Source organism: Lolium rigidum, chromosome 7, assembly GCF_022539505.1.
Source record: "Lolium rigidum isolate FL_2022 chromosome 7, APGP_CSIRO_Lrig_0.1, whole genome shotgun sequence".
Classification (NCBI taxonomy): domain Eukaryota; kingdom Viridiplantae; phylum Streptophyta; class Magnoliopsida; order Poales; family Poaceae; genus Lolium; species Lolium rigidum.
Window position 1 is genome coordinate 65,264,026 of NC_061514.1, and position 72,089 is coordinate 65,336,114.

At 45.6% G+C, this 72,089-nt stretch overlaps 2 protein-coding genes across 2 annotated transcripts; one reads left to right on the top strand and one right to left on the bottom strand.

Moving 5' to 3' along the window:
- Positions 1-29,562: 29,562 nt before the first annotated feature.
- On the bottom strand, positions 29,563-30,484 carry LOC124671465 (growth-regulating factor 12-like). Its single transcript, XM_047207832.1, has 3 exons — positions 30,412-30,484; positions 30,031-30,318; positions 29,563-29,906 (listed from the first exon to the last, which is right to left on the bottom strand). Exons 1-3 carry the CDS (start codon positions 30,482-30,484, stop codon positions 29,563-29,565), a joined length of 705 nt encoding a protein of 234 aa, XP_047063788.1.
- Positions 30,485-42,365: 11,881 nt separating this feature from the next.
- LOC124669893 (fasciclin-like arabinogalactan protein 8) lies at positions 42,366-43,655 on the top strand. Its single transcript, XM_047206428.1, has one exon. It carries the CDS (start codon positions 42,366-42,368, stop codon positions 43,653-43,655), a length of 1,290 nt encoding a protein of 429 aa, XP_047062384.1.
- Positions 43,656-72,089: the final 28,434 nt, after the last annotated feature.

Here is a 72,089-nt window from a genome sequence, read left to right on the forward strand (position 1 = left end):
TTACATGCATGCCAGAATGGTGGTCCCGTATTTGTTTGTAATTTTATGAAAGCCCGTGGTAGGTGCAACCAACCATTTGGCGGTTTTCGACCTCAATGGATGGTTCTCGATTTTTCATAGTACATAATTAATTTGGTTAATACAGTAAATTTTCTCCATAGGAAATCTATAATTCACGATCTACACATGACAAATATAATGTTTATATTTTTATTTACTATTTTTACTAAATATTTGCTCCAACCTCCTATTAAAATGCAATTTAATTCCTGGACATAGATAACTCTTTTGTTTATTGTTGTAGGAAGCTTCAAAGGGGCCCACTAGGAGCCCACACGACATGGGGCACATCCGTTGACCCAACCGCACCTAGTGACATGTTGGCCCACATAAGTTCGTCCTCGTAGCCCTTTTCCATGGAGGAAGATCTTACCCTAACTATTGATATATATCCCTTCGGGATTTTTCGGTGACCCGCACAATGTGCTACAAAGATAGAACAAAACATATAAGACAAACCTGACTATCAACAGAGGAGATTGTAGGTGGAATAGCAACCGGAGGCACCTCCACCATCGTAGAGGCATCTTTCCTGCTACCATCAACTCCTTGTTGATCAACATGATGGATTGAAAAAGTTCACTCGCTAAGATAAATAACATGAAGATACAATACATAAACAAAATAAACTACAATGCTCAAAGGCATTTCACCTAGGACTCGGGCATGAGTAATTACCACGTTGTTGCAAGGGTGGTGTAGACAAAAACTAGGCATTTTAGGGGTGTCAAACAAGGGAGTCGATGAAGTGACCCCGGTGCGGTAGATGTGGGCGCTGGTGGAGTAGACCCAGTGCATTGCACACGAACATCGGTGAAGAAAATCTAGTGCACCGAGGTAGTTGGTGAAATAGATCAGGTGTTGTGTATGTGGGCGTCAGTGAAGTAGATCCGGTTCCACGACTGAGAGTGGAGGTGGAGTGGATCTGCTACGTGAAAAGGACCGGCGGTGAAGCAACTACGGTGTGGAAACGGAGGTCGATAGTGAAGCCGATATAGTACGACATAGGGGATAGGGTTTTGGTGTGTTGGTAGATTTTGTGGCGAAAACGGTAAATGGGGGATATATGTGGGAGAACATATATAAGTTAACATAACAACCCTCTATTATTACAATGGTCGTTGGATCGTTGTTTCTGGCCCAAGGACGGAATTTTGTATTGCCTTCAAGAAATATTTTCTAGCTCCATTGCAGGGAAAACAACCAACACCTTGCAATCATACAAGCTTGGAGAGGTGTTAATCATATTTTTCATTATCCTTCAGGTTTAAAATAGCTTTGTTTCTTGTTTTGTTTTATTTACTTTACTTTCTTTTTTTGCATTTTATTGCATGTTATACCTGATAAGGGATTAACTTATCAATGCCTACGGGTTGTAGACTAGGGTTTAGTCGGAAGTAGAGGGCAAGTAGATCTCGAAGGTTTCAGCCGGAAAAGTACTCGACTGCTATGAAAACTAGGGTTGCGTGGAAACAATGAATCGATCCTTTCTTTGTCCCTCGACTCCCCCTTATATAGGAGGCGGAGCCGAAGGTTCCGTGATACACAAGTTTACAGAGTCCGGGAGGGTTTCTGACCCGTCCCGCAATAGTTACAAGTCAATCTTCCTAATACAATTCTATCTTTCCAAACTATCTCCCGATTGGGTCTCTGGGCCTTGTAAAACTTCGGGTCGTGGGCTTTCAGTAAACCCTGGTTATCTTCTTTGGCAGGCCCATTGGGGATGCCTATGTTAGTAGCCCCCGAGATTTTGCTTGAATCGTAGAATCGGGGAAAATCTCCATTTCTACAATCTGCACATGATTTCTCCAACTCGACAAATAATATTTATAAAGGTATTATATATTGTAGGGATTTCTATTTTCGTGCCCTCGGGTCCTTAGTTGTGCTCAGTTTTCCCCAGCTCCTTAGTTTTTCCTCAGTTTTACCCAAACGTTTGTCTGAAACCATCACACGTGATGTAACGGCCGGTTGCCCGACGGTTGACCGTTATCTTCCGACTAGTGGGGCCACGTAGAGCCTGCAAAGACACGTCAGACCATCCATCTTTGTTTGACCGTAAGCATCGCTGTATCCCTGACCAAAACGCGAACGAGTGGGGCTTCGGTATATCAAATGACAAGTGGGGCCATGATGTTGATACAAGGGGCAATACACGGGTAGGATTAGATTTTTAAACGGAGCTCTACGAGCGATGGCACGGAGGAGGTGGCATGCGGGGTGCCGAGATGAGATCGACATCCACAAAGAACTGCATGAGGCGAGACCAGACGCATTAGATAGATATGAACTAGACGCGTTTAACCACGCAAAGAAGAGAAGAAATGGTCGACGACATCGACGACCACCTCAAAACTTTGACTGACCGTGTCGGACACGAACGCGAGCAATGTAGAGAAAACTAGTGTCTCTCCTTTACGGCGTGTATAGGTGGGTGCTAGGAGAGTGTGGTGGCGAAGGGAAAGACCTCGTGGCGGTGCCGTGGCGTCCGGCGATAGCGGGTCGGGCGTGGCGCGTGCCCACGGCGGCGTGCATGCATGTTCGGCATTGGCATCGGCATGTACGTTCGGCATTGGCCTCGGCGGTATCTCCGGTGTGTCGGTGATCGAATGAGGGGACGGGATTGAGGGTGCATCCCGACGTTGACCCTAGCGGTGGCGGCGAGCATAGCCGTTCCGACCATGCCGATATCGGCATCGGCATCGTTTGGAGGGCTGTGGTGCTCGAATCAAGTTGGGATTTGTTTCTCGTAGGCCAAAATGAATTTTAAACAAGTTTCATGTTGAAGGTTAGGTAACGAAAGTTTGTAACTATCCCAAAATTATACTAGCGCCATGGTGAGGTTCTTTTTGATAGAGCTATACGGTTGGGCAAACTTTTTTGACACTTTTTAGATAGGGTTCCTTGTTGTTACACGTATGGCATCATGTATGGAAAATTTGTGGTCATTTGGAGATGTTCGAAAAAATCACTTTGCTTAAGCGCATGCCGTTTCGTCTCGCTGAAACCAGCTTTTCTAACAAGGTGATTTTTTCTACCTTCTCTAAATAACCTCAAATTTCATACGACTGATCTTCTATACATAGATAGATAGATTGTTTCGTTTTTACATTTTTCGAACTTTTTATTTCCCTTTATAATACCCAATTGATTTTCGGGTCAAAACCTCGAAAAACAACATCATGTATGGCATCATTTCACCCTAAATTTCAAATTTTCTGAAACTTTCCCTTTTAGATATTCCTTGTTGTTATAGGTATGCCATCATGTATGCCAAACTTGGTTAGGTCTCACTGAAACCAGCTTTTGTAACAAATTAGGTGCTGGTTTATCATTTTTTTTGCGTGAAAAGTAATGGCAACAACAAATCGGTGATGGTTTATCATTTTTTTGCGTGAAAAGTAATGGCAACAACAAATCGGTGATGGTTTATCATTTTTTTTGCGTGAAAAGTAATGGCTACAACAAATTGTTGATGGTTTATCATTTTTTTGCGTGAAAAGTAATGGCAACAACAAATCGGTGATGGTTTATCATTTTTTTGCGTGAAAAGTAATGGCTACAACAAATTGTTGATGGTTTATCATTTTTTTGCGTGAAAAGTAATGGCAACAACAAATCGGTGATGGTTTATCATTTTTTTTGCGTGAAAAGTAATGGCTACAACAAATTGTTGATGGTTTATCATTTTTTTGCGTGAAAAGTAATGGCAACAACAAATCGGTGATGGTTTATCATTTTTTTGCGTGAAAAGTAATGGCTACAACAAATTGTTGATGGTTTATCATTTTTTTGCGTGAAAAGTAACGCCTAAAATAGTTTATAATTTTTAGCGCGTGAAAAATAATACAGAAAACCGCCCTTCAGCGTACTTAGAGGGTGGAAGCTAATTAACCGCCAACAGAGAGAGAGAGGGGTTATCCTGCCCGTTCCCTATATCATACGATCAACGGTCGGCGGGCACGATCCACGTGACATGGGCTAGACCAATCAGGGCGATGATGCACGTCTGCGAGAATTGGTGAAGAGAGAGGGCAAAGCCGAGTACTATCAAGAAACCAAGGGCACCTGAGTAGTAAACAGACTAAGGGATTCAAATTTGAGATTTAAAAAATGGAAAATGCGTGTTTTGTACAATGAAACCCATCTTGGCCTACCTCAAACTATTTGCAATACCAATATACATCAGTGTGAGAATTGTGGCCTCATTTAGACAAAGTATGATTTGGGGGAAGCTGTTTTGGGAAGGGCTTATTGTGGAAAACCATGCACCTTCATAGCTACTAGGTGATTTGAGAAGTGGCAATTTGTAGTAAAACTTGATTTATCTATGATTTATCTATGATTTGAGAAGTGGCAATTTGTGGTAAAGACTCCATGAGTAAGTGCCACTCTTTTTCGAATTTTTTTGCACATTAAATGACTCATTTAACTAGTTAATCCCATTTGTTGACTCTCTGTTGACCAGCCACTTGAGGGTAAAACTAAGTATATTGCACTAGCCGATATTAGCACTCGAGGGGAAAATTGAGCACACAAAAAATGCTAGTATAAGACTCGAGGGTATACCTGAGTATATCTAAATTTCCGGGGTTAGACTCGAGGACACGTGCAATTGTTGACGCGTAGACGCGGGTCGCGGTGGAGAAGTCGAGACGTGCAATCGTGGACGCGTGTCGCGTTGCGGAAGTCCAAGACGTGCGGACGTGCACCCGTGCACGCGTAGGACGCGGGTCGCATTAACCACCCCTCGCCTTTATAGACGCCTCCTCGCACTCTCTCTCGTCACTCTCACTCGCTCACGCATCGCCAACTCTCTCACGTCCCATCATCTTCTCCAAAGCAAAAAACCCTCTCCCTCTCCCTCTTCCTCTTCCTCCGCCGGAGAGATGGACAAGGAGAATGCCAATCCCATCGTCGAGGTTGGCTCAAAGCGCGACGCCTCCATCTTCGGCGCCGTCCCCTCTCCGGACGACGATGCCGCCGCCGCCGTCGCCGGTGCATCGGAGGCTGCTGCCGCCGGTGGCAGTCAGATCCCGGCGGGATGGGACCCCTACGACCCCGTGCCGTACGTCCCGCCCCCGAACCCCTACGACACCTCCCTGGAGGACCCATGGAACGAGGTAACTACGGTTTGCTTCCTTTTTTGTTCCCCATTCCTTTTTGAACCCTATTTTTGCTGGTGTAGATGGATCTGTAGATGGATGAGTATTGGGCTAATATTTGCGCCGATTTTATTCCATTTTGTTTTGATCACTTCTTAATTTCGTTTAAGATTTGGGGTTCGGCTGTTCGGTTAATTTATGCAAGTAATATTGGATCTCAATCGGTTAATTTATGCAAGTAATCATGGGATCTCAATCGGTTATTTTATGCACTAATCAAAAGATATCAACCGTTTAATTTTGCAAATAATCTCGAATGTGTTCAAGTTCAGATCTAGTTCAGATCTAGAATCTGTTTCTTTGCCTATGATGAATGGTTGGGCACAAATTTTTACGAGGGAGGGTTCAGCGAACCATTGCTGTGTACAAATCTGTTGTGCATGAGCTTTAGTTCGCTAACTCCTTCCCCGTAGATATATAATCATGTCCACTCTAACCGAGGCCGACTCTGTTTTTCTTAACTTTGTTATCATGTACGTTAGTCATCGTTGCAACTCATTCACTAGTTTCTGTTTGATATGGATCGGATGTACGGCAGCCGACGTCGGCAGCCGACGAAGAGGAGGAGGACGTCAAGACTCGCCAAGTGCTCTGCGGAGGCCGCAGGTCGGCCGGTACATCTCCTACTTCGCCAAGGAGGTGTACGGTGCCCCTTCCGCACCAGGAGACTCGGCGCCACGGACTTCAACCGCCTCGTCACGCATGCCGAGAACATCGGCAACACCTTCCCCAACGTCGGCACGACGGTGAACGTCCACTCCTTCCGCGCCAAGCACGGGGCGCTCGGCATGCACCTCCGCAGCTTGCGGCCGGGTGGAGATCTCCGCCGGCCGCATGCCTCCGCTCAAGCCCAAGGCTCCCAAGGGGAGCAAGAGCAACAAGTGGAGGCAGAGCCGGATGGGGTAGGCGGAGTCCCGGACGTGTGCTGCCGCTGCCTCCTAGTTTGTTGTTGGGATCCCTTTGTTGTTAGCTAGGGATCCCTTGTTGTTATGTTAGTATGATGGTGCTCGTGAAGAACCTTGTTACTATGTTGGCTGCTGTGTATGCAGCCTATTATCTATCCATATTATCTAGGGATTATCTATCCCTAGTCTACTATATTTTGTTGGCCGTACTTAGTTTTCTTGATTTACTATGACTGTGAATTTATCGTACATTATCCTAGAGATTTGCTTCTAGATTTAACTACATACATATGGACCAGAGGGAGTACTAGATTTGCTGCCATATTGGGCAAACAACGAGGGCCAAAAGGCACAAATAATTGAAGAAAGTCAGAAATGCAAGCTTCTCTAGATTTTATACTAATTTGGTGAAAAGGACAGAGAGAAAGAGGGGAAAAAGGTGCACTTAATAATGCCAATTTTGGGCCGAGAGAGACAGAACCCAGCTCCTGCTCACGTGCAACCAAACGCTTCTCGTCCTGTCCCACACGGTCCCTTTCTTCCAGCCCCATGCGACGCGGGCCCACACGACACGGCCCCACACGACGCGGCCCCACACGTGACAGAGCGGTCAACTAAACGGGAATCCTGCTGTCTGAGCTGCTTCTGCGGGTTTCAGACAAACGTTTGGGTAAAACTGAGGAAAACTAAGGAGCTGGGGAAAACTGAGTACAACTAAGGACCTGAGGGCACGAAAATAGAAATCCCTATATTGTATAGGGATAATGGTAATTGGGGCTGGTTCATCTGACGGATCAGGTACCAGTTAACTGCTCTCGTAGCAATCCGCCAAAACCTACTTCAAAATCACGTCCCTGGACATGATCTCGGGATACTGGTGTAATTCGACATGTGCCGCTTAAGGTCTTACCGGATGCCGAATTCCAGTCATGTTTTATCGGGTACCTAACGCGTCCGTTAGGATTTTTCTTCATATCTGTTGATACGGAAAAAAGTAGCATAGCGCCGTCAGAGGCGGTACCACGCCGCATAGGACGGATCCCGGGGTCTTACCTTCGCAGAGTTTTGCGGCATTCAGAGATTATTTCGCGGCTGAGGCGCTCTGAGAATATATTGTCGAGTGCTTTCTCCGGCTGTTGGAGTAGCACATTTATTCAAGTCAACTGATGACTTATATTATGCTTATGTTATCTTCCCGATGGGAGTATATGAAGAGTTATTTTAATAACTCGAAATATGCTCCCTAGTACTTATTAAATTTCATCGGGCACGCGAACAGCGTTCCCGATGGAAGTAGCCCCCGAGGCTACAGCCAAGCGCTTATGCTTGGTTGTAGGCTCACCTTCTTAACATCTTCACCACTATATTGTCATTTTTCATCGCGAACAGCGCTCCCGATGGGAGTAGCCCCCGAGGCTTCCGTCGAGGATTTATACTTGGCTGTAGGCTCCAATTTGTCTCTGTCGCAATATTTTTGAATCATCCCCTTCTGAATCATCTCCATCAATCTTCTCGGCATATATTTATAAAGTAGCCCCCGAGCATTTGAACAAAATCTTGTATTTGGTCAAAGGCTCTCGAGATTACCAGTCGTCATTCATTGTCGCCAATTTTCATAACATCATAGCCGAGATTTTTCCATTGATAGGGTGACATTAGTGCTGACGATAGCCACGACCACTGTATCGGGAAGACGCGTGAGCTGTCCCTTCACTGACCTGCGGGCCCGAAATCTATGACACGTTGACACGTTACGCAAGTGGGGGACACACGTCCTCCGCTTTTTCTGGCACGCGCGCTGTAGCGCCTGTCCAGTTCCATCACAGTAAAAATACTGTTTTACCCCTTGAGCCACGTGTAAATCATCAAGTCCATTCACTCATCATCCGACGGTGCGACGTTTTGGCTGAACCCGCTATAAATAACCATCGTCTTCCTCGTTTATCCCCTTCACCGCGCCATTGCTCTCATCTCCTCTGCTTCAATCCCCATATCAACTACCAGAGCTCAAGCACCTACGCACTCTCCTACTTTCGCAACGCCGCTGCTGATGCCACCGCGGCCAAAGCTCACCAGCAAAACACTCCTGAATCCATGGCGGCGCAAGATCTGGGAAATACCGAGTGGGAGAGATCCAAGATCTCCGCGCAGGACATCAACCTGCTGAAGAAGCTCGGCCTTAGCAAGAAGAAAGACGCGCTGCTCTTCCCCAGCGAAGAAAGCTACCCGACGCCTCCCATTGGTTATCGGGTTAGTTTTGTCGACCATCTAATCCGCGGCCTCTCTGCACCCATCCACGAGTTTTTGCGTGGTTTGCTTTTTGTGTATATATATATAGCTCATGCGAAAATAGCTTAAAAACTATTGTGGTGATGAATATGTACCTATGTGTCTTAGTTCTTATAAGTTGCTTGTTGAGCGGTAACCATGTTTCTGGGGACGCCATCAACTTTTTACCTTTGTTGGATATCATGTGAGATGCTATGCATGTTCGTCTTGTCTGAAGTAAGGGTGATTTATCATTATCAAATGGTTTGAGTATGCATATGTTAGAGAAGAACATTGGGCCGCTAACCAAAGCCATGTATCATGGTGGAAGTTTTCAGTTTGGACATTCATCCTCAATCTCTTATGAGAATATTATTTGTTGTTGAATGCTTATGCATTAAAGAGGAGTCCATTATCTGTTGTCTATGTTGTCCCGGTATGGATGTCCTAAGTTGAGATCTATTAAAAACGATAAATCAAATGCGATTGATCTCCTTGGACCTTTGTACAAGCGGCATAGAGGTACCCCTTTGTGACACTTGGTTGAAACATATGTTATGCAATGATAATCCATGTAAATCCAAGATAATTAGGACAAGGTGCGGGCACTATTGGTATTCTATGCATGAGGCTTGCAACTTGTAGGAAGTATTATGCATAACACATATGAATTATTACTACCGTTGACAAAATTGTTTCTATGTTTTCAAAACAAAAGCTCTAGCACAAAAATAGTAATCCATGCTTCCCTCTGCGAAGGGCCATTCTTTTACTTTATGTTGAGTCAGTTTACCTACTTCTTTCCGTCTTAGAAGCAAACACTTGTGTTAACTGTGTTCATTGATTCTTACATGATTACTTATTGCACTTGTTATACTACTCTATGTTGACAATTATCCATGAGATATACATGTTACAAGTTGAAAGCAATTGCTGAAACTTAATCATCCTTTGTGTTGCTTCAATGCCTTCTACTTTGAATCTATTGCTTTATGAGTTAGCTCTTATGCAAGTCTCTTTGATACTTGTCTTGAAAGTACTATTCATGAAAAGTTTTGCTATATGATTCATTTGTTTAGTCATTATCTCTTTGTTAGCAATCTATTGCTTCAGATCACTCCATTCATCTCATATGCTTTACAATAATATTGATCAAGATTATGTTGGTAGCATGTCACTTCGAAATTATTTGTTGTTATCGTTTACCTACTCGAGGGCGAGTAGGAACTAAGCTTGGGGATGCTTGATACGTCTCCAACGTATCTATAATTTCTTATGTTCCATGCTACTTTTATGACAATACTCACATGTTTTATACATACTTTACATCATTATTATGCATTTTCCGGCACTAACCTATTAACAAGATGCCGAAGCGCCGCTTGCTGTTTTCTGCTGTTTTTGGTTTCAGAAATCCTACAAAGGAAATATTCTCGGAATTGGACGAAATCAACGCCCAGGGTCTTATTTTTCGTGGAAGCTTCCAGAGAGCCAGAGAGGGACCAGAGGGGGGGCTGGGGGGCCCACTGACAAAGGATTAACTTGTCAATGCCTACAGATTGTAGACTAGGGTTTTGCTAGAAGTAGAGGGCAAGTAGATCTCGAAGGTTTCAGCCGAAAAGTACTCGCTGATTGAAAAAACTAGGGTTCTGTTGACAATAGATTCGATCCTTTCTTTGTCCCTCGACTCCCCCTTATATAGGAGGTGGAGCCGAGGGTTTCGTAATATACAAGTTACAGAGTCCGGGAGGGTTTGATACCCGTCCCGTAAGATTACAAGTCTATATTTCCTAATACAACTCTAGCTTTCCTTACTAACATGTTGGGCTTCCGAATCTTCTTATTCTTCGAGTCCTGGGCCTTCAGTAAACCCTGGGTACTTTCTTCGGCAGGCCCATTGGGTATGCCTATGTCACCCACCCCACAAGGCGGTGCGGCCTTGGCCTTGGGCGTGCCGGCCTATGGGGGGCCACCCCCTGGCCCCTCCGAGGCTGCCCTTTCGCCTACTTAAAGCCTCCGTCGCGACAACCCTATTACCGAGAGCCACGATACGGAAATACTTCCAGAGACGCCGCCGCCGCCAATCCCATCTCGGGGGATTCAGGAGATCGCCTTCGGCACCCTGCCGGAGAGGGGAATCATCACCGGAGGGCTCTACATCATCATGCCCGCCTCCGGATTGATGCGTGAGTAGTTCATCCTTGGACTATGGGTCCATAGCAGTAGCTAGTTGGTTGGCTTCTCCTCTTGTGCTATCATGTTTAGATCTTGTGAGCTGCCTAACATGATCAAGATCATCTATTTGTAACGCTACATGTTGTGTTTGGTGGGATCCGATGAATATAGAAATATTATGTCAAGTTGATTATCAATCTATCATATGGTGTTGTTTATGTTCTTGCATGCTCTCCGTTGCTAGTAGAGGCTCTGGCCAAGTTGATACTTGTAACTCCAAGAGGGGGTATTTATGCTCGATAGTGGGTTCATGCCTCCATTGAATCTAGGACAGTGACAGAAAGTTCTAAGGTTGTGGACGTGCTGTTGCTACTAGGAATAAAACATCAATGCTTCGTCTAAGGATATTTGTGTTGATTACATTACGCACCGTACTTAATGCAATTGTCTGTTGTTTGCAACTTAATACTGGAGGGGGTGCGGATGCTAACCTGAAGGTGGACTATTTATGCATAGATGCATGCTGGATGGCGGTCTATGTTCTTTGTCGTAATGCCCTGATTAAATCTCATAGTGGTCATCATGATATGTATTGAATCTTTATTTGTCAATTGCCCACCTGTAATTTGTTCAGCCAACATGTTATTTATCTTATTGGAGAGACATCACTAGTGAACTGTGGACCCCGGTCCATTCTTTTACATCTGAATACAATCTACTGCAATTATTTTTCTCTACTGTTATTTGCAAACAAACATCATTTTCCACACCATACGTTTAATCCTTTGTTTTCAGCAAGCCGGTGAGATTGACAACCTCACTGTTACGTTGGGGCAAAGTATCTTGATTGTGTTGTGCAGGTTCCATGTTGGCGCCGGTTTCACTGGTGTTGCGCCGCACTACACTCCTCCACCAACAACCTTCATGTGTTCCTTGACTCCTACTGGTTCGATAACCTTGGTTTCTTACTGAGGGAAAACTTGCTGCTGTACGCATCACACCTTCCTCTTGGGGTTCCCAACGGACGTGTGCTTCACGCGTGTCAGACGGCAGCGCCAAAATTCTCCGTCGACGATCCTGGGATGCAGAGGCGACTGAAGAAGAAAAAACGGCGACAGAAGCGCTGATGTCCCGCATCCACGAGCTCCAGAATACCCGCGGCCAGGAGCTGTCGGGTATCCAAATAACAGCACATTTCCTTAGGATTAGGGTGCAGCCTCTGCAGGCTCGCAAAAACCCCCTCTGGATGTATGCTGGCGACAAGGACGTGGATCGCATGTCAACAGATCTTTCGGTCAAGGATTTAGAGAAACTTGTCCGAAAGATCTCATCGTTGAACAAGAAAGATCATGTCCCTTCATCTTGCCGCGTGGTACCATACAGCGGTACCGACGCCCTCCCCCAGGTAATATATTTTTTGTCGTCTAGTTTTTTGTTGTTCACCTTTTTTGACTGTTATTGTGCTTTTCACTTTTTTCGACTACTTTTCTGCTGTGCCTTAACACGATTTCTTGTCGACACATTCTTATCTTGTGTAGAACCACCAAACTGCATCATCGCTTCCTCCCCTTCCCGAAGGTGGAGAGGTCGACGAACGAGCCATCGACGCCGACGACACCCAGGTTCCTTCTCAACCTGAGAGTGGAGTCGTGGTTTCTCAGAAATCCGCGTCTCGCTCTGAAAAAGAAGTTGAATCCGAGGCTTCGGAGTCAACCGAGTCCATCCCTTCCGCTGTTTCTCCAAAAAACTAGAGGAAGAGGGGTGACGCGGAGGACTCTGGCATCTCCAAGCTGAGCAGTTCTCCTGTTGAGGAAACTGCTCCCGAAGAAACGCAACCCTTCGACGCCTACGCGTCCGCCCTTATCAGCTCGTAAGTTGCCCTGTCGCTCTTTTTAGTTATTATGTGCCGAATAATCTGATTCCATGTCAAATAATCTCATTCTATTTTGTACTCAGCGGCGAGGAAGAAGAAGAAGAACCCGCCGTCAATGTGATTGCTCCTATGAGCACGTCTCATACTTTGGCTGTGTCGGAGACGCACCGCACGGCGGAAGAAACCTCGACTCCGCATCCAGATCTTCAAGGATCATCTCCGGCCGCTAGCCCCCGAGCCTCTTCGCCAAAGAGAGCAAGGATTGAACTAGGCGAAGAATTCTTCCTAGCCGGAATTTCCCCGACGCCAGCTTTAGACGATGTAAGTTCACTATCTTTGTTTACCTATCTGTCGAGTCGTTCACTACTCTGAACCTTTCTTTCTTTTTTCTTTTCTACAGCCTTTGATGCAGCCCTTCATCAACCTTGGTGCCCAATTTATTGGGTACCGCAACACTGTTGAAGGGTTGAAAGGTAAACTGTCGAATAATCCATCTTTTCTACTCATTGAAAAATCATCCTTGGCCTTTGTGCAATTTTAACTTCCATCCTATGGCTTTTCAATAGAGTCTCTCCTTGCGGCGAACAAACGGGCTGACGACCTTGCCACCAAACTCAAGGCAAGTGAAGAAGCTCGCGAGAAAGCTGAAAAGGACGCTTCTTGCATTGAAGATCTTCGGAAGAGGCTTCATGAGGCAGAAACTGCTCTGAGTGACAAAATCGCTCAGAATGTTGCCCATGAAGGAAAAATCGCCGCTCGCCTTGAGTCGTTGAATCGGCGTTTTGTCAGTAAGTTCACTAATCCATCTTCATCCTTGTCAATGATTTTCCGCCCCCTCTTTTTGTTGAAGACCCAAACTTTTGTTTCAGCAGGGAAGATGAGTCAAGATTTTGTGCTGGAAAAACCTGAAGATAACCGTCTTCTCGACGCGTTGTCTCTTCTCGAGATTCATGCGGACCTGGTGCGCCGTAGCATTTTGTGGTGAGCAACTAAACAAACAAATATCAAGATAGTGATACGATATGTGAGTGCTTGCAGTCCACAGACGGCGCCAATTGATAAGGGATTAACTTATCAATGCCTACGGGTTGTAGACTAGGGTTTAGTCGGAAGTAGAGGGAAAGTAGATCTCGAATGTTTCAGCCGGAAAAGTACTCGACTGCTATGAAAGTTAGGGTTGCGTGGAAACAATGAATCGATCCTTTCTTTGTCCCTCGACTCCCCCTTATATAGGAGGCGGAACCGAAGGTTTCGTGATACATAAGTTTACAGAGTCCGGGAGGGTTTCTGACCCGTCCCGCAATAGTTACAAGTCAATCTTCCTAATACAATTCTATCTTTCCAAACTATCTCCCGATTGGGTCTCTGGGCCTTGTAAAACTTCGGGTCGTGGGATTTCAGTAAACCCTAGGTATCTTCTTTGGCAGGCCCATTGGGGATGCCTATGTCAATACCTAAGAACACATAAAGAATAGTGTAGCTTCATTTCTAATGTATGCTAAACTATGGAGGTGCTAAATAGAACCTCCATGTAAGAAGTTTGTGATCCTTATGGATTACGTTAATATAGTGATGATATGAAAAGAACCACTTCTTCTGTCCTCGATATTTTGGAAAAAAACAAATCATAATTATCGTTGCATATTCGACGGTACCCAGGTAAGGGGATCCTTACAGAGGGGGAGGAAGAGGGGACCATCAAGAGAGGAGTCACTGGACTGGGACACGCGAGCTACCCAGCTTTGGAAACCTCATGACAGTGGCGAAGCCTTACTATTGCTTGTCTGGAATTATCGAGAAACTAGTGCGAGATTACTATGAGTTGTGTCCTGCCTCAATGGCCCCCATAATTCGGCTTATAAAGGCTCCGAATGTAGGGTTACATGGTAGAGATCCAACAGGATATGGCTAGCATGAAGTATGTTAAGCTATCTTGCCCTGCACATCAAGGATCCGACCTCTCCTATATTGGTACGGATCTGGCCACTTCGATTCCGGGATGGACTTCTCCATCCCGATTCCTTCGGTAACTGGGCCGCCCGGTTGGGCCATAGGCCTCACCACCATCTGTTGGCTACCCGGGCTTACCGGAATTGAGACTATGTCGTGGTATATCCAGTTATCATATCCACGACAGTAGTCCCCGGAGTTCTCCGAGATTCACCAATCCTTCGTCCAGGTCAACTTTGTGCAAATATCTTCGACTTTCTCCGGACATATAAGAGAGGATCTTCAAGGACTCCCGAACTTCATATCTTCGACCAAGCATTGGTCGGAAACTTCACAGAATTGACCCCAACTATCACACTTGATGCCAACGGTAACTTTGTGGATTGCATGCGCCTTACATGGCACGGCTCATACCGAGATGCTCCTAGATTCCCAGGTGTAATTTCCGACATGTAAATGTTTTCGGGAAAGTAGGGACCTTCGAGTAAAAAAAGATGTGTAGCATTCTCACCGCTTATGACCTAGGACACTTGACGGAAATCTAACGGCATGACCGTTGGGTTCTCGCCGTAGGATCCAACGCACGTATCTCAAGGCTAGGGTTATAAAAATCCAGGGAGTGCGGCAATTTTCCCATTTTCACTGCACTCCTCCACTTCTTCTTCTTCCTCAGGCCCGCGATGCCGCTTAGATATAGATCATCGACGAGCTTCTCAATTAGCCTCTCCGCGCCTCCCCTCCAAGGCTCATCTCCGCCCGAGCTCGACGTGGTTGACTGGGAAATTCTTCCCGCTTTCGATCCGCATCAGCAAGTGTGCGAGTCCTCCACTTCCTCGTCGTTCTTCCTCGCCGACGACGACGGGAGATCACCACACCATTCTTGGTGAGTTTCACCGGACTTGTAGAAGATAGGATTCTAGGGTTTACTTTTTTGCCTAAGTCACTTAGTACTACACTTGCATCCGAGAACATGTTGGAAAATCCACCTCCCACTGTCATTGAAAACATGCCGAAAAACACTCCCCTCCACCAGCCCAAATCTTTAGATGTTCAACCTTTATCCTTTCTTCCACCTCATATTTCCAACATAACCTTACCTTCCAATTATTCCGTATCCTCTAGCAATCCCTTCTTCTTAAAGGTTCTGACTGCAACTAGGATCCATGAAGAACAAGAGGGACAATCAAGAATGACGGAAAAATGTCATTGAAGGAGATATGAAGAAAGCTTTCAAATCCCGCGACATAGGGCTCCTTTGATTCATAGGATAGGAAAAACATATAAATAGGAAAATCATAGGATTGAGATGCCATGCCTATGTGAATCCTATGGGTAGATGGAGTGTGTTTGATTGTGGTGAAGGAATTTTTCCATGAGGTATGACCAATTTTTTTTTTCTATAGGACTTTACACTATAAGATTTATATAGGATTAGTTCCTATAGATTGTGTTCCTATGAATCAAACAACTTGTATAGGAAAATTCCTAGAGGATCTAAATCCTACATAATTCTTTTACAAATCCTATAAATCAAAGACGCCCATATTCTACCCACATCAATTAGACACAACCCACACGTCAGCTATAGTAGGCGTTCCAACATGTAAATGAGTTTTTGGACATTTGCCCAAATTAATCCAAAACTAAGTGCGATCAACTACTCAAAAAGTTTGGTACAAATTATTTTCTCGTACCTAGTAGGTATTGTAGGAAAACGTAGCATAGAAAACAAAAAATTTCCTACCGCGAGAACGCAATCCAAGCCAAGATGCAATCTAGAAGACGGGAGCAACGAGGGGATGATCGAGACTCACCCTTGAAGATTTCCAAAGCCTATAAGAGTAGGCTCTTATTGCTGCGGTAGACGATCACTTGCCGCTTGCAAAAGCGCGTAGAAGATCTTGATCACGGTGCCACAATCGGGCAGCACCTCCGTACTCGGTCACACGTTCGGTGTTGATGAAGACGACGTCCTTCTCCCCGTTCCAGCGGGCAGCGGAAGTAGTAGATCCTCCTCGGAATCCCGACAGCACGACGGCGTGGTGGCGGTGATGGTGGAGAACTCCGGCAGGGCTTCGCCTAAGCGTATGCGGGAGAAGTGGTGGAGGAGGAGAGGCTAGGGTTTGGGAGAGGGGGTGGCTAGGGCGCCGGCCATGGGCAGCCCTAGGTGGTGCGGCCAAGAGTGGGCAGCCCCTCCCTCTTCTCCTCATTATATAGGTGGAAATCCCCAAGTGTTGGTATCCAAGTCTTCGAATAAGACCCGAAACCAAAACCTTCCATAGGGACAAAACCTACCCAAGGGGGAAATCCCACTCAAGGTGGGACTCCCACCCCTTCCTTGGGGGGTTGGCCGGCCACCCTTTGGGAGTCCACCTTGGACTCCTTCCCTTTAGGGTTGGCTGGTCATGCAAGGTGGAGTCCCTCCGGGACTCCACTTTCGATGGTGATTTCATCCGGACTTTTCTAGAACCTTCTAGAACCTGCCATAAATGCACCGGATCATTTCCAAACTTGGAATATGACTTCATATATATGAATCTTATTCTCCGGACCATTCCGGACCTCCTCGTGATGTCCTGGATCCCATCCGAGACTCCGAACAAAACTTCGAACTCCATTCCTTATTCCATATCTACTTTAAACGACATCAAACCTTAAGTGTGTCACCCTACGGTTCGTGAACTATGTAGACATGGTTGAGACCTCTCTCCGACCAATAACCAATAGCGGGATCTGGAGATCCATAATGGCTCCCACATATTCAACGATGACTTAGTGATCGAATGAACCATTCACATACGATACCAATTCCCTTTGTCACGCGATATTTTACTTGTCCGAGGTTTGATCATCGGTATCACTCTATGCCTTGTTCAACCTCGTCTCCTGACAAGTACTCTTTACTCGTACCGTGGTATGTGGTCTCTTATGAACTTATTCATATGCTTGCAAGACATTAGACGACATTCCACCGAGAGGGCCCAGAGTATATCTATCCGTCATCGGGATGGACAAATCCCACTGTTGATCCATATGCCTCAACTCATACTTTCCGGATACTTAATCCCACCTTTATAACCACCCATTTACGGAGTGGCGTTTGATGTAATCAAAGTACCTTTCCAGTATAAGTGATTTACATGATCTCATGGTCATAAGGACTAGGTAACTATGTATCGAAAGCTTATAGCAAATAACTTAATGACGTGATCTTATGCTACGCTTAATTGGGTGTGTCCATTACATCATTCATATAATGATATAACCTTGTTATTAATAACATCCAATGTTCATGATTATGAAACTAATCATCTATTAATCAACAAGCTAGTTAAGAGGCTTACTAGGGACTCTTTGTTGTTTACATATCACACATGTATCAATGTTTCGGTTAATACAATTATAGCATGGTATATAAACATTATCATAAACACAAAGATATATAATAACCATTTATTATTGCCTCTTGGGCATATCTCCAACAGTCTCCCACTTGCACTAGAGTCAATAATCTAGTTTACATATGTAAAGATATAACACCTTGGCCTTCTGGTGCTTTATCATGTTTTGTTCACGGGAGAGGTTTTAGTCAACGGTTCTGACACACTCAGAAACGTATGTATTTTGCAATTCATTTGCGTCTTCACGCATCACTCATTTTCCAAATGAATCGGCATTAAATATGTTTGGTCTTCTGGTGGAACCTTAATTCCGCGGTCTGAAATATGTCACTAATATTGTCACACACAATATAGCTTCAAAGTTCTGACACTATCGGAACTACACCAAGTTCTCAAAGAACTTCTTGACTCAACATCCTCAATCATTGTCAAAACAATGACATACTTTGCCTTCTTTTGTAGAATCCGTCACAATATTTAGAACTCTTCTAAATCTAACATTGTGCTACCTTTTTAATAACACTTAGCCTAATTGAGATTGAAATTTATTTTTATATATGACCAAACTAATATCGGTGCAACACTTTACAACGATTTTGTTTGTCATTACCCATATAAAACTATATATATATCCTTGGTCCTTCTAAAGCACACATGGATATTCTTACTGTTTGTCAATGATCATCACATGAATCATTCTGGTATATGCTCCTAACTTTTAGAGCTCAGGACATCTGATTGTGTACATATTAATTGTGATTTAAAATCACTCATGTGTTTTTACTCATTGAGTGTCAGATACACTCAAGTCTTGTTAAAACTTCACATGACAAGAACATTTTCTTAATATTGAACTACTTCAATATCCTTTCTATGTACTTTGACTTAAACTTATTATGTGTTTCAATCTATCTTCATAGATCTTGACATTAAATATGTTTCAGTCCATATTCTTTCATTGAAGTTAATTCTCAATGAAACCTTTTTAATCAATTATATAATTACACTATTTATAATCAACGATATGTCAGCTACATAAAGTATTACAAATATGTCTCAGCGCTCCCACTTAATTTCTTGCAAATGCAAGCACCTTCATCGTTTCTGATGAAATCAAAACTCTTTGACTATTTCATCCGGTGAAGATTCCAACTCCGTAATACTCACTTCATCCAATTGAAGTTCGTATTCCTATCTAACATTCTACGGACTAGCAAAAATCTAGGTTGTATCTTGTATACACCTTTAATATACACTTCTATTAAGTAATATATTTTGCCATCCTACTAACATATCTCATAAAGAAATATGTAGCGATTACTAGAATAATCCACATAGACCATAAGCATTGCTACGGAAGATCTAATCTTATCGTAGTCAACTCTTTGAACTTTGTCGTAAACAACTTTTCGACAAGTCATGCTTATTTAAGGATATTTCATCCAAGTCCATCAAATTCATAGATTCATTTACTTTCAAAAAGTATTCACCTATCTTGGATTTTATGGCGCATAGCCATTTTAACGGAGTCAGGGCCCATCATAACTTCTTTGTTTGTAGTTGGTTTATCATTGTTCAAAATCAATCCTTTGTTCACAAATCATTTATTTGATCACAAAGTAAACCATACCTACAAGGTTCAATATGTACTTCGATCTCCATGGCTTAAAACACTTTGTAGTCATGGGAGCCATGATCGTCGTGGCCGCTTTCGGAACCAATTCCGATGCTGCGCTACTCTGATCATTATGCTCAGGTTCATAAACCTTATCAAGTTCTATTATCCTCCCACTCAAATACTTCGCTAGAAAACAATTTCTTGGAAATAAGCAAGTAACATTAACAAACACTTTTGTCTTTTACTTCATAGTGGAAAGAATTCCCAATCAATTCTCTAGGATAACCAACAAAGACATTCATCCGATTTTGGTTGTAAACTCACTTACTTATGCTATGCATACCAAAATTTAAGAAAAAGACTATTAGGGTTCATACCCATGCCATAACTCGTATGGTGTCATTTCAACGGATCATGATGATGCTCTATTTAGTGTAAAAGCGGTAGTCTCTAAAGCATAATCCACAAAAATATAATGGCATTCAATATTTTATCTCATCATTGATCCAACAAGGTTTGGATACATCTCTCGGATACTCCATCATCACTATGATACTCCAAGAAATGTGAGTTGTAGAACAATTTCATAACTCTCTTAGATGTTCGCTAAAACTCGTAATTCAAATATTTCCACCATGATCCAATCATAGATATTTGATTTTTCTATTACGATGATTTCCACTTCATGCTGAAATTTATTTTAATCCATTCAAATGTTTCAAACTTCTTCCTTATTGAATATATCCACATATATATACTCAATTCATTGTTGGAAGTTTTCATGAAGTAGAAGAATCTCCCGCACACAACTATGTCTAGTGAACCACATACATCATTATGTATTTTTCCACTAAGTTAGTTGCCCGTTCAATCCTTGGCCTATGAACGGTATTTTAGTCATTCTCTTTTTAGAAAAGATTTGCAAGCGCCAAACGATTCAAAAATCAAATGACTCCAAAAGTCCATTTGCATGGAGTTCCTTCATGCGTTCTTCTCTAAAATGACCTAAATGGCGGTTCCACACATAAGTGAAATTCAAATCATTTGCCTTATGGCATTTTAGCGTCAGTGTTATGTATGTGTGTTTCACCATTAAGATTTATAATAAATTATCCATCGTACATGGATTAATGTCATAATATGAACAACTCATTGTTTTAATTTGACCAGAGCAAAATAACAATTATTAAGTTCTTTATTATAAATTCTAAGGGCTAGATAGAATGCCAACGACGAACATAATAACACTTTACTTTTGTTCCAGACGTGCATTCCTATCATATTCCTTGTCAGTCACTTAGGCCATTGTATTCTTGTATTGTGTTGTTTTGTATGACACTTCATACCAACCAATATGGTACTAATACCCAAGAATTTCATTGTGTGACCTAACTAGGAATACAACCATAATATGTATATCATTTATATACACCTGAGCTAGACTTTCTAGTCTTTTCTTTTCTTTCTGCCAAAATATCTTTTGTAGTTTCTCTTTTAGCTTTCCTCATTATTCAGAAAATACTTCATCTTTAATAACTTCTAGGTTTGTTGGTCAAATACCAATAACCTTGAGGTTCTGAAGTTGATCATCATATGACAAGTGTTCCTGATTTCACTATTAGTAACTTTGTAATATGATGAACAATTTCACTCATAATTTTATCCATCATATCATGAAGACTTTCCGAGACCATGTCTGTACATACTAGGCTCGTAAAGTTTAACCTTAGTATTTGCATGTGCAAATCTGGCTTGCACCCATTGTATGCACTCGTGGAATCTATGACACCCGATCATCACGAGATGCTTCGAAACGACGAGTCTTAGCAACGATGCATACTAAGGAAGATCACTTCATGGATATGCGAATATTGTTAGTGCCCCAATAGTTGGAGGATTGGGACGCCTGGCGTCTTCAACCTTCGTACATTCCCATAAAACTTATGAGTTTGTGTAGTCTCACTAGATTATATTCTATCATCTTGCAGTAAGGTCTTAGATATCGCATATATCTCATACCTCGCTTCTTTACGAAAACAAAACTTTTCAGCTCCTTACTTTTCAAACAAATTTGAACATCAAGTTTCACGGAGACAAGATAATTGTAGGTACTAATTGAAACCATAGCTCTTTGAATCAACAATGTGAGGTTTACTAAAAGTTTGCAATAGGACTTAATTATTTCTTGATTTTTTAACAATACGGTTCCAGTCCGTAAAGTTAATTGTCAGACTTAACAGTATTTCAATCTCAATTACAAGACTAACGCTTGGTAGAAAAACGGATGCCAATACTACAAATTAATTCAAAATACTACTCAGACTATGTTTATGATAATTAGTTCATGTTTTAATCTAATTACTAATGAACTCCCACTTAATACAACATCCCTCATAGTTGTTAAGTTGTACACGATCCATATCCACTACACCAAAACCGATCATCACGTGAGATGATGTAGCTTCAATGGTGAACATCAACATGTTGATCATATCATCCATATGACTCGTGTTCAACCTTTCGGTTTCCGTTGTCCCGAGGCCATGTCCGTACATGCTAGGCTCGTCAAGCAAACCCAAGTATTCCGCGTGTGCAACATGGCTTACACCCGTTGTATGTGAACGTTGAGTCTATCACATCCGATCATCACGAGATGCTTCGAAACGACGAACTATATCAACGGTGCATACGAGGGGAGAACACTTTATTATCTTGATATTAATGTGAGGGATCATCTTATAATGCTACCGTCGTGATCTAAGCAAAATAAGATACATAAAGGATTAACATCACATGCAATTCATATGTGATATGATATGGCCCTTTAGTCTTTGCGCCTTCGATCTTCATCTCCAAAGCACGGACATGATCTCCATCATCAATGGGCATGATCTCCATCATCGTCGGCGTAGCGTCAAGGTCCATTGCGCCGTCTTCATGGTTGTTCACCTCATGTAGCAACTATTACAACTACTTTGAAATACTACTCAACATGAAATTTAAAGACAACCATAAGGCTCCTGCCGGTTGCCACAATACAATAATGATCATCTCATACATATTCATCATCACATAATGGCCATATCACATCACCAAACCCTGCAAAAACAAGTTAGACGTCTCTAATTTGGTTTGCATATTTTACGTGGTTTAGGGTTTTCGAGTAAGATCTAATCTACCTACGAACATGAACCACAACGGTGATACTAGTGTTGTCAATAGAAGAGTAAATTGAATCTTCACTATAGTAGGAGAGACGAGACACCCGCAAAGCCACTTATGCAATACAAGTTGCATGTCGAGCGTGGAGCAAATCTCATGAACGCGGTCATGTAAAGTTAGCCCGAGCCGCTTCATCCCACTATGCCACAAAGATGCAAAGTACTCAAACTAAAAACAACATAAGAATCAACGCCCACAAAACCATTGTGTTCTACTCGTGCAACCATCTATGCATAGATACGGCTCTGATACCACTGTAGGAAAACGTAGCATAGAAAACAAAAATTTTCCTACCGCGAGAACGCAATCCAAGCCAAGATGCAATCTAGAAGACGGGAGCAACGAGGGGATGATCGAGACTCACCCTTGAAGATTTCCAAAGCCTATAAGAGTAGGCTCTTATTGCTGCGGTAGACGATCACTTGCCGCTTGCAAAAGCGCGTAGAAGATCTTGATCACGGTGCCACAATCGGGCAGCACCTCCGTACTCGGTCACACGTTCGGTGTTGATGAAGACGACGTCCTTCTCCCCGTTCCAGCGGGCAGCGGAAGTAGTAGATCCTCCTCGGAATCCCGACAGCACGACGGCGTGGTGGCGGTGGTGGCGGAGAACTCCGGCAGGGCTTCGCCTAAGCGTATGCGGGAGAAGTGGTGGAGGAGGAGAGGCTAGGGTTTGGGAGAGGGGGTGGCTAGGGCGCCGGCCATGGGCAGCCCTAGGTGGTGCGGCCAAGAGTGGGCTGCCCCCTCCCTCTCCTCCTCATTATATAGGTGGAAATCCCCAAGTGTTGGTATCCAAGTCTTCGAATAAGACCCGAAACCAAAACCTTCCATAGGGACAAAACCTACCCAAGGGGGAAATCCCACTCAAGGTGGGACTCCCACCCCTTCCTTGGGGGGTTGGCCGGCCACCCTTTGGGGAGTCCACCTTGGACTCTTTCCCTTTAGGGTTGGCTGGTCATGCAAGGTGGAGTCCCTCCGGGACTCCACTTTCGATGGTGATTTCATCCGGACTTTTCTAGAACCTTCTAGAACCTGCCATAAATGCACCGGATCATTTCCAAACTTGGAATATGACTTCCTATATATGAATCTTATTCTCTGGACCATTCCGGACCTCCTCGTGATGTCCTGGATCCCATCCGAGACTCCGAACAAAACTTCGAACTCCATTCCTTATTCCATATCTACTTTAAACGACATCAAACCTTAAGTGTGTCACCCTACGGTTCGTGAACTATGTAGACATGGTTGAGAACTCTCTCCGACCAATAACCAATAGCGGGATCTGGAGATCCATAATGGCTCCCACATATTCAACGATGACTTAGTGATCGAATGAACCATTCACATACGATACCAATTCCCTTTGTCACGCGATATTTTACTTGTCCGAGGTTTGATCATCGATATCACTCTATACCTTGTTCAACCTCGTCTCCCGACAAGTACTCTTTACTCGTACCGTGGTATGTGGTCTCTTATGAACTTATTCATATGCTTGCAAGACATTAGACGACATTCCACCGAGAGGGCCCGGAGTATATCTATCCGTCATCGGGATGGACAAATCCCACTCGTTGATCCATATGCCTCAACTCATACTTTCCGGATACTTAATCCCACCTTTATAACCACCCATTTACGGAGTGGCGTTTGATGTAATCAAAGTACCTTTCCAAGTATAAGTGATTTACATGATCTCATGGTCATAAGGACTAGGTAACTATGTATCGAAAGCTTATAGCAAATAACTTAATGACATGATCTTATGCTACGCTTAATTGGGTGTGTCCATTACATCATTCATATAATGATATAACCTTGTTATTAATAACATCCAATGTTCATGATTATGAAACTAATCATCTATTAATCAACAAGCTAGTTAAGAAGCTTACTAGGGACTCTTTGTTGTTTACATATCACACATGTATCAATGTTTCGGTTAATACAATTATAGCATGGTATATAAACATTATCATAAACACAAAGATATATAATAACCATTTATTATTGCCTCTTGGGCATATCTCCAACAGGTATACATGCAATGTACCTACGAGAGGTGGAATAATTCAATACATTTGTAAGCAATGCTAATTATGTCGATGATTTCCACCTGGATTTGTTTTTATCAAACAATGTGATAAATAGTTTTTAAATATGAAATTATTTTGCATCACCTACCGTTATGTGCACTATTTTCTATGGAAAATGATAATCTTAACTTTTAGTAACTTTTACTAGTTGCTATGAAAATTGTCAAGGAAAGACCGCAGAAGCGCCTTAGTAATTGGAAAGTAAAATTACTTTCTCTAAGTGTAAGTGTAAGTTTACATTACCTCTATGTGTGGGTTTGGTAATTAATTACAACTCCTATGGACTAATGTTTTCATTGAGTTTATATGAAGGAACATTTCACAAGTACTACTTGTAGTCCATGTGTTGGATTCAAGTATGGATGCCATGAAGGTAAAGATATACCTTGAGTATTGGCATTGAGATCATCGATTTAAAGACATATATGTGATATGATCAAGAAGAAGAAATGAAGATGGAGTTCTTATGTGGAACTCAACATTAGCCATGCTATAGCTTATGTGTTAAGCAATGAATGATTATGATCTTGAGTGCATGATATGGCTCTAATTCGGTGTCATGATAGTCTCATGAATTGATCTATGGTTGACTATCTCTATACACCTCAAGAAAGTATGATAGAGCATGAGAAGATACAAGGTTGACCAATACGAAGAGTGAGGAAAAGATTCAAGTTTGGTCAAAACATGAAGCTTTGTGAATTATGCTTTATGAACTAACCCATCATATGTGTGCCTTTGTGTTGTATATGTCGGCTAGGTATCTTTACATGGGCATGCATCAAAAGTGAGATTTAATATAGCCCATGAGAGAATGCGATCAAGTGGTGATCATCATCAAGGTTGAGTTGGCCAAGTTCAAGATGAGCATCTCAAAAGGATCATATGCTTGAAGCTTTGCCGTCCATTTGGTGATAATGGACATGTGAAGATGTGCTTAATGAAGCTAACCCATAGTGGTGTATGGGGGAGCAAATTATGTGTGTCTTCACGAAGCAATAATGATCTAGTGAGGTTTTCCGGCTTGAATGAAGCATGAAGCATCATCATCAAGATCAAGCGAGATGCACAATGAAAATGTATGGCCTTGCTAGGTTTTCCTTTTACCGGTCTCAAGGTGGTTGTTGGGAGACCGGTTTATAGAATAGATAGCTGCACTATCAAGAGGGGCTTTCGGTTGGGTAACTTGATCACATCGTCTTACGGAGCTCAATCCTTTACATGTGTTTTTCATATCCTTATTCTTGTTTCTTCTTTGTGTTTCTCTGTGTGAGATTCTTGAGCTTGTTGCTAGCTTTACAACAAGCCCAAGTTCATCGAAAATGGAATCCATATGCATCTTCTCTTGAGTTTTCGAGTTTGGAGGTTTTACCGGTATCTCTTTTATAGATATGTAAAAACATTCATCTTGTGGTTTTTACTCCCTGGGTGGACAATGATGTTTCTACGCATAAAGTTGTAGGGCATCGAAATCGGAGTCCGGACGCAAAAGATATCACTGTTTTTGTAAACATGTTTTCCTGTTGGCGAGGCTCCTGGTCGACCGGCCGCCCCACCGGCCCACCTGGCACCACGCCCGATGGCGCCGGATGGCTCGCCGGCTGGCCCGGCACATGCCGGATCCAACACCGGTGCCAACCAGACTCAATCCAGGGGGCACTCAGTGCCCGCCTGGTGTCTCGCCCGGTTTCTGCCGGGCTGGCCCGGCGTGACCGGCTCTCCCACCAGGCTGCCCGGTGCCACAGCCGCCGTGCCAGCCCTCCCGCTAGGATGCCCTAAACACTTAGATTTGCCCCAAACGGTCATATTTCTTCTGGTTATAAAAGGGGCTTCTTCCCCAACAGTTTTCTAGGGTTCTTGAGCACGTGTTTGACCACCATTCTTAAACCTCTTGAGTTTGCTTCCTCTCCCTTCCCTCCTATGATTCTTGCATATTCTTGGGGGTTTTGAAAGAGGAGGTCTAGATCTACAACCTCCTCCAGTCCATTCCTCCTCTAAGTGAGGGAAACTCTTGGGATCTAGATCTTGGAGTCATTTGTTGATTTCCTCCATAGTTCTTCCTCTCTAATCCCCATCCTAGCATTTTTGCTTTGGTGGGATTTGAGTTTGAAGGATTTGAACACTTTTGGTGTTCTTGCTTTGCATCATTTCATAGTGTTGAGCTCTCCACCACGATTTGTTCGAGTGAGAGACCGTGAGCTTGTTACTCTTGGAGGGTGACCTCCTAGTTGGCTCGGTTGGTGTGTTGGTGACCTCTTCGTGGAAGATTGTGAAGAGGCCCGGGTTCTCCTTCGTGGAGCTTGTGAAGTGGTTTTGGAGCTTGCCATCTCTGGAGTGGAGGAAAATCTAGCCATAACGAAAGGGCTATTATCCTTCGTGGAATTGGCTCGGAGAAGAAGGTGAGCCTTCGTGGCGCTTGTGAAATCCTTCGTGGGATCCAACACCTCTCCAAATGTGACATATCTTCCTCCCAAGGAAGGGAACACGAGAATACATCTTCGTCTCCGTGTGCCTCGGTTATTTCTATACCCGAGTTTGCTTTCTTTTGTGATAGCCATCAAGCTTGAAGTTCATATATCATGCTATCACTTGTTGTTCTTATATATCTTGTGCTTATCTTGCTTAGCTCTAGTTATTGTTGTTGCACTTAGTTGAGCCTAGCATATTTAGGTTTTGTGCTCGCAAAATAAACATTAGTTTAATTTCGCATTCTTACAAGCCAAATTCATAAGATTTTTTCAAACGCCTATTCACCCCCCTCTAGGCGACATCTCGTCCTTTTAGTAAGATTAGTCCTCATAAATTCAGTACTCACAAATATGATACCGTATATGATTTCTTTCTTCATGTTGCCTTTTTTTTTTTGCATAGATTGGACCATTTCTGACCAGATTCTTGTGGCAAGAAGATAGTGAAAAAAATACCTCTTAACTAAATGGAGTGTTATTTGTGGTCCTAAAGGGGAACTTGGTGTCCATGATCTATAGGTTTAATACAGATCCTTGCTTGGAAAATGGCTGGATAGGTTGTTAATCGAGGGCGGCGTATGGCAAAAGTTGTTGCGGAGAAAGTATATGGGCTCAAAAGCGAATTCCGTTATATGGAAACCTATAGTTCTCATTTTTTTGGATGGTATTATTACGACTAAGAATCATTTTGTCCCATATGGATCTTTCTCCATCAAGGATGGGCCGGAGATAAGGTTCTCGGAGGATAAATGGTTGGAAACAACCACCCTTCGCGAACAATATCCATTTTTGTTCAATAGTATAACTCATAAAGGTGAAAACTTAGCAAATGTGAATGGAAACATCTCCACCATCTATGAAGTTTAGGCGTGATCTTATTGAACCCAGGTTGGCATCTTGGAATGAATTTCTACAACGGTTAACTTCACTCCAGTTGATACATGTGTCCGATGAATTCCCGACGAGGACTTACCAAGAATGGTGTTTTTTTAGGACGGGTCTATGTATAAAGCGTTAATCGAACTTATTCAACCGGTACTTAATAATAAATCCATTTGTAAGATGAAGATACCATTGAAAACCTTTGTTTTCAATGGTATCTTTGTCGTGTTGTTATTCTTACTAAAGATAACCTTGCAAAACGCAACTGGCATGGATGTACATAATGTTTTTTTTGTCACGACGAAGAGATAATAAAACACCTTTTCTTCGAGTGTAAGTTCGTTAGGTCTATATGGTCAATCATTGAGATACGTTCTACCTTAGATCCACTGCGAAGCATTGCGAATAATTTTAACAATTGGCTAAATGGGATGGATTCTAGGTTCAAGTTACTTATGAGGGTGTGAGCGATTACCGTCTTATAGTCGCTTGGGTTATGTAGGAATGACAAAGTTTTTAATGTTATAAATTCTTCTCTTATATAGGTCATCTACCGGTGTACAACTTTGCTCCGTTCATGATCGTCGCTTCAGCCCACAAAGAATCGCGACCTCTTTAGAAAGGTATCTACACGGTTTGAAGATATGGCGATTTTTTTTATTACCCAACATGTATCACTACATAGTTGTTGGATTGCGGCTCCCCATGGCTGTTATCCTTCGAATCGTATTGACTTTTTGCTATTTTCTTGTTGTGGTACCTTGGATGGTTGTGCACATCTTAGCTATGTAAATAGTAGATATAATGCTTAAATTTTTTAAGTAATAAAACATTCTTTATTAATTTTTTTTTGATTTACAATATATGCCATACAGTATTATATATGAATATGTTTTGAGTTCAAAGCCAAGTGACCAATGTAATTGCCATATACCCCGAGTACGTGACATGGTTTATGATAATTTGCTCTTAATTTTTGTAAAAATCATTTCGTTTGCCGCTGCGCTGCGGCGCTGGTCGTCGACCGGGCCACTCTGCACCACGGACGGGTCCAGCGTCCAGCCGCCCTCTGTCTCTGTGCCCAGCAAGCATCTGACCGGTCGTGCAGCAGGCCCTCCACCCCAGAAACCAGTACCCAGGCCAGGCCCCCCTCCCGCCCATACCACCGCCCCGCACCCAAGCGCGCCTCCCACCACAAACACAAAAACAATTCAGCCATGTCAGTGTGTCTGTGTCGCTGCTGCGCGCAGGCACAAACAGAGTTGCAGGAGTGGCAGTAAACAAGGCAGAGCCTACGCATGCCGTCGAGCTTTGACGAGCCGCGAACACCGAGGCGTGGTCAAGGTGCAAATAAAAGATTACAGACAGCATAATCCTCGGAGATTTTCAGTTCCAGTTCCTCCGGTACTACTCCTAAAAATCCTAACGAACGGGCAGACGATCCATAGCGAGCTACCACTACGAGGAATGCGGACATCAGGTGGCACGGGCGGTGCCGTGGGCGAGGAAGACGCCGGCGGGGGAGGCGAAGCCGAGGCGCTGCTGCTGCGGCGGCTGTGGCGGCGCGTGCGCGTTGGTGCTGCCGGCCTGCGCGTCGGCGGCGTGCATCGCGCGGATGGGGACGGCCGAGGTGGCCGCTGCCGCTTCCACAAGCTTTCTTGAACGGCCGCGGCCCCGATGGACGTGCCGCTCGCAGTACTTGCTCCCCGGCACCACGCCGTGCGAGCACCGCCACTTCTTCCCGTCCGTGCGCCGGCAGCGGTCCGGCTCCGGCTCCATGCTGCTCCTGTGGTCGAAGCACAGCCTCCCCAGACCCGCCACTGCACGCTCAAATATCAGACGATCAACGTTGGCACGAAGAATGGGACAAAAGGACCAAACAGACTGGAGAAGAGATCAAGCTATATATGAAGAACAGGAGAAGAATGCGCGGGCGGCACGTACGTGACGGGAACCTCTGCGGGGCGGAGGAGGAGGCGGCGACGCTCTTCCAGATGGGGAGCACGAGGTTGACGGGCACGGGGGCGCTGGCCACGAAGTAGCGGTAGATGAGCACCTGGTGCTCCAGCTCCTGCCGCTGCATGAACGTCAGCGCCGCCGCCACCGGCCGCCTCACCGCCGGCGGCGTCGCCTCCCCGTCGCTCCCGCTGCTGTCGCTGCGGCTGCCGCCCACGCCGAGACCCAGCCCAAGAACCAGCGGCGCCGTCGCGGGGGCTGCCACGGTCACCGCCCCTACATACGCATACACAAGAACAACACGGATCATCAGTAACTAATCCCTGGCTCGAGGCCGAGCGGAGGAAAACGAAGCAAGACACCCCCTACCGTCATAGCCATCGGCGCCGGAGAGGCGGGGGAGCTTGGACGGCGGCGAGTCGGACTGCCTTCGATCTGTCATCCGTGGATTGGACATTGGAGTCTCCCTCCTCCTCCCGGTGTTCGTGTAGGTGCGGAGTGCGTGGCTTGTCCGTAGCTGCTCACTCGCTGGTGTTCTCGCTATAGAGGCAGGCAGAGTGGAGTAGCGCGTGCAGGTTTTTGAGTAGAGGGAACTGAAGGGACGGTGCGCTGCCGTGTGCCGTCGGCTGTCGGCGTCAGTATGGACTGGGTACTGGATACATCTACGGGGACACTCCACCGCTGACACCTTGACTGAAACTATATCAAGATGCGATAACTGAAACTGTCAAACTTGAACTGAAGACCGGACCGACGCTGAGGTTTGGAGGTGTCGGGCGTTAACAACTTAAGAGCATCTCCAGTCGTGTCCCCAAAGCGTCCCTCAAAGTGATTTGGGGCGCGCCGGATAAAAAAATGTTCCAGCCGCGTCTCCCAAAGCCCATTTTTGTCCGGCGCGGCCCGATACGGTGTCCGGCGCCCCGAGCCCGTCCCCGTCCCACAGGGGACGCTCGGGGACGCCGGACACTGAACAGCGAGCGGGCTCCCACATGTCGGCGACTATTTGCATAAACCGTTGGTTCGCGCCTCTTTTCTCGTCGCTCCTTCCTTCCCGCGCCTCCCACCCCGCCGCCGCTGCCGGATTTCTCGGCCGTTTGGGCGTACGATCCGGGCTGCGAGTCGGCACCTTTGTCGCGGTCGGGGCTCCCGCCGGTCGTGCCACCGCCGCCGCGTCGCCGCGCGCGTCCCGGAACGCGCGCGTCAAATCCGTCCCACCTCCGCGCACGGAAGGTGCTCGACGACTTGCCGGAGTAGGCGCGATTGGTCGCTGTTTGTTGCGTCGTCTGCCTCGGCGCAATTTTAACCATTGATTTTGCTTTAGCCATGGACGAGCGACGATGAGATGGTTGCCCTGCTCGCTGGAGGACGAGCAAGCGTTCGACGACGACCTGCGGGAGCATTTGCTCGATCATCGCGTCCCTCCGGGAGTCGGGACATGCTTGACGCCGAGGCGGAGAAGAGGAAGAGGCCGCGCCGCGGAGGATCAAGGCCGGGAAGAAGGAAGTCGAAGCCCGGCGAGAGGATGGAGGGGCATGCCATCGCTGCACAACGACTACTTCGCCGACGGGGCAACACATGCCGACAATTTTCGGCGCCGGTACAGGATGAGCAAGGGCCTGTTCATGAATATCCTCCACGGCGTTCGAGAGTTCGACCCCTACTTCAAGCTCAAGGTCGACGCTGTAGGCGTTCACGGGTTCTCATCCATTCAGAAGTGCACCGCCGCCATGAGGATGCTTGCATACGGAGCACCTGCCGATACACAGGACAACTACCTTCGCATGAGTGAGTCTACTACCATTGAGTGCATTTACAAGTTTTGCCGAGCTGTGGTGGAAAAGTTTGGCAAATACTACTTGAGAGGGCCAAGCGAGGAAGAGGCTGCAAGGATCATGGCACAAAATGCTGCCGAGAGGATTTCTCGGAATGCTTGGAAGCATCGATTGCATGCACTCGGGCATGGAAGAAGCTGCCCGTTTGCTTGGCAAGGTATATACAAAGGGTGTCATGGATATTGCGGTGTGGTGCTTGAAGGCAGTGGCGGATTATGACCTGTGGATTTGACATTCTTTCTTTGGCATGGCGGGATCACACAATGACATCAACGTGTTGCGGCGGTCTCCGGTGTTCGACGAGACTAGTGGAAGGTCATGCTCCACCATGCAACTATGATATCAATGAACACCAATATACCAAAGGCTATTATCTAGCCGATGGTATATATCCAAAATGGGTCACTTTTGTCAAAACAATCTCGAATCCATCGAGTCCGAAGAATTCTCACTTTGCCACACGACGGGAGGCTTGCGGGAAGGATGTCGAGCGGACATTTGGTGTGCTTCAAGCACAATTTGCCATTGTTCGGTACCACTGCTCTAAGGCTGGTCTCACGACCAAATGTGGGAGGTGATGCGAGGCTTGTGTGATCATGCACAACATGATCATCGAGGATGACCGCAAGAATCATGTTAGGTCACATGTTAGTCCCTATGAGTGTCAAGTCCCTCTCGCGGAGGTTGATCATGAGTTGCTGCACAGATTTCTGCTGATTTTCTCGCCATGCACGCAGAGATCCGTGACGGCAATGTGCATGAGCAACTTCAAGCTGATCTCGTTGAGCATTTGTGGAGGATCAAAGGAAATACCGTGGCACCTTGATGTATCATCTAGCCCTTTTTATTATATTTGATTACTTGTTTTATTGTTTGTTGTAATTTAATTTGAAAACAATCCTCGAAAACATTTTTTTTCATACGCTACATTTGATATAAATAGTTTATGTGTTAAAAAAATTATTTTTAATGTTTGGGGGCGGCGTTTGGGGGACGCGGCTGGGGAGCGACGTCCCCCAAACGCAGCACGAATAAAACACGTCCCCCAAACGTTTAATCCGGTGCGGTTTGGGGACGCTTTAGGGAACGCGGCTGGCTAACATTGTTCAGCTTGGTTTGCGAGTAAAACGGTTTAAGCTCGGCTGGGATCCACGAGGACTCTCCCAGCTCTGACCGTACAAAGGGTCCAGCCGCGCATGCCGGATGGTACGCAGTACGCACAGACCGTACACGACCTCTCCAGATTGTGTCACGAGATTACGGGAAGGCCAGATGCCCAGATCTACGTCCGTGAGACGCATGGGACTGACTGTGGGGCCGTGCTTGGTCAACATGGGCTGGCTCTGTGCGCTGATCCGAGCAATGGACCCCTGTCCCCTGACTACGCAGCTAGCTTCCCTTCCCGCGGTACGTATCTGCAATCTGCAAAGTCTGTGTGAAAGTGAAGGACATGGGAGATAGTGATTTTGCTCCTGAGAGTGCATATGCTTGCTTTATTTATAATGCATTTTAAACATATTAGAAAATATAAAAAGAAACTAAAAACAAAATGTTGCGGTACATCACAACATCAGACGTGTTTATGAAGTCGTTTCAGGAAAAAGTGAGTTGTTGTGTGGCTTGTGCAAATAAGACAAAAAAAATGTTAAATAAGTCTATTTACTAGGTATTTGTTTGTCTTTTTTGCAGTGGCCACAAAAATTATCATTTTACTATGAAACTATAAGTATAAGTGATGACATAGAATGTGGAGATATACGGGCTAAAATGTTCTCTAATTTTTTAAATACTTTAAAATTCTTTTTTTCGGGTAAAGGGAGCATATGCACCTAGGATCGAAAATGCACTTCGGAAGTACACGTGGCTATCCAATCAACATGCTTGGAACACTCATCTCACTCTCTTCCAGGGCACGAGATAGAATTTTTTAATGAAATTCAAAAACCTAAATCTAAATCATATCTATGGGCGGCGGGGCGGTCGAACAGGTTGAAGTCCAGAGTAGCGTTCAGATCGCCGATGTCGCCCGCACCATCGTCGTCATGGTCCTCCCAAGACTAGGACAAGCCGTTGTAGGCTTTCTCGGCGGCGCCTTGGCCTCCACCTTGGCTGCCCTATTCTTCAGCTGCCGCTGGAGTAGGGTTGGCGCCTACATTGTGGACGAGGTCGACGATGTTTCTATATTCGTATACCGACAACAACTTCCCGAACTCACTATCCGCCACGATGGCAATGCTCACCGACTAGCCCGGGGCTTTGCAGACGCCAGGGTACTCCTCAGGGTTGCCCTCGCCGCCTGCATCTGGTTGTGCGGACGACACTTGTTTTCCTCAATATTGTGCGCCATTGGCGGCGGCAGACTCCTTCTTCGGGCACCGGCAATAGAGCCCCCAACGGTTGAATCACCCGCCGCCGTGGTAGGCTAAGATCTCGACCTCGCGCTCCGTCGTGGTAATACGCAAGTCGTTGACATAACACAAATGAAACACCATTCCACTAGCATTGACACAAATGAAGGCTCACTCTCCCGTGACTATATATCTTTTAGATGCTCCACAGGACATGCACTAGTAGTGCGAGGAAACTCCGGTGGATGGTATAAGCGGTGCTAGTGTTAGCATGTTGGAACAGAGAACGACAACAAGTGGTTGAAAGTTTCTATTTCGAGGCATTGAGATTAGCCGATGGACAAAGGCTAGTGCATGCACGATGCTTGCAGAGAGCGTCCTTATGAAGATTGAGCGAGAAATAGAGAGTGAAGGGCACACCAATCAATAAAAGTGAAAATTAATTTAAATTGCAGACCTACTTCGTTAGATTCTGGACTAAAGCTATTATTCAGGATCTAGATTATGATCGCCTTGTAACTCATCCTATTAATAAAGTTCTTATTTTGCACGTAAAAAAAGATTGATAGCGTGTCAGACGGTTCAAATACCATGTAGTATAGGGATTGCTTTGCCAATTATGGTTTTGCAACATATCAATCACACTGTTACGATGAAGCATGTTCCCCACCACGTATCCTTTAAATTTATTTTTGTGGAAAATTTAGCACCATCCTAAATTCATGATTCAATTTGCAAAACTCGTGATATAACCAGTTTAGCGAATCGACTTCCCAAATAGTAGTGCGTCCTCGTAGAACTTTCTCAAACTATTTAACCCTTTTCAGGAACAAAACTAGTTCCTCGTACCGTCGTACAACAGTTTTTGTACTTTTGGACGGAAAAAACAGTCATTGTTTTTTTTTATAGATAAAACAGTCATTGCTAATTCCAGAGCTCAGTGTCCATAGCAAAGGATAGCTAGGCCCATTTCCATGTAGGGGATTTTCTGGGCCTGTCGGCCCGAGCAAGGTGCTATCCAGCAGCACGGCCCAGATCACAAATTCCATGGGTATGTCCTCGTGGAGTCGTGGGTAGGTCTGGGAATGTGTAGCCCTCTACGGTCCAAATCGTTTCACGGTCCACCGAGGCACCGACGACGAAAGCTCCAACCAACAAAACAGTTTTGTGAAGAGAAGCTGTACGTTACACCCAAAAAAACAAAGAGAAGTTGTACACAAATATTGTCTGTCAATTATAGATGTGAGTGCAAAACAACTCGTTGTTACGCAAAAATAAGAAGAACGACATCAACAAGAACCAGAACGAATTCACTTACAGAGCTTATTTGATTTAAAGGATTTTTTTATAGGATCTTATCTATTGGAAAAAAATTACAGAGACCTTTTTTGCGAACTCTATAGAGACCATTTGATTCAAATGATTGAACGCTCCAAAAAAAATTATAGATTGCTTTACTATACTAAAATTTCATAAGATTTCTAGCAAGAGGTTGGACCTCCTGAAATTTTTCTATATGTTTATGATAACTATAACATGTACTCAATCTCTATTTTTTTGTGTGTTTTTCCGGTGGTGCAACCAAATGACTTCCGCGATAAATTCTTGTGTTCTTTATCCATGTAGGATTTCACATGCCATGACATGTATTCCCTCCATTCATATAAGTATATTTGATTTCTCTATATTCGGATGTATCTATAATCTAAATAGTGTCTAGATATATCTAAATTTAAATGAACTTGCTATATTTTTTTATGAACAGAGCTAGTACTACTCCTGCTTTTTCCCTATTACCGTGATTTTAAGGGCACATTTGAGTCATAGGATAAAAACAAGACCTCCAAGGCAGAGCCCGAGTCATCGGTATTAACGTAGAAGGTATGTGTGGACCAGAGCTAAACCACGTGAAATATTGCGCCCACGTGATTCGAACTCGGGGCAGCCAAGAGACGCTACCGCGCTCTAGCCACTGAGCTACTAGCTCATCCACTAATTCATAGGATAGGAAAACCATATGAATGAGATGGCATGTCTAGTTTAATCTTACAGAAGGATGAAATGTGTTTGATTGTAGCAAAGAAATTTTTATGAGGCATGTCCTAATATTTATTTTCTATAGAATTTGCACTATAGGATTTCTGTATGATTAGTTTATATATGATATGGTCCTATGAATCAAATAACTTGTGCAAGAATTTTTTAATATAGAATTCAAATCTCACACTATTGCTATAAAAAATTTATAAATCAAAGGAGCCCTAAAATCTTTGGAATCAAACAGGTGCTGAGCAGTTTTATGGCCGGCCGGCAGATGATCGAGCTTGGAGCACGCCTGCTGCCTGCATATCAATCATGGGCGCTTTTGAATGGTTCCTCGCTTTTGCTTTGATGCTCATCACGAATTATGAGAGAAATAGTCACAAATCTGTAGGCTGCATTTGCCCACTTGAGCCTGCATTTGAACACACGGATAATGAGAGGAATGGTCATCAGGAGGACAGTCTTACATAACTCGATACACTGTTCGAAGAATTCTACTAGCAGCTCGATTTTTGTGTCTGTCTGCCCATTAATTTGCTTCTGATTATATCTGCATATTAGGGAAAAAACAGTTGATGTCTTCTTTTTTTGCGAAAAAAACAGTTGATGTCTTAACTGCCTCACCTACAAAACAGACCAATGCACACACCGATACACGGTACTCGGTATACGACACGACGTCGCAACATATGGACCATCTTCCTCTCCTCGGGTTCGTTCCGGTATGACGAGGCGCGCCATCAGCCTCCTCGTGATCACATTTCGCAACCTCACGGCATCTCCAGCTGCTATGTTTGCGTTTATTTAGATCTACACCTCAACCTAGCGGTTCTAAGAGCATCTCCAACAAAGACTGTAAATTAGACATGCGCTAAAAAACCCGTCAATATACAGTGTCAAACACGTTTTTGCGTCCTCCGGCAGACGCTGTAAAATAAGTCGTGCTGTAAAAACTTTTGTGCGCGCGGCAGTTTGCTATCCAAAGCGATATCTGCCGCACCGACTAGCGCGCGCTGTAAGCTGGCTTCTCCATCGCACGAAAAAACTGCTCTGAAATGTCTTCGCTTCTCCGCGCTGCGACGACAAGAAGATCCGCCGGCGGCCGCATCTCCGGCTTGCCGGACGCAGTGTCCGCGACGTCCGCAGCGGCGAGGGCCCCCGTCGACGGCGTCTTTTCCTCGGCGCCGACTTCGCCGGACTGGCATCCCGCCACGTCGTCTCCCTCGGCGCCATGAGGTACGCTCGCTCTCGTGCGGTTCATGGCGTGCTTCCGCTTCAAGATGTGGTGGATGGCGCAGAGGATGGGGGACAAGGGCGGCGACGTTCCGCACGAGACGCAGTTCCTGCTCGTCGAGTCCAAGGCCGCCGGCGGCAGCGAGGAGGAGACGTCGTACGTCGTGTTCCTCCCGCTCGTGGAGGGCGCGTTCCGGGCCAGCTCCAGGGCGGCGGCGCGGGCGGCGACGAGCTCCAGCTCTGCGTCGAGAGCGGCGACGCCGACACGCTCGCGAGTTCCAGCTCTGCGTCGAGAGGGGCGGAGATGCGGCCGCCGGACGTGATCAAATCATTAGTTCTTGCTACCTGCTGCCTCACGGTTGGCTTTCCTCCACGCGGCCGGCCTGACGGAATTGAATCGGTCGTTCTTGCAGCTTTTCTTCACTTAGTATTTGTTTCTTGCTGGGATCAATTTTGTCTCGGCGGATGGTTAATTTAAGTGCGATATTGATTCGTTTCCGGTCCTCGGGAATGGAATTCAGCGGTTGTGTGGCGGCATGGAAGGAAGAATGGATGGGAAAGAAAAGAATGGGTGCAAAGAGGAGACGACTGATAAATTTAGTTGATTTTTTTAGATTTATTTGTGACCTGTTTGATCTTGTTTGTTGTATGTATGTTGAAGAAATTTGTTCGTGGAGCTCTATTTTACAGCCTCTGGTGAAGGGCAGGTTTTGGGCTTCTTGATTGCGCTGTAAAATAGAGCCTCCGGTGAAGCTCGTGTCGGCGCCACGCGCTGTATTCGGATCGAGCGCGCTGCAAACAAGTTTTACAGCGACAAATTTTAGAGCTTCTGTTGGAGATGCTCTAACTGAGCTATCCGGAGTAACGCAAACTCGGTTCAAATATGCCTCGTGAATGTGTCTGCAAAGACACAACGCCGTCCGTGCACGCATCCACCCCCTTTGCACTTGGGCCCGCCTATTAGCAACCATGTGTGTTTGGTCTTCAGTGCGCGAGTACTGACGGGCGGCGCTCAACATCTTTAATGGCGCGTCGCGCTGTCCGTGCCTACGTTGGCGACATCGCTGTGGCTTCAACGCTAGAGTATCAAAAGGCGAGGCAGCAAGCCAGTCTTTTTAAGAGGGGGCGACCATTTCCTCGTTCACACCATTGCCATCGTTCTAGTCCTTGCCAGCCCTTTTTTTACCTAGACCATGGGAAAAAGCTAGCCCTTTCGCAAGGCGAAGTACGACGGCAAGGTCGGCCCCTCGTGTGGCGGCAAGCAGCCGCGGCAGCGCCGCTACGTGCAGGTGGAGCTTGCGCGTCAGCTATGGGAGGCGAACTGGTCGGTGCCATGGTTGGATGCCAGCGTACCGGGTAGAAGCTAGTACCTCAACTCCCGTCGCATGCCGGTCCCTCCCGTGCCTCGTGCAAGACGAGAGCGGCGTGACGAGGTTCGACGCAACCGGTTCGTATTGCCGTCAGATCTATCGCCAGTTTATACTGATGTCGGATCTGCGCGAATATGACCTGAGAGCCACATGAGCCAATCAGTTCATAAGATTTTCCGTGGATGACTGAGTACTAGAGCTATTTGGGGCAGAGGCCTAAAATTCGATCGCGCCGAACGGCCAAATCTCTGTCCAATATGCTAGGGCGCCGGCACACGCGACCACGTTGGATTAGACTTGGGCCCCCTTGATGTCTACGGGTGCTTCTATTCTTGTAGACAGTGTTGGGCCTCCAAGAGCAGAGGTTTGTAGAACAGCAGCAAGTTTCCCTTAAGTGGATTACCCAAGGTTTATCGAACTCAGGGAGGAAGAGGTCAAAGATATCCCTCTCATGCAACCCCGCAACCACAAAGCAAGAAGTCTCTTGTGTCCCCAACACACCTAATAGGTGTACTAGTTCGGCGAAGAGATAGTGAAATACAAGTGGTATGAATGAATATGAGCGATGAGTACGGCGCGAGAAAATAGCTTACGGCATGCGGTTGATGGTAGTAATATTGCGGGAAGTAAACAAGCGGTAGTAACTCAGCGAGTAGTAACGCAATAGAAACAAGTAACAAACAACGATAGCAGTATTTAGGAACAAGGCCTAGGGATTAGACTTTCACTAGTGGACACTCTCAACATTGATCACATAACAGAATAGATAAATGCATACTCTACACTCTCTTGTTGGATGATGAACACATTGCGTAGGATTACACGAACCCTCAATGCCGGAGTTAACAAGCTCCACAATTCAATGTTCATATTTAAATAACCTTAGAGTGCATGAAAGATCGATACGACTAAACCAAGTACTAACATAGCATGCACACTTGTCACCTTCATGCTTATGTAGGAGGAATAATACACATCAATACTATCATAGCAATAGTTAACTTCGCAATCTACAAGAGATCATGATCATAGCATAAACCAAGTACTAACACGGATGCACACACTTGTCACCATTACATCGTGCGGGAGGAATAAAACTACTTTAATAACATTGCTAGAGTAGCACATAGATAAATTGTGATACAAAACACATTGCAATCATAAAGAGATATAAATAAGCACTTCACTATGCCATTCATAACAGTTCTGTGAAATATAGCCTAAGAGACCCACACGGTGCACTCACTGTCACCTTTACACACGTGGGACAAGGAGTCTCCGGAGATCACATAAGTAAAACTCACTTGACTAGCATAATGACATCTAGATTACAAGCATCATCATATGAATCTCAATCATGTAAGGCAGCTCATGAGATTATTGTATTGAAGTAGATAGGAGAGAGATGAACCACATAGCTACCGGTACGGCCCGAGCCTCGATGGAGAACTACTCCCTCTTCATGGGAGCAGCGGTGGTGATGAAGATGGCGGTGGAGATGGCAGCGGTGTCGATGGAGAAGCCTTCCGGGGGCACTTCCCCGCTCCGGCAGGGTGCCGGAACAGAGACTCCTGTCCCCCAGATCTTGGCTTCGCGATGGCGGCGGCTCTGGAAGGTTTCGCGTACCGTGGCTTTCTCCGTAAGGGTTTTTAGGTCTGGGACCTTTAAATAGGCGAAAGGGGAGCGTCGGAGGGGGCACGGGGCCACCACACCATAGGGCGGCGCGGCGCGGCCCCCCTCCGGCCGCGCCGGGGTGTGGTGTGGGGCCCCCGGAGCTTCCTCGGCGGCTCTCGGGTGTTCCGGATGGTTCGGGAAAAAATAGGAACACGGGCGTTGATTTCGTCCGATTCCGAGAATATTTCGTTACTAGGATTTCGAAACCAAAAACAGCAGAAAACGAGAAGCGGCACTTCGGCATCTTGTTAATAGGTTAGTTCCAGAAAATGCATAATAATGACATATAATGTGTATAAAACATGTAGGTATCATCAATAATGTGGCATGGAACATAAGAAATTATAGATACGTTTGAGACGTATCACCCCTCATCAACGTCGTGGCGCCAACCAGTCAACTTTATTAACGATTATCGTTTTTTTCCATCGAATAATGGTTTTCTATGGGTTAACAGTGGGTACTCGCACACGGTACCTCGTATTTTGACGTTAGAGTAATGGTGGCACCGGCAACTTCGCCTTTCTAGCACCTTAAATAGCCTTCGACAAGGCTAACTGCACCACGCATACATTCCTCGCTAACGCATCTTGCCTCACATAGTCCCGGTGCACAGAAACCTTGGCCCATTGCCCCATCACACTCCGATGGCCCGCAACGACGAAGAGGCCGGTGACACCAACGATAATAACTGCATGCGCATCGTCTCAATCGAGGATGGAAGATGCGAAGGTGTTTACGGAGCAGGACTGCCCGTGCTGCCGGATTTGCGCCTACCCACTGGTGGGAATATCAGCTACGGTTGGCTCACCATCCCACCGCTGTCCTGCGGTGCAGAGTTGCGGGATTACATCCAGCGACTCTACAACATGCTCACACTAGAGCGGCTTGCAAACCCTGATTGGGCAATGTGCCCGACCATTACAAATATGTGCCACATCGTCCCACGCAGCATAAGAGATGCAGCCGGTGGTGTTCCGTGCGCAGAACGACCCTGAGCAGTAGCCGGGGCTCAGCAAGGCCCTCGCCAGTCAGTGAACACCTTTCTCACAGTGGACGAAGAGTTCAGGAAATGGTAACCGACATATGATTTCGGTGCCATCGTCGACCTCGTTGACATCGACACCGACAAAAAGGAAGAAGGACGATGAAGGCCAGTGTAGCGGCCTATCATCCTCCTTATGGGACAGTATCGATGCGGACAACAGCGAGATCGGCGCTCTGAACGCCGCTCTCAACTTCATCTTGCTCTGAGCCCCTTGTCCATTAGGGTTTAGTTCTAGATTTTCAAAATTTTCATTTGAACTTTGTAAAAAAATATAAATGTAAAAAATCAACCTGTTTGTTTAATTATTTTAAATCATATTGGTGTTGTTGCTGGACATAGTTATTAGGCAGGTGGAGATGCTCTCAGCTTGTGTATAATAAAAAGAAAGAGAAAAAGAGCTTAACCGACACGATCCTACATGAATTGGACACAAGTTCCGAATATTTCATTCGGATTTGAGAAACTGAATAGGCCAAAAACTACTATTTTTGAGATAGGAACAGAACAAGCCAATCTTCACACGGAAGCAAAGGTCTCCCCCCACCGCCGAAGATCATCACAGTTCTCAACGAGCTGGAACACGCACAGACATTAGTGCCCCACACCTAATCCAACCTAACCATGGTCAAGGTAACCCAACCACACCTCAACCCAGCCCCCAAAAAGGCCAAAAACCCAGACGCCAGAAAGCTAAAACCCCCACGCCACGCAGGCGCACAGCCGCACCGCACAACAAATCTTTCCCCATTCCCCAACCCAACACCAGTCCACCGCCATGGCCGCCGCGTACCGCCTCCTCTTCCTGCTGGCCGTCTCCCTCGCCGCCGTCTCCGCCGCCCGCGCCCACAACATCACGGCCATCCTCGAGGGCTACTCCGAGTACTCCCTCTACAACAGCTACCTCTCCCAGACCAAGGTCTGCGACGAGATCAACGGCCGCAGCACGGTGACCTCACTCGTCCTCACCAACGGCGCCATGTCCTCGCTCGTCTCCAACCTCTCCCTCGCCGACGTCAAGAACGCGCTCCGCCTCCTCACCCTCCTCGACTACTACGACCCCAAGAAGCTGCACTCCCTCCACGGCGGCTCCGAGCTCACCACCACGCTCTACCAGACCACCGGCGACGCCTCCGGGGACATGGGCCACGTCAACATCACCAACCTCCGCGGCGGCAAGGTCGGCTTCGCGTCCGCCCAGCCCGGCGCCAAGTTCCAGGCCACCTACACCAAGTCCGTCAAGGAGGAGCCCTACAACCTCTCCGTCCTCGAGGTCTCCGACCCCATCACCTTCCCCGGCCTCTTCACCGCCGCCTCCGCCGCCTCCACCAACCTCACCGCGCTGCTCGAGAAGGCCGGCTGCAAGCGGTTCGCCGCGCTCATCGTGTCGTCCGGGGTCATCAAGACGTACCAGGCGGCCATGGACAAGGCGCTCACCCTGTTCGCGCCCACCGACGACGCCTTCCACGCCAAGGGCCTCCCGGATCTGGCCAAGCTCACGGCCGCCGACCTCGTCACGCTGCTCGAGTACCACGCGCTGCCGCAGTACGCGCCCAAGGCCTCGCTCAAGACCATCAAGGGCGGCATCCCGACCCTCGCCTCCACCGGCAAGGGCAAGTACGACCTCTCCGTCGTGGCCAGGGGCGACGACGTGTCCATGGACACCGGCATGGACAAGTCCCGCGTCGCATCCACCGTGCTCGACGACACCCCCGTGGCCGTGCACACGGTGGACAGCGTCCTGCTGCCTCCCGAGCTCTTCGGCGGCGCCCCCTCGCCCGCGCCCGCGGGAGCGGCGGCCGACACGCCGGCGTCTGCCCCTGCGCCAGAAGCCGCCTCCGCGCCGGCGCCCGCTCCCACCAAGCAGCACGAGAAGAAGAAGCCCAAGGGCAAGGCGCATTCCCCGCCCGCGCCCCCGGCTGATTCCCCTGACATGGCCCCCGCCGACGCGCCGGACGGAGACGAGGCGGACAAGGCCGACAACAAGAGCGGCGCCGTCGCGACGGGCTTGAGCTTCGCGGCCATGGTGGCCTCTGTCGCCGCCCTTGTCGGCGCGTCGTTGCTGTGATCTGCACAGGTGTTCGGCGGCCCTCGTTTGTTCTGTTACTCTGGACACCCATGATGTGATGCACTCCGGTCTTGCTCGCGACTGAAATGCTCATAAGAAGTTGTTAATTTCGTCTTCCTGGTTCGCTGATTAGTAGGTAGGGTTGAATCATTGGGTGGATTTGGGTGATTGTGGTGCCTGCATTGGTAGTTTTAGCTTCTCAGAACAGTTCTATCGAGTTCGATTGTGCTATGCTCGTTCCAGGTGCTGCATTCCATCTTACCATGACTCGAATTCGCATACAGCATATTGCATTCTTGGTTCAGTTGTTTGCAAAGGGTGCTATGGTCTTATTAAACTCGACAACTGGGGCTACATAAATTCTACATTGTAGTTTGGCGTGCACATTCTAGATTTTACATCAGTTTATCTTTTGCTTTCACATTGTAGAATGTTCGTCAGTTCATCTTCTTTGCTGGCCTGGCCGCACTCTAGAATCATCCATAGAGTTGATATGGCCGAAACGTACTGGGCCGCTCACAAGCTAGACCAGAGTAGAACAATGCAGCTTGCCGGAGTTCTGATCTTGGTAGCGCAACGTACTTTTGAAAGAGTATTGCGTATCATGTGAATTTCGAAAAAATCATTCAAAATTTCGAAACATTCATGTTCATCGCCTGAACTTTTCTTTCAGCCACCACCTGCACAAACGACAGCACTACTCCTGCCTCGTTTCCGGGGTCGCATGGCGTATCATGTGACTCTGCCGTCTGCGGCGAGCCCGACGCCGTTGGCCCCATGCCTCGCTTTAACTCGTGTACGTTTTTTTTTGCTATCCGTATGCCTGCCGATACGGCGTGGCTCCACGCCGGTGCAGATCATCATTCATGCTATGGTCCCTGTAAAATCAGAGCTTCGAGCTGTACTCGCGTAGCAATTCGAGCAAATGCCTCGTCTCGTTTCGTGGACACTTTTGGGTAGATGCGTGCTGTGTGCGGTGTATAGTACTGTATATGTACAAATCTTGGCTGGATTTGCGATGGCAGTTCGCTGCCTTTGCCAAGACTGTACAAAACATCAGCCCCTAGGATACCGCTCTACCTCGAGTATCCGATGAGTGCGTCGCACTGTCGCAGGGAAAAAGTCGAAACGCATGCAAGGAATCCTCTCGGCGTGACGATTGGTGGTGCCCGTTGGGACTGAAACTTGGGAGGAGACGAGACAAACGGTCAATGGCTGCGTGGCCCCCATTGGTGATCCGTCCATGGCTGAAGCGACTGTTGTGTGTTCGTGCGCGGTGTGGGTTCATGGCTCTCATTCATGACAGTGGGATTCTCCTATGTACTGTAGCTGTACGTGCCTCGAACCACTGCAGTTCTACAATTCCTAATCTCGATTTCGTCCGTAAAATAAAGCCTTGAGGACGCCGAAGAAGACTCCTGATCCTCGAAAGAACAAATTGCATCTGGGCTTGTTGTTACTTGTCGGATGCATATGCTTAGAGCATCTCTATGCTTAGAGCATCTCTAACAGGGCCCGTAAAAGGTTTAAAACCGAATAATAATCGCCAGTTTACGGGTTCGGGCCGAAAAACGGCGCCGATCAGTATCCGTAAACGGGTCAAAACTGAAAATATTTTTTCGGGCTGCGTTCGGTTCGCAGACGGAGCGAACCGAACGCAGCCCGAACACAATTCCTACTTTGCGCGCGAGGGAACATTCAGCTCCTCCCAACCGCCGCCGCCGCCGCCGCCGCCGATCTGTGCGCCCTCGCCTTCTTCTGCGCCGCCACCGTCCGATTTGTCCCGATGAGTCTCGAATCGAGCCCGCCGGCCGCCGTAGCTACCCCGCCGGCAGCCGTTGCTACCGCGCAGGCGCCTCCACCCTCTCCCGTGGTCGCCGCGGCTTCCGCCGCTCCGAGCAACCACCCCGGCGACCACTCCCGGCCTCGTGACCCCGCGGAAGTTGCTTCGACGGTGTCGTCGACGACAGGGGTGAAGCGGCGTCGCGCGGGAACGCATCTGCTCCCGCAAGCCGGTGCCGCGGCAGTCACCGGTGATGGGTCAGCGGTGAAGCCGAAGGCAATCCGTGCGAGACCGAAGAGTTCGGCTCCGAAAAGGACCAAAGTGAAGGCGGCGACTTCCCGTGGCGCCCCTGAAAGAACATCTCTCACAATGTGTTTTGTGTGTTTGATGTCAATGCATGTGATACACTAATGTTTGATGAAGTGGTGTAAGAATTATATAGATACATGTATATGAGTGACGTGTGTGGAAAAACGAGTCAAAAGAAAGCAGAAAAAGTTTCACCAGGCCGGATAATCCGGGCCGGATATTTGCAAAATATTCGGCCCCCAATTTCTGGCTAAGGACTCGAGGCAATGTGGCTCTGTACAAGGGCCGGATTTTTGGCAGGACATTTGCCCGGATTTGCCCCAAGACTGGATAATTCGGGCCGGATATTTCCAAAATATCCGCCCCCCCAAAAATCGTCTAAGGACCAGAGGCGACGCGGCTCAGTACTTCCCTGGACATAGACCGGACATTTGGCCGGATTTTCCACAGGGCCGGAATTTTGGTGGGGGGCGGATTATCCGGCCCCCAAAAGTCTCCAACGGCTGGATTTTTGGGGGGGTATTTATACCCCCTTCTTCTACCTTGCTCCTTGCTCAATCATTGACCAAAAATCTGCCAAGCCTCACCACCATTAGAGCCACTCCAAGAACACAAGATTTGCAAGATCTCCTCCCTCACCCAACCAAAGCTCTTGATCTTTGGAGATTCGAAGGAGAAGACACCGATCTACATCCTCACCGAAGCGTTTTTTATTACCCCCTCTTATGCTTGAGGGACTCTTTGCTAGTGTTCCTATTTGGATCCCTAGTTGGTTGTTGTTGATGTATTGTTGTTGATTGTTGTGTTGTTACAGATTTGGGAGCCTCCAATTTGGTTGTGGATGTGTGCCCCAAGAACCTTGTAAAGGCCCGGTTTCCGCCTCGAGGAAATCCCTTAGTGGAAGTGGGCTAGGCCTTCGTGGCGTTGCTCACGGGAGACCTGAGTGAAGTCTTCGTGACTGTTGGTCTGGCTTTCGTAGCGACCACACTCCTCCGAACGTAGACGTACCTTCTTGCAAAGGAAGAGAACTACGGGAATCAACTCTGTGTCTCCGTGTGCTCCACTCTCGGTTACCTCTATCCTTTATCTCCTCTATATATTGCGTAGCCATATCTTGCTTAGTCGTTGACCTTGTCATATAGGGAAATTCAGATAGTTGCATATCTAGAGAATTTACCTTTGTGTCAAGCCTAAATTTAAAAAGAACTAAAAATTGGTTAGCACCTATTCACCCCCTCCCCTCTAGGTGCGGCATACGATCCTTTCAATTGGAATCAGAGCCTCGGCTCTTATTTCGGGCTTAACCGCCTAAGAGTATGCCGAATGACGAGGGTACGGAAGGGGCCGCAAAGATGGTCACCATGGATGAATTCAAGGAAATGGAAACATCCTTGAGGTCCGCCATGGAGGATCAAGTGGAAACCATGAGAAAAGTGATTACCGAGCTTTTGTCTCCGGTTCCCCCAATTCCTCCCGTTGCTCCCGTCATAGAGGGAAAGGACAAGGATTTGCTAGAAGAGGGAGATGCGTCGTCATTACCCTCCTCTACCAAACCCTTGAATGGTGATAACTTAACCACTATTAAATCCCCCGGTACTTCTACTAGTGGAGGTATTGGATACAATAATGTGCCTCCGCCTTTCCTATCTCCCGATATCCCGGTCCCTCATCCTCATATAAACATTCGGGGTGACCCACCTAAGTTTAATGTTAAAGACTTCGATACATGGCAATTTGAGTTTCGTTCTCATGTTTGTAGTGCCTCCAATGAACTTTGGAGAATCATCATGGAGGGCTTCAAGCCCTACAACCCCGACAAGTTGACTAGAAGAGAAGCGGTTGATAGTCAACTCAATGTCACGGCCTTGCACATGATCCAAACTAGTGTGGGGACAAAGGAATTGTCTCGTGTGCGGAATTTCACCACCGCCAAGGAAGCTTGGGATGGTTTGGCCGTGAGTTGCATTGGAAGTGATAGCATGAGAAGGAACAAGTACAATTCCCTTCGGAATAAAGCCGAAGGATTCATGAGGCTACCGGATGAAGATCATGAAGACATGTATGGAAGACTCATCACCGTTGCCGATGCTTTCCAGAATGTGGGTGCCACCCACATCAATGACTCTTGGGTCAAGGATAAGTACATTGATTGCATGATGTCGTTTGAACCCATTGATGTCAAGACTCTTGTTGCGAGAGAATGCTATTCCTCTCTCACCTCTCAACAAGACGTGCACGAGATGCAAGCCCTCAAGGTGCTCGAGCAAAACTCCCATGATTCTCGCAATCGTGCCATTGGTATATCAAAAGGGAACAATCTTGCCTTGACGGTCAATTCCGTGGAAGAAGTGATCCCTCACGAACAATATAGGGCATCTTGGAGTATGACCTATCCGGAAGACTTGGAATTCCACTACAATGATCACATGGGCTTCCATGCAAAATCGTTTTGGGTTGATCCTACTGACATAGGCATCCCCAATGGGCCTGCCGAAGATGGTACCCGGGGTTTACTGGAGGCCCATAACCCGAAGAATAAGGAGATTCGGAAGCCCAAGATATCATTAAGGAAAGCTAGAGTAGTATTAGGAAAGAATACTTGTAATCTTGCGGGACGGGTTAGAAACCCTCCCGGACTCTGTAAACTTATGTATTACGAAACCCTCGGCTCCACCTCCTATATAAGGGGGAGTCGAGGGACAAAGAAAGGATCGAATCTATTGTCAACAGAACCCTAGTTTTCATAATCAGCGAGTACTTTTCGGCTGAAACCTTCGAGATCTACTTGCCCTCTACTTCTAGCAAAATCCTAGTCTACAATCTGTAGGCATTGACAAATTAATCCTTTGTCAATTGGCGCCGTCTGTGGGAACTAGAGGTTGCAAGGAGCTGATCTCGATGGCACGTCCAGAATCGTCGACTTCGTCGGTGGCAAGCAATGCGATGGATCGAGATGCAAGAAGGTCATCCAAGGAATCAACCTTCAATACTGCCAAGGATTCAAAAGAGGTGCAGATCCACCCGACAGACCCAAAGAAAACAACATCCATTGCAACAAACATGGATGTCACATAGGAAAGCGCGCTCGTCGAGTTCCTCCGTGAGCACTGGAAAATCTTCGCATGGTGTCCAGCTGACATGCCAGGAGTACCCAGGGAACTTGCCGAGCACCACCTCAACTTGGACCCCCTCGCGAGACCAATCAAACAACCTTTGCGGCGTTTTTCGGAACCAAACCGCAAAGCTATGCTATCAGAAATAGATCGACTCAAAGATGCTGGTTTTATTAAAGAGATATCTACAGAAGCCACATGGGTAGCTAACCCAGTGATGGTGCCGAAGAAAAACACGAAAGTCCTTCGCATGTGTGTCGACTTTACGTGTCTCAATAAACACTGTCCTAAGGATCACTTCCCCCTCCCAAGGATCGATCAAATCATCGACTCCACGGTAGGATGTGAACGTCTTTCCTTCTTGGACGTATACTCTGGTTATAACCAGATCAGATTAAAAGAAGATGATGGAGCCAAGACAGCGTTCATAACACCTTACGGCGTGTTCTGCTACAAAACAATGCCCTTTGGTTTGAAAAACGCGGGAGCGACATATCAGCGGATGATGCAGAAGTGCCTTGCAACACAGATTGGAAAAATGTACAAGTCTACATTGACGATGTCGTGATAACATCAAAGAAGGGGACAGCACTGATCGAAGATTTGAAGGAAACCTTCGACAACCTCGACAAGTTCTGCCTCAAGCTGAACCCGACAAAGTGCTCTTTTGGCGTCCCGCGGGAGAACTTCTCAGGTTCTTGGTATCGGCAAGAGGGATTGAAGCCAATCCCGAAAAAATACAGGGCATCGTAACTATGAGGAAGCCGACAAAGTTGAAAGAAATACAACAGCTGACGGGGCGAGTCGCAGCTTTAAGTAGATTCGTCGCCAGATTAGGAGAAAAAGCACTGCCGTTCTATGCATTAATGAAGCAAGGAGAGAAATTCCAATGGAACGAAGAAGCAGATCGAGCTTTCGAGAATCTCAAACGCACAATTTCGACACCACCAATCTTGGTGGCGCCTAAAGATAAAGAACCTCTCTTATTATACATTGTAGCCACACCTCAGGTGGTCAGCACGGCTACGAGTAGTCGAAAGGGAGGAAGAAGGAAAACTCCATGGAGTACAGAGGCCAGTATATTTCATCAGCGAAGTACTGTCGCCTTCAAAACAGAGGTACCCGCAATACCAGAAGCTGGCGTATGGAGTATTTAAAACAGCCAGAAAATTGCGGCACTATTTTTCGGCGCACCCGATAGTAGTGGTCAATGAGGCTCCCCTGTCAAATATACTAAACAACACAGAAGCTACGGGTCGTGTCTCCCTTTGGGGAATCGAGCTTTCCCCTCGGGACATCACGTATGAAAAAAGAAAAGCAATAAAATCACAAATCTTACCAGACTTCATCGCAGAGTGGATGGAGCTGCAAAATACATGACCTCCAGATTTGTCGAGAACTTGGACTATGAACTTTGATGGGTACAAAAGGTTGGAAGGTGCTGGAGCAGGCGTGATACTAATATCACCTGAAGGCGACAAATTGAAGTATGTTTTGCGGATGACGTTCCCAAACGCGTCTAACAATGAGCAGAATATGAAGCTCTCATATACGGGATGAAGATGGCGAAAGCTTGCGGTGCAACCCGATTAAAAATCTTTGGCGACTCACAATTGGTGGCACAGCAGGTTATGAATCAATGTGATGCAGTCAACGAAAGTATGATAGCATACAAGGAGATGTATAACGAGCTAGAAAAGTTGTTCGATGGATGCGAGGTAAATCACATTAGCAGATTGAGCAACGATGAAGCCGACGTTCTTGCAAACATCGGGTCGCAATGTCTCGCGATTCCTCCAAGCGTGTTCTGGGAAGAAATAAGCGAGAGGTCAACAAAGCCAACGAAACCAAAGAATAAGGAGAAGGAAGGAAAACCCTCGAGTGTTACAGAAGAATCATTGGAAGAAGAAGAGGAACAGGAGCTAGTTATGATGGTGCAAATTCCATGGATGCAGGCGTACATATCATACATCCTAAGGAAAGCAATACCCGACGATCCAGTCGAAGCGAGGCGAGTAATTAGACGATCTAAAGCTTTCACTGTGATCAAAGGGGAGTTGTACAAACGAAGTATTTTGGGTGTGCTATAGAGGTGCGTCACACCCGAAGAGGGAAGTATAATCCTGAAAGATGTACACGAAGGAATATATGGGCATCATGCAAGCAGTCGAGCTATTGCGGCCTAAGTCTTCAGGGCAGGATTCTATTGGTTAACAGCAATTGAGGACGCGAAGGAAATAGTGCGTACTTGCGACGCGTGCCAAAGATTCGCCGCAAAACCACACTCTCCGGCGGCAGAACTGATGCCAATCCCATTATCAATGGGGTCTCGATATGGTAGGAAAACTACACAAAGCTTCGCCAGGAGGATATGAGTATATGCTCGTTGCTGTCGACAAATTCACCAAGTGGATAGAAGCAAAGCCGATAAATTCACCGGACGGCGCGTCGGCAATCAAGTTTGTGAAAAGCATCGTCTTTCGGTTCGGAGTTCCTCACAGCATTGTCACAGACAATGGCAGTAATTTTACGTCCAAGGAGTTCAAAGCATATTGTACGGAAGTGGGCATCAAATTGAGTTTCGCGTCTGTTGCACATCCACAGACCAACGGCCAAGTCGAGAAAGCCAACGACATCATCTGCAATGGTATAAAGAAGCGCCGGTTGGTACCATTGGAAAAAGCTCGGCATACTTGGCCAGAGGAGCTGCCAAGCGTATTGTGGAGTATTCGAACAACACCAAATACCGCGACACAGGAGACGCTGTTTTTTCTGGTCCATGGAGCTGAAGCAGTGTTGCCGATAGAAATAGAACACGATTCTCCAAGAGATACAGAATATGATGAAGAAACTTCGCGAAGATCTTTGGAGGATGATGTCGACGCACTCGATGAGGCTCGAGATGAAGTATTGTCACGAGTCGCCAAATACCAACAGGACCTGAAAAACTACCATAGTCGACGATTGCGACCAAGATCTTTTCAAGTTGGGGACTTGGTTTTACGACTTAATCAAAAAAGTCATGAAAAACTCGAGTCACCGTGGCTTGGACCTTACATCGTCACAGAAGTAATCGCAGGAGGAGCATACAGAATCAAGGACAAGAAGACGGGGATTGCCGAGCCAAACCCTTCAAACGTGGCGCAGCTCAGGCGTTTCTACGCTTAGATGCCGAAATATAGTCTCCTCTGTAAACATACAATGTACTGAAACGCCCGCGAGTTTTCAGACACACTCTTTTCCTTTTTCGGGGCACCGAGTGGGGCCGGAAAAGGTTTTTAATGAGGCGGGCTCGCGGTGCTGCAATATAATAAAGATAGTGGAATTATATATCTTTTCGACAGGCTCGGGGGCTTCTACCCAGAAGATACAATATATATACACAATGTCGACAAATACAATTTACAACAAATTTTCGCCTTGGTACAAAATACCTCGCCAAACAAAAATACGTCGCCAAGCAGCGATCAAGATAAAGCTCGGAGTTTTCATACCCGCAAAAATAGTGCACAAAAATAATTTATCTTGCCTTGGGACAACCTCGCATTATAAATAATAAAAATATCGCCATCAAAACGCCCGGGGGCTTGGCATTGAAAAACAGAAATATAGCGACTTTACAACATAAGTTATGTCCACTATACACAAGATACAATCTTTGGAGCAACAAACCTTCAGGGATTGCCCAGTATATTATCTATCGTCAGATGTTCATTGTTTATGGCGCGAGTGCTATGTTCAGCATAGCTTCCCTTCACGAAGAATTCGGAGTCCATCCGAAGAAGTTCATCCATCATATCTTCGGCAACAGGAGTCACAACGTCGTCATATTTACTGAAGTTCTTCTTCCTCTTCGCCATCTTGGCCAAGCACTTTGGAACAATTTGACCCATGTCTAACTTGGGGTAGCAGATTTTGATCATGATCATACCAAACCTTGCGCCAGCAACTAATTGGGCCCGCACAAAGCCATGGATCCGAGGAGCGTCCCGAAATTTGTCCATCAAAGCAGGAAGAGTCTCTGGCATCTTATTGCGAGGGAACATGGTGCCATAGACCAGAGACAGTGTCCTTGTACAAAAGTCGAGATAATCGCGAACCTGAAGCGCGCGATCCTGAAATCTGACGATCTGGCGAGTACGTTCAGGCGTGCCCCAAAAATTTGAACCATGATTCTGCGCAAGCCGAAGAAGTACATTGCATCGAGCTTCGACACGTTCATCTTCGGTAGTAGCATCCAAGAAGGAACCTGTTTTGAAAAAAATCAGCGGGCAACGAGGAGACAAGCAAAAAGAAAAATGAAAGCACGACAAAGATAGTGAAGCACACCTGCCATATCCAAGCTAGCATCTGTCAGCAGTTGAAGCATAAAATTCTCTCGAGACGTAGCTGCAGCAGCTTCAGCAACGGCGAAGTCCTTTTCAGCTATAGCATCTTGAGCTTGTTGGAGGGCAACCTTTTCTCTCTCGGAAGATTTCCGAGATTGTTCCATGATCATAAGCGACTGTTTCTTCGTGGATTGCAGCTGTTGTCGAAGTTCTTCCAAATCCCGTGCTGAGTTTTTACTCAAAGAATCTTCAAACAATTCGACAGCGGTAGGTGTTTTCTTCGAACGAGAAGGAAAACCCTCGGAAGGACCAGGGGTCGAAGTATAGTTGTCAAAAATCAACTGAAAAATAAAAAATTTAGACATCAATCATTGAGCAAAGATAGATTTCCATTCATTCTTAGAGTATGTACATCACTATTACAAAAGAAAGGTCACTACTGGAGTACTGAAGTAGTTGTCGCCAAAACTACTAAGGCGACATCATCAAAAGTTAGAACTAAAAAAAAGAGGACAGGGTGGTCTACTTGACCTCCGGCTTGGATGCGCTTGGAGCAGGCGCATGTTTAACACCAAGGAAAGAAAGGATCGGTCTTGCAGAAGGCTTGGCAGCTCTAATTAGAGATTGTCATTTCTTCGTCTCCATCTCCCCTATGTCGCCAACCTTAGCCCAGTCGACGTTTTGCTGACTATTAGCAATCAGCGCGACGGTGCCCTCTACGCCAATCTTCAGACCTTCTTGGCGAAGTTTTAGCCCGAGATCTTCAGGCTCGTTGAAGGCTTTGGCGAGCTCAACAAAAGTATTGGGGACCTCTTTCTTCGGAAAGAAGTAGGGGAAAAGCTTCAACAGGCTAGCTTCAGCGTTTTCAAGGCCGTCGCGTGCTTCATCCCCATGAATATCAACAAGGGACAGCGCATCGAGAAGCTCGTCGCCTTCAGGACCCTCAACTTCATACTCTTGATGAGTTCTCCCTACAAATAAACAAAGAGTCGCATGTAAATAAAGAATGAAGGGAAAACGTGAAGTAACCCGAAGAAATGCAAGGGATTCAAAAACTTACTAACAAAACGTCGAGTCTGCGACTCCAAGCGAGCAAGAATTTCTGCCTCTCGAGCTGATTGCTGAGATATATTATTGCTCAAGGAAGTTTCTGCGGCATGAAGCCTCTTTCGAAGATCTTCAATGGTGGCAGCATCTTTCTCAGTTTTCTTGCGAGCTTCTTCGTTCTGCTCCACCTTGGCAGGAAGAGCGTCAGCACGCTTGTTGGCTTCCGCAAGATCTCCTGGTAAAATGCATGACAGTTACATATTATGATAAAATCATGGTGCACATGCAACAGAGGAAAAGAAAAATAGTACCTTCCAGCTTCTTGGAATAGTCACGGTACCCGACAAATTGGGTACCAAGGCGAATAAACTCCTTCATTAGAGGTTGAAGAAACGACCAAGGAAGAAAAAGAAGTCAATATAGCCAATATAAATTCGACAACACTTAGCAAAAAACAAAGAGAAGATAGAAGCACTGAAAGGTTCGGAACTTACATCATCCAGTGAAGGCGTCGAGGAGCCACCAGGGAATTGGATAGGTTCCTTGGATGGCTCGATCCTTTCTCTCTTTGAAGGAGAGGCTCGGGGGCTCTCAACTGGCGGCGGTTGCACGACGTCCTGTTGAGGAGGATAAGTTTTATCCCCATCATGCTGAGCTTCCGACACAATTAAAGTACGCGACGTACTCGTTCGTGCAGCAACATCAACAGTTTGTTCTTCTTCCTCGTCACCACTACAATAAAATGGCAACAATATAAGAAGCAAGATATACAAGAAACGTCCAAAAAGGAAAAGTAAAGAGTAAGGAGTAACTTACGAGCTGACGAGGGCATCGGTATACGGATTAAAAGCTGCCTTCTTGTATGAAGGTTCAGCTTCTTCGGCTTTGGAAGTGCCGGAATCTTTAACTTCATCTCTTTTCCTCTTCATGCTTGGAGAAGCGTGAGGAAGAGAATGTGTCGAGGCAGTGGCGTCTGACTCAGCGGAAACCGCGGATTTGTGAGAACCCGCAATCTCAGTGGTAGGGCGCGAGTGGCTTTGGTTGTCATCATCGACAACGACACGGTCTTCAACTTCCCCACCCTCAGGAAGAGGAGGAAGCGAAGCAAGGACGAGGTGGTCCTGAGAAAAAGAAAGAGTGTCGATAAAAAGGCGATTGACAAAATAGTAGTCGACAAAATAATAAAACTCGAGGAGGCAATACAGTTATTAAAAGGCAATTACCTCGGGAAGGGGATTGGCGCTACTATATGGCGCAACACGGCAAGAAGTTGGAATTGAATCCTTCTTGTTGAGCGATGAGATTTTGCGGATAAGCTTTTCAAAATCCTTCAAAGGAAGATCTTTTGAGAGCCTATACCCAAGCACAAGTTCTTGTCTGTAGCCTCGGGGGCTACTCCCATCGGGAACGCTGTTCGCGTGCCCGATGAAATTATACAAAAATATAGAGAAAGAAAAAGAAGTGAGTATATTTCGAGTTATACAAATAACTCTACATATACTCCCATCGGGAAGGTAAAATAAGTCATCAAATATGACTCGATAAAATGTGCTATTCCAACAGCCGAAAAGCACTCCGCAATATATTCTCAGAGCGCTAAAAGTCGCGAATAATCTCTGAATGCCGCAAAACTTTGCAAAGGTAAGACCCCAGATCCGTTCTGGGCGGCGTGGCACCGTCTCTGACGGCGGTTTGCTACTTTTTTCCGTATCAACAGATACGAAGAAAAATCCTAACGGACGCGTTAGGTACCCGATAAAATATGACCGTGACTCGACAGAATGGTAAGACCTTAAGCGGCACCTGTCGAAGTTTACACCAGTATCCCGAGATCATGTCCAGGGACGTGATCTTGAAGTAGGTTTTTGCGGATTGCCACTAGAGCAATTAACTAGTACCTGATCCGTCAGATGAACTAGCCCCAATTACCGTTATCCCTGTACAATATAGAGCTGCATATTTAAAAAGATATGTGATAAATTCGGCAAATGGAACGAATATAAATCTCGAGATTTTCCCTGATTCTGCGATTCAAGCAAAATCTCGGGGGCTACTGACATAGGCATCCCCAATGGGCCTACTGAAGCTGGTACCCGGGGTTTACTGGAGGCCCATAACCCGAAGAATAAGGAGATTCGGAAGTCCAAGATATCATTAAGGAAAGCTAGAGTAGTATTAGGAAAGAATACTTGTAATCTTGCGGGACGGGTTAGAAACCCTCCCGGACTCTATAAACTTATGTATTACGAAACCCTCGGCTCCACCTCCTATATAAGGGGGAGTCGAGGGAATCTATTGTCAACATAACCCTAGTTTTCATAATCAGTGAGTACTTTTCGGCTGAAACCTTCGAGATCTACTTGCCTCTACTTCTAGCAAAACCCTAGTCTACAATCTGTAGGCATTGACAAATTAATCCTTTGTCACGTACCAAGGCCAAGGAAGACAACATCAAGAGAAAAAACAAAAGTGGGTTCACTAGCTTGGGTCCAAAAAACAAGATCATGCTACAACTGTGATGACAAGCGCCATTTCATCGCCGAATGCCCCTATGAGAATAGGGAGACTCATGGTGGAAGGCTTATTCCCAAGGACAAGAGCAAAGACTCAAAGGGCAAATATTCAAAGGCCCCCAACAACAAGAAATTCTACAACAAGAGCAAGAAGGGCAAGAGGCCTCCAAGGATTGTGCTAGTGATTAGGGAAGAATATTCTTCCGATGAAGTTAAAAGTTCTAGTGATGATGAAGAAGAAGAAAGCTCAAAGGAGGTGGCCGCCATTGTCACTACCAACATTCCCTCTTCATATCTCTTTGAATCCCCCAATGAGAGTCCTCACATCAAGAATGCACATTGCTTCATGGCAAGGTCCACCTTGGACACATCTATTGTGCTATCAACTCATGAAGAATATTCCTCCGGAGATGAGGATGTTGTTGATGAAGAAGATGATGCCTCAAATGGATTGGTTGCTCTTGCCTCCCTCTCCACCAACTCTTCATCACCAAGTGTATCCACTAACGAAGTCATTCATGTGGAGGAAGAAAGTTGCCTCATGGCTAAATCCTCCGAGGTATCATCCCCTAACCCCTCTATGCCTAACATATCAAATGATCTAGGGGTGGACCATGCTAGTTTAAAAGTGAAACAAGAAATGCTTGAGTTTGATGAGTTCATTCTTAACTTACAAGGTAACACCAAAAAGCATGTTTCTAGTCTCATGGTTCGTATAGCTAAACTAAATGATACTCTTGAGAAAAAAATGTCAAATAGAGAGAGAAGACTCTCTTGAAATTCATGCTCTTAAAAATGCTCTTGAGGAATGCCAAGAAACTATAGCTTCTCTTGAAGGTCCTCAAGATAAAATTAACAAGCTCACTAAAGCTAGAGATCTTGCTAGGGCTAAGACTAAAGTGCTTAAAAAGGAAAAAGGCCCAATTTGGTGTTGATCATGAGAAACTTGTGAAGGATCTAGATGAACTAGACAAAGCTCACAAAGCTTTGAAGAGTGAATACACTCTCCTATCCAAGTCGTTTGAGCAACTTTAAATTAGGCTTGCTTCATATAATGTGCCTAGCTCCTCTACTCCTTCTTGTGATCATGCAAATGTTATTGAGGAAAATGCTAGGTTAAAGGATGAACTTGCTAAGGCCTCCTCTTCCCAAAGTAAACTTTATTTGGATGACCTCTTGAGTAAGCAAAGGTCAAACAATGGGAAGGAGGGTCTTGGTTATAATGCCAAGGCTAAAAATGCTAACAAGAAAAAGGCCAAGCCCGCACAAGAAAAGAAAATAGTTATCAATAATGGTGAAGCCTCTAAGGGCAAAACTATTAATGATGATGGTGCGGGATTTGCTAACCCTCACTATGTTCTGTTTAAAGATTATTATGGTGATGTCTATGCAAAATATGTTGGCCCATATGATGGTTATGTTGCTTGGTCTATTTGGGTCCCAAAGACCCTTGTTGCTAACAAAAGAGGACCCATTGGAAAATTGGTACCTAAATCCAAAAATTGATCTCATGTAGGACTATGCCGCCGGAGGTTCAAAATGGGTACTTGATAGTGGATGTACAAGTCATATGACCGGCGACAAGAACCTCGTCAAGGAGTTGAGACCCAACATAAACAATATCACCGTCTCCTTTGGCGATAATTCTACATCCGAGGTATTGGGTTTTGGCAAGGTTGTGGTTGCACACAACGTTACTCTTGTGGATGTCATGCTTGTCAAAACCCTTGGCTACAATTTACTTTCCGTTTCCGCCCTTGGCAAGATGGGTTTCGCCGTATTTATTGATAATGATATTGTGGTCCTCTTGTGGAGCAAGACTCTAAAAGTCGCTTTCGTTGGGTATCGCGAACATAACTTGTATGTGGTGACCGGACTTTTCGGGGACCACCACTTCAAGTGCGATGTGCCTATTCGGAAAGGCGGATGTGGGTTGGTTGTGGCATCGCCGCTTAGCCCATGTCAACATGAGAACTTTGCAAAGTCTTCACAAGGGGAACCATATTGTGGGACTAATGGAAAATGTTTCTTTTGCCAAAGATCGTGTTTGTAGGGCTTGTGTTGAAGGCAAAATGCATGACTCTCCGCACCCAAGCAAGACTATCATCTCCTCCAAAAGGATCTTGGAGCTCCTTCATGTGGATCTCTTTGGTCCTACCACTCATGCAAGCTTTGGTGGGAAGAAATATTGCTTGGTAATTGTTGATGACTATTCAAGATACACTTGGGTCTTCTTTCTCAAATCGAAAGATGAGACTCAACAAATCTTCATTGACTTTGCCACCGAGGTTCAACGCCAACACAACCTCCTTATTATGGCAATAAGAAGTGACAACGGCTCCGAGTTCAAGAACTACACACTCAATGATTTTCTTAGTGATGAGGGGATAAGACATCAATATTCCGCTGCATACACCCCTCAACAAAATGGTGTTGCGGAGAGGAAGAGCCGGACTCTCTTGGATATGGCAAGGTCTATGATGGCGGAATACAAATCCTGCTATAATTTTTGGGCCGAAGCCATCTCCACCGCTTGTCATTCTTCTAACAGGCTCTATCTTCGCAAGGGCTTGAACAAGACTCCATATGAAATACTCACCGGCAACAAGCCTAATATCTCATACTTCAAGGTGTTCGGGTGTAAGTGTTTCTATAAAATCAAAGGAGTTCGTTTGTCTAAATTTTCTCCTAAAGCTTTGGAGGGTATATTTGTTGGTTACGGTGCCGAATCTCACACTTATAGAGTCTTTGATATATCTTCCAAGATTATCATCGAATCTTGTAGTGTGAAGTTCGAAGAAAATGATGGCTCCCAAGTGGGGCAAATTGATGCTTGTGCAGGTGATGAAATACCTCAAGATGCTATAGTAATAATGGGTGTGGGATTTTTCCGCCCCATTGAGGGACACGGTGTGGCGTCTCGGGAAGAACTATGCTCTACCACGGTGGAGCCCTCATCTTCTCAACATCAACAAACTCCATCTCTTGAAGCTAATGATGCACCAACCCAAGAACAAGAAGAAAACCCTCCCTCTCATGTACAGGATCAAGGACAAGATCAATCAAGGATTCATGATGGCTCCGATGAGCATCCATTCGATGTTTGCACTTCACCAAATATTGTCCAAGATCAAGCACATGAGGTTGAGCATTCTCAAGAAATTGAGGAAGCTCAAATTGAAGGTCAAGACGGGGACCCAAATGATCAAGTTGATCAAGTGATACCTCCAAGGCCAAGAAGGACCAAGAACTCGAGGCAATGTGGCTCTTTACAAGGGCCGGATTTTTGGCAGGACATTTGCCCGGATTTTCCCCAAGACCAGATAATCCGGGCCGGATATTTCCAAAATATCCGCCCCCCCCCCAAAAAAAATCGTCTAAGGACCAGAGGCGACGCGGCTCAGTACTTCCCTGGAAATTTGGCCGGACATTTGGCCGGATTTTCCCCAGGGCCGGAATTTTGGTGGGGGGTGGATTATCCGGCCCCAACTTAGGCCGGATTATCCGGCCCCCGAAAGTCTCCAACGAGTGAATGCCCCACAAACATGGCATCGGTCATTATAACTCATATTCCTGTGAAGACGAACATCAGCAGTCGGTAGAGATTGCTTCGCCAACCTCCATAAGAACATTTTTTTTATTTTAGATGGTACTTGGGTTTTCCAAAAGGATGACCAATGTTTTTGCCGCCCCTAGCCATCTGACACTGCTGCCGTCCCTTCCAACCAGGCTTCCCTTCTATCTCTCGTCTCTACCAACATCCGATACACAGATCGTACCGTGAAAAACCCGCGTTTCTCATAATGCCAAGCCCATAAGTCCTCTTGTTGCATCGTACTCAGAGGAATGTCTCGGATTATATCAGCATCAATGGGCAGGAAGAAACGATCCAGCTTATCTTCATCCCAAGAAGCACATGTCGTATCTATGAAATCTTTGGCTAGAACTGGTGCATTACTCTCTTTGCAACAAACCGCCTTCAACATACCATTTCTTGGGATCTAGTTGTCATTCCACACATTTGTTGACTGACCATCACCAATCCTCCTGATCAGTCCTTGTTTCAGAACACCCACCCCTTCATGGATTCCTCTCCAAACTTGAGAGGGGTTACTCCCAAGCTCAGCATGAAGCACATCAGAATTAGGATGGTACCCTGCCTTGACTATCCTTGCACTCAATGAATTTGGATCTTGGAGAAACCTCCATCCCTGCCTTGCAAGTAAAGCCAAATTAAAAAGCTCAATATATCTAAATCCTAAACCTCCCATGCCTTTCGGTTTAGTCATTTCCTTCCATGGAAAAGGGGAAACAGTTGGTATCGGCCAGTGTATATAGTAATGGAGTCCAAACCACGGATCCCTATTCTCCGCTCAAAGCGGGAGCGAGCGGTCGCTCCGCTCAGAGCGGAACAGAGTTGGGCCGGCCCATTAGGGACGGAAATGGTTTTCCTTCGTTTTTTCTTCAGTTTTCTCATTTTCTACTGGTTTTTAATTTGGTTCTGTTGGTTTTTTCTCTCCAGTTTTTTGTTTTGCTGATTGGTTTTTTCTGAACTTTTCAAAATTTGATTTTTTTAATTTGAACGTTTTTTAAGTTTGAATATTTTTACATTTGAACTTTTTTAAATTTAAACAATTTTTTAGTTTAAACAATCTTTATTTTGAACACTTTTAGATATGAACATTTTTCGCGTTTGAACAATTTTTAGATTTGTTTTTTGTTCTTATTTAAAATGTGCATATTATAAATTTGTTTAAATTTGAAATTTGTTTAAATTCAAAATTTGTTTAAATTGGAAATTTGTTCAAATTCTAAATTTGTTCAAATATGAATTTTGTTCAATTTAAAATTCTTCGTTTTTAAAAGTAAACAATGTTCAAATTTGAAAAAAAAAAAATTTGAACATTTTTATAATGTGAACATTTTTTAATTTTAAAAAGCTTTCAAATTTGAACAATTTTCAAATCTAAACAATTTTCTAGTTTGAACATTTTCAAAGTCTGAACAATTTCTGAATTCAAACATTTATTTAAATTTTGAATATTAAAAAAAAACAACAACAGAAAATCATAACGATAGCATTCTGGGATTTTGAGTCCCGAACGACCGAAGGTCTAGCGACCGCGGACCCAAATGGGCCGGCCCAGGTCGTAGTCCTTAAGCGATTCAGTCCCCTTGCATCGCTTAAAGCGATGTATAGGAGCACCCCTATATATTGTATTACGGCCCGCCCGCGTGCGATTCGCGGTGGGCTGAGGCCCAGTTCGCCTGTGGTGGACCCCTTTTTTTTCGTTTTGTTTGTTTTGCTTTTCTTTCCTGTTGATTTTCGTTTTCTATTATCCCTGTATTTTTCATGTTTTTTTCTAAATTACGGAAGTATTTTTATTCAGTGTTTTTTAAATTGAACCTTTTTTACCTTGTCATTTTTTTATAATTTGAACTTTCCTTAACATGAACAAATTTGAAAATGTGAACTTTTTAAAGATTATGAACAATTTATAAAATCTCTAACTTTTCAAAAACATAAACAATTTTCATTTTTAAATCTGAAAGCTTTTGAAAAGCATGAACATTTTAAAAGTACAATTTTTTTTCAAGAATCCTAAACTAATTTCAGAATCCGAATATTTTAAAATCATACAAAGTAAAGTAGGAGAAAAACAAAAAAAGAGGAAATGACAAGCTTTACCTGTTAACAGGCTAGAAGGAACCGGCCCAGCAGCCATCTACTGCTGCGGGCTAGGTGCTCTAGCGCTCGCTACATAGGGCTTGTTTCGTGAGCGGGGAGTAACTCCCAGTCCCACTATTTTTTATACTCCCTTAGGTTCTACAAATTAATTGTAATTTTAGATAAAATATAGGCTAATAAATTTTTAGGTTTAATAAACCTCTAACAAATATTTAGTGCAAAGGGGAGTATAAAATTTTAGATAGGTCTTTTTTCTGTATTGAAGAGCTCTGGCTCCTGATTTCATTAAAGATGAAACCAAATATGTTCACAACCGTTATTATACCATAAAAATATTTCACCCCAGGTCTCCTTGTAGGAACAACGCAAAAGCATCGGATTGAGCGCTTGGGGGATGCCGCCGCGCGGTGCCTCGCTAGGCGCGCGTCAATACCCCCCCCCCCCCCCAGACAAACTCTTCTTTTTACAAATTTTGAACACATAACCAATTTAAACATACATGAATACATATGTTTTACAATATTGTTTTAATGGAAAATAGAAGAAACAACAAAACCCTACAAATAGAAGTTCAACTTGATAAAAGGTCTGACACAGTTGATGACTCTCCCGTGAGCCTCCAAAGATTCTACGAGATCATGTTGCACCGGAGTATAAATATTTGAGTCACGAATTTCTGCATGCACAACGATGAAATTGGCAAAAGCTGCAGGCACCTGGTGATCAATATCCACAAGAGGGTCCTCACATTCATAGGGTCCAACATGCCTCGCTCGAGTCTTTCGCTCACCCTCGATGGTTATGTTGTGCATGATTACACACGTATGCATCAACTCCTACATTTGGTCTTGAGACTAGGTAAGAGCAGCGTACCGAACAATAGCAATTCGAGATTGGAGCACACCAAATACCAGCTCAACACACTCAACAAAGCGGCAACTCTTCTGAGGCGTCGGGATTGTTTTGACAAATATCGCCTATTTGGGTTAGATGATATCGACTAGATAATACCCCTTGGTTTACAAGTTGCCATTGATCTCATATTTGTATGGTGGAGCCTGACCTTCCACAAGTTTCGTGAACACCAGAACGATGCATCACATTGATGTCATTGTGTGATTCAGCCATGCCAAAAAAAGAATGTCAAATCCACAACTGCGACAAATTCTAGTACCACACTGCAGTATCTGTGATGTCCTTTATACAAATCTTGCCAAGCAAACAAAGAGTTCTTCCATGACCATTGCATGCAATCGATGTTTCCAAGCATCCCGGGAAATACTCTCGTGCATTTTGTGACATGATTGTCACAGTCTGTGCTTCATTTGGCCCTCTCAGATAGTCTTTGCCAAACTTTCCCACCACTACTTTGCATAATTTATACGTGCATTCGATGGAAGTGTACTCACTCATGCGAAGGTATTTTTTCCCATGAGTCGACATGGGCTTCATATGCAAGCATCCTCATGACAGCGGTGCACTTCTTGATCAACGAGAAACAAGCCGTGCCAATGACGTCTTGCTTCACCTTGAAGTAGATGTTGTACTCTCTGACGCCACCATCGGCGAATTAGCCGTTGTAGAGCATGTATGTCCCTCCAACCTCTACCGCCGTCTTTACTTCCTTCTTCAGGCTTTGAACCTCCACGGCGTGGCCTCTTCTTCCTCTGCTCGACGTCATCAAGCATTTTTTTGAAGGCAACTAATGATTGATAGGTGATCCCGAACGTCGGCGTAGAAGTCTTCCCTATCCTCTATGATTTGTTAGATCATATTGTCGTCTCTATCCATATCTACGAGCAAAACAATCATTAGCAATCAGCGCCAGCAAGGTAGGCATGAACCACGACCGACGGTTCCTACAAGACAAACGACCGAACACCTTTAGTGCGTGAGGGATGCGCGGAGAAGCCGCCGTGTTCGGGTCTGAGTCGGTGAACAAGGGGACGTGCCAATGAACAACTAGGTAGTGAGACGTCACTCTGGATTCCGGCACATGTGAAATATTTTGTCTGAATGGCCGACAATTTGAGCGGCGGTGGGAGGGCTAGGAGAGCCAGGATGGAAGGCACGTGCAGGCGGGAGACCACGGCGTCGGCTTTGGTCGCTGACAAGTGGGTACCCATGTCGCTTTTAGTTACGTACGGTACATCCGCAATGAGAAAGTGTATTGGCTCACGCCAGAACGAAATCAGCCTTGAAGGCGCGGGACTGAAACGGTTAAATGTATGACGCTTTGCAAATTGCTTAGGCTGGTGCCAATGCCTCACCTCACTCTCACCCGCCACGTCAGTTTTTTTCCTCACTCTCAACCCACTCTCACCCCACGGTGCCAATGCACGGGCTATAGTGCCATCTCTCAGTTATCTCTCCTCCACATCACTATTTCTTTTTGACATTAAGTTATTTCACTCGATTTATTTTAGACATTCAAAATAATGCAAGAAAATTATTTTATTCAACTTAAAATGTTACCGATTACATAATAATTAATAAAATTTCATAATAAATATTAAAAATTAAAAATTACATAAAAAATAAAAATTCTACTCCTCTTCCTCTTCTTCCTGCTCCTCCTCCTCCTCGTCATCTTCTTCCAGACCAAGCTCTTTTTCCATCATCTTGATGGCCGTCGCATGTTTGCGCTTTTCTGCTTCGTCCATGTCGGCGGTTGATCGGTCTTTCATTTTGTTCCATTGATTGAATAGCTTAGCCTTCACTAAACCCTTCATCATGTTCCTCATCGCGAAGGATTTACTTCCTACCTCACTGCTTGATGAGGCTTCCTTCCCCTTCCTCCTACCCTTACGTGTCGCGGCCTTGGCCCTATCGCGGCCCGTTGGACGCTCTTCCACCGTGTCGCCTGTCGCCTCGCTAGAGCTGTACTCACCAGAAGTTCCTAGATGGCTTCTCTTGGAAGTGGAGTCGGTTCCACTACCAGGACTATGTTGTCCTTTCCACTTCGATTCATTTTTTATAGCATCCCACCAGTGGTGTCGTCTGAACGGCTGAGTCACTCTTTTGTCATTCGCGTACCTCTCCATTGCCGCCATCATGACCATACCATCGTCTGCTCCACTCTGACGTAACGCTGATTCTTGGATGTGAAATGCATTGAACAGGGACACCTCCTTGTTGTAGGTGTTCCAATGATCCTTCAGCTGCTTTGAGGTCCGATGACGGGCAGGATCCGAGGTAGAGTTGAAGGTTGCAGCTATCTGATCCCAAAAACTAGTGTCGGTCTTGCAATTACTGGCAACAGAATCTTTGAAGTTAAAAAGCCAAGCATTAACCTACCCCGAAATAGATATTGTTAGTGAACAATCCAAGCAAGAACCAACCCCGAAATAAATATGTGATGGGTAAGTAAAGTACCATTTTTTCCTCTTCCTCTTTTGTCCAGTCAAACGCGGTTGACGCGGTGGTACAATTGTTTCCGCGGCATCGGACTCCAAGCTTGGAGCACTGGCTTCAGGAGGTGGTGGGGGGTACGGACCATATGGCGCGTATGGATACGAATGCGGAGGGTATGAACCATATGGCGGGTAAGAAGGTACAGTGCCACTCCCGCTACCTGTAGGTGGAGCATGTGGAGGTGGTTGGGGGTATGGATACGGAGGCGGAGGGTATGAACCATATGGCGCCGGAGGTGGAGCGTATGGCCCATATGGCCCCGGAGGTGGTGTGCCGAAGGGGTATAAAACTCGGGGATGCGGCGAAGAACCGACATTGGTGCGACGATGTGTCGGAGAGAGATCATCTAGGCCTATTGGTGACCCGTCGGGCCCCAACAGATCCGTGAACGTGGTCAAATCTGGTGGAGTCCAACCGAACATGGTGGAGAAGGTTTGAGAGAGTGAAGGAGATGAAATGGGTGTGGAGTGAGTGAAACCATATGGGGGTATTTATAGGGGGTGGGGATGAAATTTTAGGGTTTTTGGCATTTTTTAGGATTTTTTGAAGTACCAACGGCTACCCCAACGGCTAGCTGAGGTGGATGAATCAGATCACGCCACCTCAGCTAGCCGTTACACACTACCGCCCGCCTCTCGCCCGCTCTCGCCCGCCTATCGCCCTCCCTCTCGCACGCCCCTCTCTCGCCCCGCCCCGCCAACGCTGCCGCCTCGCTATCGCCCCTCTCTCGCCTCGCCCTCGCCCCCAACGCGGGCGGTAGACGGGCAGGAGCGGGCGATACCGCCCGGCGCCAGCGCCACCGCCCCGCGCTCGCCTCCCGCCCCACTCCCACCTGCCTCTCGCCCCGCGGCGGGCGGTACCGCCCCGCCTCCAGCCCCCATTGGCACCAGCCTTAGAAGATAGTAGTTTGGAGCACGGCGACCACTAGAGATGCTTTTACGCCCACATTTCTAATCCTCGGAAGAATACTTGCAACTGGGTTTGTTCTTATATGTCGGGTGCACTAACCTATGACTTGAGTAAAGAAAAGAAGTGATGTCGGCCATGTGGGAATGGTATGGAGTTGATCGGGGCAGGCAACTTGCAAGGTGGGCGATTTACACAAAAAATAGCCCTTTTCGACAAGAATAGCACAAAATGATTCTTTAGCTAAACTATTTCACGTTTCTAACCCTTTTGTGTGGCTCCCTTCGCAAAGGCGCCACACATTCTGTCATACGTGGCGGCTCGAGCTTGTCTGCCGACAATGTGTGGCGCCGCTCTTACGGGCGTCACATAGACAGGTGTGGCGTCCTTCGCAAGGGCGCCACACAAAAGGATTAAAGGTATAAAATAGTTTGTCCGGAAGATTATTTTGTGCATTTTTTTAACAAAGGTTTATTTTTGTGTAAATCGCCTGCAAGGTGGGCCAGAAATTTTCCGCAAAAAGGACCCGGCACAACACAACCCGGATGCCGCTCCGCCACGAGGACAGTGTGCGTCTAAAAAAACTGTTACTCGGACAGTATGCTCTAGAATCTAAATTTTTACCTCCTTTTGCAAAACCAGGAATAGTCAAATCGATCTGAGCAAAATTACAATCCTTAAGCAGGTGCTCGGACAGTCAGACGGGGCATTAGGTGCCTGATTGACCTAGACAGAAGGATGATTAACACTGGAGGCCTGTCTAGAGCATATGTACTGCTCAACACTGCTCAGTGTCTGATTATTTTCCTTTCCATTCAGCCGTCGCCCCCCTGCAGCTGCAATTTCAGCATAGCAACTTGGTATCGTTGCCTAAATGATGTGGAGGTAGAAATGGTGGAGCAGGAGAAGCACTCGAGGGAAACCAGCGGCGCAACAACAACTTGGCCATGATCTACGTATCTACGCCACTCATTAGCCATCAGTTGTACTGAGTAACCATGGATTGAGCGATCGACGACGAGCTGTCTCCGGCGAACTTGGTACGGAGTACGGGGCACCAGCTAATGCAGAGCGTGGGCGACGGTGGGGTGAATCATTGCCGGTCCAGAGAGGAGGCGTGCGGCTCCCGCCGCGGCGGATGCGCCTTTGCGGCTTTGCCTTTTACTAGTTAGTGTGCACGTGCAACGCACGTCTCTAGAATACATCACTCGTCTTTTAAATGTCATCTTTTTTTTATATGAGTTGTCTTTTCTATAGTTATTTCGTCTCTATCTTATTATTAGAACAAAATGATAAATTAAGGCTTCCTATTGTCCAAATTTTCTCAACAAAATCAATCTGCATTCCATGAATCACGTAACTCCAATACTCAAAAGAGGTTAACGACCCTAAAAGAAACATGCACGTGGGCATATCTCTAACAGATAAAAGATGAGTCAAATCAATCACTATATACAATTCATTCAAACATAGAAAATATTTGGCATATTCAGAGAGAATAAGATAGTTTCACAATGAAAAAAGATCCCTTGCAAAGTTTCATATGCACAGCTCAAGGATTAAATCGCCTTCATGATAAAGGACTACCAGAAGATCCATTATCCACGTTGGCACCAATACTTCATCAAAACGGGTCTCCACTTTCTCAAAATAAATAAGGACATCACCATGTTAACAGCAGAAAAAAAAACAAAAAAAAACATGTTATACTACACAGTTCTATCTCCTCTAGTAATTGTAAAAATTTAGCCTCTTGCATTTTAAGAGCAGTAGTAGCAGTCGAATATTATGATAATTCCATATTAAAGATCTCTCGCCTTTGTGCCATGATAGTAACCTCTGTACTTCAGGTCTGCACCTCTTCTTTTCACTTGAGATTGTTTCATCGAAGAAGCAAGAAGACTCTACCAGAAGTGGCTAGTGAAAAACTGCTCCATATGTTCAGCCAATTGCAATACTACAATTATTCATGTCAATCCCAATCACTTGGACTGAAAAGAAGATGTAGGGAATTCCCCAAATTCAAAACAGAGCCACGAAAGTAAGATCAAAGAGAACAAGATATCAGTGTTCAGTGCTCACCCACGTCATCAGTACAGTGACACATGTGGTCCACAAATTACATAATTAAGATCTCCTACTAAGTTAGCATCCCAATCTGATATCACAATAGAGCTTCAACGCTCTCCATAACCAAATGTTAGATTGCCATATCATATACTATGAACTTGGCTGAAGAAACTTATGTATAAATTGTTTTATACAAATCAAAGTATTAAATAACTTATCCAAGAAAAAATTACTGAACTGACAATATGAACCTGATATTTCAACCAAAAGGTTGTGCAAATCATGATTCTAAGTGCCCATTAATCTGAGTGAGAAAGAGAATGATACTTATAAGCTAACGTGCCTCTGAACCTGATGGAATTATACAAGTGAACCAACATAACTACCCTTTTTAATTTGTATGAGGCCAAGTTAGTACAATCTTTTTCTTGTGAAGAAACTAAATCAAAAGTCAGAAAATTTGTTTGTTTTCTTTTCAAAACGAAAACTGGTAGCTCCTATATAGGAGAAACATTCCTGAACTGACCATGAAATATTTTTACCCTATCTCGAGTTCAGCTCAAGGGAAGTACAGACTATAGTAGAGGGTAAATGTGAATATGTAATCCTGTGTGGAGAAAAATAAAATACATACATGATACTTAAGCCAACAATTCAGACTGAAGTGGATGAATATTTGTCCAGTGCCAGAATATGAGGAAAGTAGATCGATGTAGCATGCCATGCAATCACCAATATCTCTGCATTCACTAAAATTTTAAGCACAGAACAGACATATATCTGAATATCCATACTTACAAATCGCGCTACCATCCATCCACAGGTAGAAACGAAGAGCAAATCCACAGGAAAAAAAAACCCTGAAGAGAGGTGGGCTAACATTGCTCCTCCAGGATCGCTTTTCTTTGGGAGGCAACGGCTGCAGGGGCGGATGGAGCAAGCTCGGCGAGTGGTGCAGCGGCGGCATCCAGGCCGACACCTACGCGCGAGGAGGTGGCGCCGGCAGCAGATCATGATGGCATCTGGATTGAACTTGGTATGAGGGTAGCGCTAGGCCGCCAGCGCGGCGATCCAATGAGGACCGCTGCTAGACGACCCGCCAGAGAGGCGAGGGGACTGGCAGGGTGGAGAAGGAGAGCACGGCGGGGCGACGGGCCAGGCAGTGTGGTCGGCGGCCAGCGATGAGGAGATCATGGGAGGCGTTGAAGAGGAAACAGTCGGCAGTAAATTTTCTTGGATCGATCAGCATGTGCGTGAGATGCGGGCGTGATGGAAGATCGCCTGATTTGGGGTGGGGAGAACAAAGAAGCGTGGACCGTGTGATGCACACAGATAGACGGCCTGGATTTAATTTTCCTACGGCACTTCGTGCCTTTATAAGTAGTAGAGACTAGCAGCCAATCCACTCATTTCTGTGGAGTCACTCAAGCTCAAGATTCTCGGAGGAACAAACATGCCAAAGGCAATATCGAGCGGCCTGGTAGCGGCCCGTGCACTGCGGATCTGTTGGTGCCGCCTTTTCTTTCGAACCAAATTGTTTGACGATGATGACTTCCATGTTCTTCGTCCCCTAGAATGATGAACCGGATTTCGAGCAGGAAGAATCACTCTTTAAGCATAGATCGTAGAGATGATGTTACCCGCTCTCTAAAGCTTGAGAGTATGACATTAGCTCCATTGATACAGGGAAGGCCGCCCCACGCCGGCAAACCCGACATAGCCGGCCCCTCATTTTTTGCAATTTTTAAAATCTATTTATCAATTTACAACATTTTGCGTTATTTTAAACAACAATACTAAATGTTCAAATATATAAATAATTTCATGCAATAATCCAAATATATAAATTAAATTATTCATAGAAGATTTTAAATAAATTGTAATTTAACTTGTTCAAGAATCATGTGGCGTTTCCTATCCTCTCCCACAAATACTCAACTAGATCATTCTCATTTGAGTATGAACTTATGCATCTCTAATTTTTTGATGCATGGCGAGAAAAGCAGCAAACTCGGCCAGTACCTCATCAAGTTCAGCAAGAGGTCCCTGATGATCAAATGGATGGTCAACATCCACTGGTTCCTCCCGCTCACTCTCGATTATCATCTTGCACATAATCACACAATATTTCATCACCTCTCACATCTGAGACTCCGACTAGGCGAGAGCAAGGTATCAAACAATGGCAAAACGTTGCTGGAGCACACCAAAAGCCTGTTCAATATCCTTTGAAGATTGGACATGCCTCCTGACATTGAGAATAATAAGCTCTTTTCTCAAGCAGGGTCTGAGATTGTCTTCACAAATATAGCATACGAATAGATAGATATCATCATCTATGTAATATCCTTTTTTTCATGCATGTACATTGATCTCATAGTTGACAGCCGGATCATGTCCCTCAGCTGGTATTGCAAAACCCGAAGAGTGTTGCAACATGTTAATATCATTGTGAGTCCCTATCATGCCAAAGAAAGTGTGCCAAATACAAATATTGTAATTTGCCACAACTTCAAGTATCACACTGCACTCTTGGTATGACCCTTGTGCAACCCTTGTCAAGAAATGGGCAATTCTTCCAACCCTAGTGCATGAAGTCGATGCTCCCGAGCATCCCAGGAAATCCTCTCGCAACATTTTGTTTCAGGATCCAAGTTGTATCTTCTGCATTTGGTGCTCTTAAATACTGATATGGCCCAAACACTTCCACGACCGCCAGACATAACCTGTAGACAATCTCGAAGCATGTGGACTCCGACGTGCACATATAGTCATCTTGTGCATCTGAAGGATCTCCATACGCAAGACATCACAGAGCAGCCGTGCACTTCTGAACAGATGAGAAGCCCCACAATCTGGTGAAGTCATTCTTGCACATGAAGTAGGTTTCATACTCCTTGACGTCGAACACAATCCGCATGAACATCTCCTTGTTCATCTTGAATCACCGCTGGAAATCCTTGACGATATGTGTTGCATCATCTTTGAAGTAGTCGGAGTCAAGCAACATTGCACCGGCAAGCCGATGTCGGTCCTTGTTCTTTGCCTTCCCTACCATCAATCCACCATGCCGAGGACCAACAACTATCTATTGTCGAAGGAAGAGGATAGTGGTCAAGATCAATAGCTAATGTTGTTTGTCAGCGGTGGCTGCAGTTTCCTCTATAAACTACATGTACATCGTTACCTCGACGTCGATGTCCATTACAGCAAACCCTCTAACACCTTGTGGGCGGGGCGAAAAAATGACGATGTTGTGCGC

Coding starts and splice junctions, on each gene's coding strand:
- LOC124671465 (XM_047207832.1), bottom strand. CDS start 30,484: ATGACAGATCGAAGGCAGTCCGACTCGCCGCCGTCCAAGCTCCCCCGC. Junction 30,319..30,411: donor CGGCGCCGATGGCTATGACG/GTAGGGGGTGTC, acceptor ATGCGTATGTAG/GGGCGGTGACCGTGGCAGCC. Junction 29,907..30,030: donor CCCGCAGAGGTTCCCGTCAC/GTACGTGCCGCC, acceptor TTGAGCGTGCAG/TGGCGGGTCTGGGGAGGCTG.
- LOC124669893 (XM_047206428.1), top strand. CDS start 42,366: ATGGCCGCCGCGTACCGCCTCCTCTTCCTGCTGGCCGTCTCCCTCGCC.